The sequence below is a fragment of the Rattus norvegicus genome, chromosome 5 (assembly GCF_036323735.1).
Source record: "Rattus norvegicus strain BN/NHsdMcwi chromosome 5, GRCr8, whole genome shotgun sequence".
Classification (NCBI taxonomy): Eukaryota; Metazoa; Chordata; class Mammalia; order Rodentia; family Muridae; genus Rattus; species Rattus norvegicus.
This window is the reverse complement of record NC_086023.1, coordinates 119217344-119289432: the sequence shown is the minus strand read 5'-3', so window position 1 is coordinate 119289432 and position 72089 is coordinate 119217344. Positions and strand designations below refer to the sequence as shown.

At 44.0% G+C, this 72089-nt stretch overlaps 2 long non-coding RNA genes across 2 annotated transcripts; one reads left to right on the top strand and one right to left on the bottom strand.

The window, feature by feature from the left end:
- Nucleotides 1–91: 91 nt before the first annotated feature.
- On the bottom strand, nucleotides 92–28283 carry LOC134479014 (uncharacterized). The gene is made up of 2 exons (XR_010051936.1): nucleotides 27554–28283; nucleotides 92–433 (listed from the first exon to the last, which is right to left on the bottom strand). It is a non-coding gene; the product is annotated as an uncharacterized LOC134479014 (long non-coding RNA).
- Nucleotides 28284–57195: 28912 nt separating this feature from the next.
- LOC134479013 (uncharacterized) lies at nucleotides 57196–63332 on the top strand. Its single transcript, XR_010051935.1, has 2 exons — nucleotides 57196–61246; nucleotides 61322–63332. It is a non-coding gene; the product is annotated as an uncharacterized LOC134479013 (long non-coding RNA).
- Nucleotides 63333–72089: the final 8757 nt, after the last annotated feature.

The following is a 72089-nucleotide window of genomic DNA, read 5'->3' as shown; positions in this document are numbered from 1 at the left end:
AATCCCAACTACAGAACTACACACGGAGTCAGGGCAGCGGCCAAGTTATTAAATCCACTGCCGTGAGCCCAGAATTTATCACAAAGCCTGACATGGGCAGACATTTAATAAATATTTGTTGGAAAGAATAAATAACAAGAGGAGAGGGAAGTGTCTCTATGTTGAGATTCAGAAGAGGTCCCGAAGGAGGTCTTAGGAAGACTTGCTTTGTGTATTCTCCGAAGGCATATTCCACAGGGTGTGAATAGAGCCCGTCTTGAAAAGGAACATGTTATCCCTATGCTGTTTCTCACACCCAGAGCAAGCCTTGTAACATGTCTCACGAAGGACAGCTTATTCACTGATGAAGTACTTCTTAATTGTTGACGATCATTGCTCGTGGCTACAGCTGTTCATCGGTCACGTTCTTACCGTTTGCTTAGGAAAAGCAAAACTGGTCAAAAAGAAAAAAAAAGGTAAACCCATTAGCTTCATACAAAAGAGTAATGGTATACGGAGTTACACACATCACAAACAACTTTAGAAATCCTGGCTACAAGGAGAGTAGAAAACGGCATGATTGAAAAGGATGGTTTTCTTGAGCCTGGCCAGTCATGTGTTTGGCATGAGCAGATGAGGACCAAGCAGAGAAAGGCGGTAGCTTGGGCGGCAGGATCAGCCCACAAAGCTGAGCGAAGATGTAGTGTCTGTGTGTCCTACGTGGTTCATAGGTCAACCTGACACAAGCTAGAGTTATCTGAGAGAACCACGACTGACAAAATGCTTTCCTAAGATTGGCCTGTAGACAAGGTTGTGGAGCATTTTCCTAATTAGTGATTGACCTGAGAGGGACCAGCTCACTGTGGGTGGGACCAGACCCGGTCAGGTGGTCCTACACAGTATAAAAAAGCAAGCTGAACAAGTCATGAGGGGTAAGCCAGTAAGCAGGGCTTTCTCCATGGTCTCTGCTTCCGAACCTGCCTTGAATCACACACACCCCCACCCCCCCACCCCCACCGCCCGACTTCCCTCAGAGAAGGAATGTTGCCTGGAATTGTAAGATGAAATAAATCCTTTCCCCAACTTCCTTTTGGTCGCCATGGTGCTTTATCATAACGACAGAGGTGTATCTAACATATTGTCTCTGTGATTAAGGCTGCACTTGAAGTTTACAACGCTAATAAGAATCCTACTTCTAGAGGTGCCTGATTCCCTTTGGCACCCAGGGTATTTGCCAATGAACGCAAACCAGCCAAGCTCAGCGCTGTCGCTGGGTGAGAAAGGCAAACTGTGGTTTCTCTTATCATTGCTTTTTCCCCTCTCTCTTTGCATCTCAAATGAAACAGTGGCCAGAGGGGGTAAATGGCCCGAGTACAAGATAGTGCTATTGAGTCTTGTGTGTGTGGAAGTATTGATTTCTTAATATTTCAGCTTTGAAACTCTTCTCTCTGTTAAAGTCAAGTCCAAGTTCCTGCCCTTAGCTTTGCTTCACTCAACGCCATTTCTTTTTCGTTTGGGTGCACTTGCTTTTGTGGGGTGGAGAATCTTGTCACCATCCTGCAGAGACACTACAAAAGGAGAAAGAAGCCAAGTTCTTTTCTGTGTGAGGGGAATGACAGCATTTTTACCAAAATTAAGTCTTGGATTGATTATAATAGCCTGCCTCCCCAAGTCTGTCCCTTTCCTATCTCCCTAGTACTCACTCTCCTAGATGCCCAAGTCCTTTTAAAATAAGCTTTTGCTTCTACAGATGTGACAAATGGATGGTGTCTTTCCTTCTGCTAGGGGAGGCTTGACTGAAATGTGAAATCATTTAAGGTATGCAGGAAACTTCTCCTTGAGTTTTTGGTCAAGGGTGTCATGGAGGTGCTACCCTTGAAACCATATAACCATTATTCTTGGTTGCCTCTAGAAGCTGGTGGTAAGACCCTAGTACTAAAGACCACACAGTGTAGTCCCAGGGCCTGGAGAGGCCAAGTTAGGACTTCCTAACTCAGAAAGCTTCCTCCCTGGTGTCTGGCTCTCACAGTATTGGAAGCTCTTATGTAGTCTACTGGAAGGAGTTGGGTGGGGGTGGGGATCCTAGTTTTATAATAAAAATCAACATATTTTAGTGTATGGATTCCATTAGTGAACAGGATTCCCAAAACCAGTTGTTTAGTTGAAGCCCTCGGCTGATTTAGTCTAAATGGTCTCCTGTTGGTAGGGATCTCGAGAACTCCTCTCAGAACTGTCCAATTCAGTGCTGTGAAGTCCCTTTGAAAACCTAGCCTTCCAAGTTACTTCCTTTTTGAGGACGGGCACTGTCAAAAAGGAGCTCGCTGTTGCCAAACTCGCTGTCCACTGAGTTGTTTTTAAATGAGCAGCTCTGGTTGGAGAGGTGGCTCAGGAAGTAAAGTGCTTGCCTAGGGAGCATGAGGCCAGGAGTTCAGATCCCCGTAGCCCACATAGACATAGTGGCTCCCTGCAGTCTCAGCTCTCAGAAGCATGAGAAGGGATCCCTGGGGAAAGCAGGCTACATTCAGGTTCTAGAGAGACCCTGCTTCAATACATACAGCAGAGAGTAATTGAGAAAGCACCCAATATCACATTTGAACCTCTACAGACAGGCAGGCGTCCTGCATGCACACCTACACATTCACATGCACCTACACACATGCAAATATACATACAAAAGCACCTATATATGTGCCATACATATACATGCAAATAAAGTTTTAAGAATGAGCAGCTTTTACAGGAAATAACTGATTCAATTTCTGTTGGGGGGAGCGATATAATTTAATCAAACATGCTAAACTGGTGTGAAAAGGTTAATCTGTATTACTGAAGGTGATGGGTTTTCAATTATGAGGCATTAATGTCCATGTACATAGACAAGTCTAGATTCCTAGAACTCAGAAAGTATGGGTTCTTTACTATTTGTCACAAAGGACACGAAGGGAACTGTTTGTTCCACAGTCAAGTAGGAGGCCCCTAGGAACCTAACAGTTTTTTCTAGAATAGAATGCAGGACTCTTATGAAAGGCATTGGGTGAGCACAGAACTGGGCACCTCCTTCAGTGGGCACCAAGGATCACTTAGCTAAATTGACACTGAAAAAATCAGTATGGGGTAGGAATTCAGAGGATGCCCCAGGGTGATCATTTGTGTTGGTGCCTCTTTGTTATCTGTTAGCTTTAGTTTATTGCCACTAATAGTTTGGGCATATTAGCAATCAATAGTAATTATGTCACATATTTTATCATATTTCCCAGCTACGAAAGTGTTCTAACCAACATTAACAATGCACTAACCCGAAGAGGAGAGGTGAAGAGATGGACGTTCAGAAAGATTACGCCATGATCTTTCTGCAGAAGCTCCACCCCACATAGCAATGTCCTTAGTGCACTGTGGCTTTGAGATGTCAGGCAGGGGCCAAGCAGCGTTTTGAGTAATACCCTTTATCGGGCAAACCATACTGTATTGACACAGAGGCTTCTCTGCCTCAGAAATCCTTTCCTTGGAGTCAATCCCTCACTGACCTTGAGGTGCGTTTTCTGTATCCCCAAAGCCTGTCTGTCAATATTCTCCCATTAGTCCAATAAAAGGGATTGCTTGAAACTTGACTTTACATTTTGTCTGACCAATAAAGGCAAGTAATTAAAAATATTGAGTTGGGAACCAAGATATATTGGGGATCGTGATGCTCCAGTTGCTGCATTCTTGAAAAATAATTTACTCCCGATTAAAATACAGCTTGGCATTTGTTTTTCCCTAAGTTGTCAGTCTAGACTGTTCTGAAAACCAACCCAGGTCTTCAGAGCCAGATATGCTTTTTCGTGCCATCTTCTTGGTCGCCTTCATGGGCAGAAGGAGGACAGCTGAGGCGCCGGCCTCGGGGGATGATGAATCAAGACCAAACTGCCACAGACTGAACCATAGAGTTGGTGAGGCTGGGCGGCCCCTGGGACAGTCTGAGGTCCTCTCTCCCAGTGTCCTTGATAAAACCCTAAGCAGAGTGACTCAGAGTGGCCCACTACACAAAGCTGTTACTCAGAAAGCCAAGGTCTATGTGTGGCTTCCCAGCAAGGTGAGGTTCAGAGGGAACCCTGTGTCTGTTTGAAGCCTTGAGCCATTGGTGATCCCAGTCTTCAGTGAGCACTGGACTGGATCCTGGAAGGTATGAGGAGTCCATGTTGTGTAATATATCAGTAAAAATGAAGGAAATTTTAAAAATAAACTGGTGTTCTTGTTGGATTTGTTTCTTCAGATCTGGTTTACTCCCAATGGCATTTCGAAGCCATAAGGAGAATTTTGAAGAAGGGGCTCCATCAAGATAGTATCCAGGAGGGGACCCTTCTACCTCTCTTGATATTCTCATTGTTTTGATTTGTCTAGGTCAGAGCAAACCGAACAGCAGTGCACTGAGTTATCTAGAAAAATATCTTCACAAGGTGAAGGACTAGAAACTCTCACGTTTCTAGGGAAAAAAAATCCACACCTGCATGAAAGTCTCTAAAAGGCTCACGGATTAAAACATCCATGATTGCTCAAAGTTGTAATGTTACATCAGGTCATATTATCTGGGGCTAGCGTTAGCCCTGTTGATAACTTATTCAGTGCCCACCTCTGTATTCAGCCTAGCTAGCACACGGAACCATAAGGACGCGTTAGCAAACAGCTTCTACCACCGCAAGGATCAATAATGCCATCGCCATCAGATAGCATCTGCAATGTACGCAAAGACTTCCCCCTTCCCACCAGTGTGATTGAACTCACCTTGCTCTGTGACTCTCCCTTTTCTGTAACTGAAAGCTTTGTAAAACTATCCCCACATTGGAACACTGTTTTGGAAGCAAAGTATATCTGTGTATCTGGGCCGAGGTCACCCAGGCTGGGTCCCTTTTGTGTGTCAATGAGACTTTGTTTTTCTTTCACAGTCTCACACTTGTATACATCAGGTTTTGCCCACCCTACCCTCATCTGCCCTCTCTTCTCATCCTCTCTTCTTCTCAACAGCCCTTCTCTGAATTTGATGCAATCATTTTAAACCTATAGTCAGTTCCTCAGTGGGTGAGGCTTCATGAGGCCTACCCTATGTATGATAAAATGCTTCAGGGACAGCCTTGTATAGGTTTTGGGTGGGAAACTATAGATTTTGTTGGAAATTCATTTTATGTTGACCACAGAAGAGAGTAGAGATGAATGGGGTGGTACTGTTTCCATCTACAGATTAGATGCTTTGTAATGCTGTGAGAGATGCTACTGCATTAGAGAGATGTGTATAACTGAATGCGAGTGAGTGTGTGTGTGAGTGTATGTATGAATGAGTATGTGTGTGTATGAGTGAGTGTGAGTGTGTGTGTGAGTGTGTGTATGAGTGAGTGTGAGTGTGTGTATGAGTGTGTGAGTGTGTATGTGTGAGAGTGAGTGTGTATGAGTGAGTGTGAGTGTGTGTGAGTGTGAGTGTGTGTGTATGAGTGAGTGTGAGTGTGTATGTGTGAGAGTGAGTGTGTAAGTGTGTGTGTATGAGTGAGTGTGTGTGCGAGTGAGTATGAGTATGTGTGAGTGTGTGTGTGTATGAATGAGTGTGTGAGTGTGTGTGTATGTAAGTGTGTGTATGAGTGTGTGTGAGTGTGTATGTGTGTATGAGTGAGTGTGTGTATAAGTGAGTATGTAAGTGTGTGTGTATATGAGTGAGTGTGTGTGTGCGTATGTTTGTGTGTATGAGTGTGTGTGTGTGAGTGTGAGTGTGTATGTGAGTGTGTGTATGAGTGTGTGTGAGTGTGTGTATATGAGTGAGTGTGTGTGAGTGGGTGTGTGTATGAGTGACTGTGTAAGTGTGTGTATGAGTGAGTGTGAGTGTTTAAGTGTGTGTATGAGTGAGTGTGTGTGAGTGTGTGTATATGAGTGAGTGTGTGTGAGTGGGTGTGTGTATGAGTGACTGTGTAAGTGTGTGTATGAGTGAGTGTGAGTGTTTAAGTGTGTGTATGAGTGAGTGTGTGTGTGAGTGTGTTTGTATGAGTGTGTGTGTGTGAGTGTGTTTGTATGAGTGTGTGTTTGTATGAGTGTGTGTGTGTGTGTGTGTGTGCGCGTGCGCACATGTTGTTGCTGTTGGTCATGAGCCCAGCATCTCACACCTGCTGGAAGGTGCTATGCACTGCTATCTCACCAGCCCCAGAAGAAATCATGAGAGAAACAGGTCCATATCCTCTGAAGAGACAGGCTCTCTAAGTTCTGCCATCCAACTGAGTTTTAAAAGTGATACCAGGGGCTGGGGATTTAGCTCAGTGGTAGAGCGCTTACCTAGGAAGCGCAAGGCCCTGGGTTCGGTCCCCAGCTCCGAAAAAAAAGAACCAAAAAAAAAAAAAAAAGTGATACCAGGAAATGGGATGGAGTATCTGTGTTCCCAGGTCGTGCTCTCTTACCAGTATCCAGCTACTCCGTCAAAGTTAGCTGAGAAAATTAATTTGGTTCATCATCTAGTTTATAAAAAGCTACATTGTACAGTCTAAACTACTTACCTTATAATTATTAGCGCTTCTGAACACATGTCATTTTGACAACCATATCTCAAACACCATTATTTTCTTCAATTGCATATGTTCCTTAGAGAATGTTTCAGAATGTAGAAAAAGGCTAAGGATACCGACATATAGTGATGAGAAAATAAAAATAGTTAGGTCTGGTTTTGAAGAACGGTATTATTTGCCCTCTTAAATAAAATTCAGAACTCAGAAATGAGGAAATTCTTTCTAAAAAAAAATTAACACTAAAAAGTTAACGTTTACTGTTTTATAATTCAGTGTGCTTACCACACACAATGCTAAGGAACCATTGATGGTGGATTTTAACACAGTTTGCATTTGAGACTTGAAATCCTGCTTGAGCAAATATACTAGACTCTTCATGAAACCCCGTGCCCCACACATCGCCTTTTGGTTTCTCTTTTCCAAAGGTCTGTTTTGAAATTAAGTCTTGAAAAACATATACGCTTAGTTCAAACAGATGCGGGGTTGAAACACCCGGACACAGGCCGGGCGGGAAGATAGAGGAGTCTTTGTGCATTGTTGTTGGAGGTTTGAAACAAAACTAAGCATCAAAATATTAGAACACAGTAACAGAGCCCCATTGTCACTAAAACTAATTAGTGTTCTGCTGTTTAATGCGAAAGCCTACATGCTGCCTTGACCTTTCCACACATCTTATCTGAGGTCGCACCATAAAACAGAGGGAAGCGGGGAGCGCCTCCAGTGAGCCCCCCGGCTCTCTGATTTAAGTAGTTCAATTGATTGGAACAATGCAGGCTGTGTGTAAGACTTATTTAAAGGTGCTGTGAATTAGGCCTTGATTACAAGAAGCCAGTGAATTAAAGTAATGCCATGCCAGGGAGCAGTTTTCAGGGCAGAACGACTGCCATTTCTCTTTAATGTGACACTGCATGGTTTAAAATACACTTAGTTCGAGTGCCTGACTTTGAAGGTTAGCTTCCAGTAAACCCCGCACGACAAGAGTGGATTCTCTGAAGAAGATGAAGGAGGATGTTCATGGGGTGGCAATGCCGTGCTAAGACACAGTTATTAACAAAGATAACCCAAGACACATAAGGGCCTTTCATCTGGAAGCCCCCAGACCGCCCCAGGCAGACTCAAGAGCTTCCCTGCCATGCAGAGGTGGTGTGGTGGCTCAGCAAGCACTGTTTCCTTCTGTGCTTTTTGTGGTGAGGACTCAGGGTGTTTTCAGAGGCTCATCAAAGGGGAGGAAAAGACGTGCATCTCCTGAGGCTCCTCAAGGCCTCTGTAGTGAGTTCCGTGGGTCCAGTGTGAGCACAGAGCCAGGTTCAGGGAAGATCTGAGTTTGTGTTCAGGTTCTGCTAGTTAAACATCAGCTCTCTGGAACGGCCTCTAACTTCTCAAAATCCTTGTGGCTACATTTGTAAAGTGCTGTAAAATTGGTACTTTGCTATTATGTACACACACACACACACACACACACACACACACACACACATGTGTATGCATGACCATGCATTTAGAGTCCAGAAGAGAACAGTGGATCTTCAGAGTTGGAGTGACTGGTGGCTATGAGCAACATGATGTTGGCACCAGGAACTGAACTTGGGTCTTCTACAAGAGCAGCAAGCTCCCTCAACTGAGGAGCCACCTCTCCAGGCCCCACACTTCTTTATGTCGTGAACCTTTTCCTATATGTGTACGCTGGAGTTGAAGCCTGGGAGTTGGGCACAGCATGCAATCCATCACTACCATGTCCCTCTTGTGAACCTCCAAACACTGTGTATTGCAGTGATTCGATAATTACCACAAACACATCAATTCTGGTCTCTTTTGGGGGCGGGCAGGGGGGGAGATTCCTTTGCCTTCTCTAGCTAGGCTACGCATGTTCTGAGGAAACACATTTGCCTCCAAATTTACATGACATTTAGATTAGTGCTCTGCAAAGGTCTCTAGGTGATCAGGAGGACACCGTGGAGACTGGATCAAGAATCAGACCTAACTCAATGTTTCTTTCTGGGGAGAGAAAATGTCCACATGAGGCAGAGGCCAGTACTTGGTCCTTTGGCCCTCAGACTCTTATAGTTATGAAAGGGAAGTGACCTATTCCATGCCTGTCATCTGATGTTGGTTTCCAGAGTAAATAAGATTAAACATGTGAATTAATTTTTAAAATCATGGCTGCTGCACACGCTAAGTATTCTTATCATAATAGGTGTGTAGATCAGACAGAACAGTCAGGCAGAGAAGTTTCTCAGCAGGCAATGGGCTGGGTTCGATTGTGGGGAGCTGAGCAGAGGCCCCCAGTCATCCTCCTATCAGCAATACAAAATGTTAACTTAACACTTCCCTAAGATTTCCCTCATTTGAACTAAGTCAGCCAGCCAAAGCAAGCCAAAACAGAAGATAGTATCTGCAAATTTTAAAAATGTAGTAACCAGAAATCAAACATGTCCTCAGTTAAAAATAGGACTCGGCCCCCATTTCTGGTCTCTCCTTGTTGTCTGGAGAGTTTTAACAATCCTCTCCTGGCAGTTAGTTTTAAGATCATTAAATGATCCTCATTTGCAATATATTTGCAGAAGATTACAGCCATCTAAATTGACCCTGAAGGAAGACTTATTTCATTAATGGGCTGTCCTGTGCTAATGCATAAAGCTAGAAAAATATATCTATTAAATTCTTAATGTGTAAATGATGTTTCTGGCTTTCTTCTTAATTACAAAGCAAAATGAGCCCGAAGTGCACTGTGTCTAGGAAAAAAATGATCAATGGTATTCATCTTTCAGGGATGGAACTTTCTCGGGCCATTCCCAAGTTCTGGCTGGAGATTCCTACTAGGGCTCTGAGGAGACTCCTCTTGGGCAGCAGGCCCTGGGAGGCCTTCTTCCACAGCTCTACGGCAATGTATGCAGTTGGGCAAGCAGGCAAGCACTTTTTCCTGGTTCCAGTGAACACAGTAGGGTAATCTGAGGTCTTAGAGATGCTGCCCTCCCATTCCTCAGTAGGCCCAATTCCTGTTAATGTTTCTTGATTGCTCTGGGCTTTCTGCATGAATGCTGCTGTGCTGTTGTTGCTAACTTAGCATGCCCAAGCCAAGGATGAATGCAGCTGGAGAAGACATCAACACATGTGTTTCTGGAGTGGGCACAGAATAATACATACATGCTTGCTTGCATGTATGCATTCATCCATAATGTTCCATGAACATCCATAATGTTCCTGAGTCAACTCAGGGGTGTTGACTGGCTCCCTCTGTTCTCTATGAGGCAGGCTGCATGTAATGGCAGGCCACATTTGTGTGGAAGTTTACTAAAAGAGCTGTTCAGAAATAGTGATTGTGCACTAGTTTCCCAGGAGTGTTGACTGTTAAGGACAGTAATCCTCTAGACAGAACGTGTGCGCGCGCACACACACACACACACACACACACACACACGTACACACACACACACACACGCACACACACACACTGTTCTTCTTAGGTTGTTTTTCTTTTGAGAACTTTAGATTAGGGAAAGTAAGCTCATAGCTGTCTATGCTGTGACAAATTAATGTGTAATCCAGAGCTGATGCCTTGACTATAAACCTTATGATGCCTTGATTTTTAGTTATGTCTTAGGCATCACTTAAAAGGTTTTTACATCTGTCATCCATCTGTCTATCTATGTATCTGTCTGTCTATCTATCTATCTATCTATCTATCTATCTATCTATCTATCTATCTATGTATCCATCCATCCATCTATCTATCATCTATCTATCTATCATCTATCTATCTATCTATCTATCTATCTATCTATCTATCTATGTATCTATCTATGTATCTATCTATATATCTATGTATTTATCTATGTATCTATCTATCTATCTATGTATCTATCTATCTATCTATCTATGTATCTATCTATCCATCCATCCATCCATCTACCGATCTATCTATGTATCTATCTATCTATGTATCTATCTATCTATCTATCTATCTATCTATCTATCTATCTATCTATCTCTGTCATCCATGGGGCATGCATGTGCCACAGTGTATTTGCGAGGTCAGAGGACAACTTGCTAGAATTGGTTCTCTCCTTCTACCGCATGGGGAATCGAACTCAGGCCATCATGCTTGGCAGTAAGCATCTTTAGCTACTGAGCCATATTGTTGGCCCTGTTTTACTTTCTAAGATTCCAAAATGTATATAGATTTCCCTCTTATTCCAGTCCCAATTTTAATGTTCATGTACACAAGGTACTTATAAGCATACAAAGATAAAATTCCTAAAAGGAAAATATGGAGGACGTTTGTGAAAAAAATTCCATGTTCCAATCAGACGTATTTTGTTCAGTGTAAGTGTGACTCTGGATTATAGTTGGTGTGAGTTAGAGGCACTGTGGAGTGTTCCAGCCGTGCAGCCCACACTGCAGAGAAAAGGCAGGAAAGAGGAAAGGGCAGTGGTTTTGAAAGATTTTTGCCTGTATTTTTGTACTTTTTTATAAAAAAAATTAAATGTTGTCTGTTCTAAAGTTGGGGAGGAGAAGCTATAAAGAGCACATTGGTTGTTTTGAAAGAGAAATACCCCAAGATGAACCCTGGCCAGGAGATCTCCTGGGTTCTCCTTTGTGCTTTTAGCATAGTGCCAGAGAAAAGAATCCACTGAAACAAAGAAAAAAATGTATCTTGTGAACAGTTTAGAAAAAAAAAAAAGCTTTGTTATGTTTCTCAGGATGAGAAATGCCCAGTTAGGAGAGCGCTATGGCGGTTAGGAGAGAGCTCACATGTTGCCTCTTGCGGAGTTCTCTACGGAGTTGGGTCTTGAAAGCCACCAGTGGGAGGGGGTCTATGCTATCAGATTCCTATGATCCTCTACAAGAGGCAAGTAGAGAACGTAACTAACAAAGATTCGCACACATCTGACCTATGGCCAAGCCTGGGAATAGGGCATCAGGAAACAGGGCTGCCGAGGCTGGAGATCTGAGCAGGGTGCTGGGTCCCTCACTAACCCAGCCGGTGAGCAACAGGGGCTTCAAAGTGTAGCCATATTTACAAATTGTAATTGTTAGAAATTGTCTCAGTTACCTTTCTATTGAGCTACCTCACCATGACCAAGTCAACCTGGGGAGGAAAGGGTTTATTTCACCTTACACTTCCAGGTCACAGCCCATCATGAGAGAGGTCAGGGCAGGAACTCAAGGCAGAAACATGAAAGCAGAGACAGTGGGGGAGCACAGCTTTCTGATTTGCTCCTTGTGGCTTGCTTAGCTGCTCTCTTATACAACCCAGGATTACTCGCCTAGGGATGGCATCACCCACAATGGGCTGGGCCTGCAGGACAACACCTAGCAGACTCATACAGGCCACTCTCACAAAGAATTTTATCACTTGAGAGGGCTTCCACTCAAATAATGGTAGCTTGTATAAAAATGACCAAAAAATAAATAAATAAATAAAAATAAGGAAGAAATAACTCAGCAAATTTGCTCATTGTCTTGGTTAGGGTTTCTATAGCTGTGAAGTGACACCATGACCACGGCAACCCTTAATAAGGAAAATATTTAATTATGGCTGGCTTATAGATCAGAGATTTAGTTCTTTATCATCATGACAGGAAGCATGGCAGCATGCAGGCAGACATGGTGCTGGGGAAGGAGCTGAGAGTTCTACATCTTGATGTAGGAGGCAGGAAGAGACAGTGACCTACCCTGGGTCTAGTGAGAGCATCTGAAATCTCAAAGCCTTCTCTGCCGCCACACACTTCCTCCAACAAAGCCACACCTACATCAACAAGGTCGTACCTCCTAATAGTGTCACTCCCCCTGGGCCTATGTAGACCATTTTTAGTCAAAGTACCACACTCATAGACACAGTCTTAGAATATAACTTTCCTGTCTTAGGTTTTTCTCCCTGTTATTATGGTAAAATACTCAGGAAAAAAGCAACTTAAGGGAAAAAAGCATTTACTTTAGCCCACCATTCAAAGTTCAGTGCATCAGGACAGGGCGGTCAAGGAGCACGAAGCTGCTGGTCATGTAACCATCACAATCAGAAGACAGAGAGGTGAATGAAGGGAGAGCTGCTAAGCTCCCCACCTCCATTTACACAGGCTAGGAGACTCTCTTTCAAGGAATGGTCCCACCCACAGTAAGATCATCTTTCTACATCAGTTAACTTAATCAAGATAATCCCCGGGGCTAAGTGGCTAAGAGCACTGACTGCTCTTCCAGAAGTCCTGAGTTCAATTCCCAATATCCACGTGGTGGCTCACAACCATCTGTAATGGGGTCTGATGCCCTCTTCTGGTGTGTCTGAAGATAGCGACGGTGTACACAGATACATAAAATAAATAAATAAATCTTTTTTTTTTTTAATAAAAGGTAATCCCGACAGGCAGGCCCAGAAACCATCACCCAGGGGACCCTTGAGTTTGTAGAGTTGGCAACCATAACCAGCCATAATCATGACCGACATAAAGCACACCTTTGCCTGTTTAACTTCTACCTATAAAAGTCTTTTCTTATTGCTCAGGCTCACAGAGTTTTGAAAAAGTGAATGAATTCCGCAATACGGTCAAGGGAGAGGCCTGCAACCATGGGCAATGTTGCCCTCAGGGGACACCAAAGAGGGGAGGCTATTGACATCTGTTAAGTAGAGATCTGGGATTTCTGCTTAGCACCCTATACTGCAAGGACAGCTTCCACAGCAAGACGTGTTCACAATGAACAGTAATGCTGGAGGTGAGGATTCTCCCCCACTCCCCACCAATAAATGTAATACATTAGATCTACATATCAGCATATATATGTTATACACCAAAACAGTATGTTGTCATAGTAGGTATTAACTAATTTTTGCTTAAGTATGTCAAATGTATGGCCCTGATCAGTGATTAGCCTTCTCAAATCAGGAATTCAGAGACCTAAGCCTTCTCTATCCTGTGGCTCTTCACTATGGCCACACTTAGCTGCAAGAGATGCTGGAATTTTTTGCTGAGCTGTGTACCCAAGAGGAAGAAGATGTGCTTGGGAGAACCAGAAGCTATTCTCTGCCATACTCTGTGTTTTTCTCCACCAAATAGAAATTTCTTTCCCAATGAATTCTGTCACTTTTCAGGCTACTGAAAACCAGTTTATTTTTTAAAAATGTCTTTCCTAATGGCTTCCTAATTGCTCTCGTTACCAACATATGCATAATAGTATATCACAACCTTTAAAGCAATTTTCATATTAATTTTCTCACCTTCATGAAGTGACAAGAGAATAATATTTATTAAGCAATTTATATGTTATCTTTTCAATTTCTTGTAAAAATCCTATTATATATAATCTTGACTTTTCATAAAAGAAATGAAGCTTTGAAATAATCATGTATACTAATTATCTTTTTTTTTTTTGGTGTTATAAAATGCCATGACCAAAAAACAACTTATCAAAGAAAGAGTTTATCTTGGCTTATGATAGCAGAGGCTAAGAGTCCATCATGGTGGGGAGGTGAGGAAGCAAACAGACGGCATGGCTGTAGGGCAGGAAACTGAGAGCTCACATCTTAAACCACAAATATGAAACCAAAAAAGCAAACTAAACATGGAGTGAGACTACAAACACTCAGAGCTTGCCCCCAGTGATATATTTCCTCCACTGGGACCAGACTTCCGAAAATGTCCCAATCAGCTGGGAAGCCTGTGTTCAAATACATGAACCTTTGGGACATATATTTCTCATTCAAACCATCACACCATGGCTTGCATCTGAACTGCATTCCAATGGCCCATGATGCTTAGGGGCTTGTTCCCAGCTTGGCACTTTAGGGAGGTGGTAGAATCTATAAAGAAAGGGGCTCAGGGCCAGGGAGATGGATCAGTCAGTAAAGACCTTTCCATACAAGAATGAAGACTTGGGTTCAGATTCCCAGGATTCATGTAACAGACAACTGGGTGTGGAAGTAAGTGCCTATAATTCCAGAGTCTCAGAGGACGAGACAGAAAATCTCTGGGATTTGTTGCCACCCAGTCTAGCTGAATCCATCAACACCTTAGCTCTTCTAAGAGAGAATCTGTCTTTTAAAAAAAGTGGAAAACTTTGAGCAAGACATCCAATGTTATCTTATGATCTCTATACACACATCCACCTACAAGCATATACATGCCCTCAGGGACACACACACACACACACACACACACAGAGAGAGAGAGAGAGAGAGAGAGAGAGAGAGAGAGAGAGAGAGAGAGAGAGAGAGAGAGAGGCTAGGAGGAAGTCTTTTAGGTCAATGAAAGCATTCCAAAAACTGTATTATGGGACCCCAGGCTCTTTGTTCATTTTTGCTTCTTGACCTTTGTGTGAGCATTTCCCCTTGGCTACATGATCCTGCCATGATGTTTATTGCTATAGGCCTGGGTGGTGATCTACACCACTATAGGCTGAAGCTTGCAGGCTTAGATTTTTCAAAGCCTACTTTATTTAGGGTTCTTTAATCCTTCAACCTCCCTTCTAGCCCACCAACCAAAGGTAGGGGAGAAAAATGGTTAATAGAACAAGAGGATTGTGGATCTATTTAGAGGTAGTTCTTTGGAGGGGGGGGCAATTTCAATCTTTGTTGTCAAGATATCAGCAGTCCAGTCTTATAGCAAACACCAAACACTAATCAGTAGCAGCAGCTTGGTCCAGCAGAATCTCCGAGGCTCTGCTGAATTTGGTATGAGTCAGCGGAAGTGACAGAAGCAGCTGGAACACCAGAAGAAGTTCTCTTAGAAGTCACAACAATTGAAGATCAGCAAAGATCAGTCTAGAAGGGAAGTGTTGCAAGGCATAGCAATGCAAGAGTGTCGTCTCACAGTCTGTGGAGTTCTACTTACATTTTTTCCAAACATCATGGACCCTCTCAAGTGTCTGCTTCAGCAAAACATCCTCTCATAAGACAGCTTCCAGAAAAATGTCACGTGGCACAACTGAGTTCCAAAGAGACCAGAAATTTCCACATCAGGAGCTTTCAACATTGTGAGCCAAAATGAACCTTTTCTCTTCCTAAGTTGAATATCTTGGACTTGTTACAGTAGGAGGAATCTAACACTGCTTCAGAAGCTTGGTAGATGTGACTAAGCTTGTACTATTCCTCTTCCTGTGATTGGTGATCAGATACAATCGTTCTTCATTTGCACTTGAGGAGCCACATCTCAGATGCTTTTGCAGTTACACCATTACAAAATGGCAAGGCCAAGACAGAAATGGCATTCTTCCACCCTCCATGCTGAGCGTCCTTCAGTATATACCCTCCAGTGGGCATCCATCAGTGACTGTGACTTAAGCTTCCACACACAGTATGCTGTAGCTATGTGAGAGACAGCTTTTTTTTTCTACCAAAGGTAAGTGAGCCTGACAAGAGCCCATAGTTTCTGAACCTTCCCTTCATTCAAACTAGCCAATCATGTCAGATTGTGAAGTCAAGCTCACTGAGATGAGTGGTAGTCACCACTTACTTCATCAATAAAAAATGGAGGCCATCTTGGCAGAGTGTGCTACTTGTTAGCCCAGTTTGGGTTGTAATGCACCCTTTTGAAAAAACAAATTGCCTTGTCAAATTATTCTTATTCGTGTGTTCCTTAGTGCAACCCAATGATTATTCTTTTCCAACAAACATCAGATAAACTTAAGGACAAATTTTCACTTCAGAGTTTATTAAATGGATGGCACTGGCTAAATCACTTTAATCTAGGTCAGCCTCAGTTTCTCTGTAAAATGTGGGCAAAAGATTTTTTCTTTTAGAATGTTGGAGGAGAAGTGAGACATATAAGGAAATCTGCATTCTAAGTGCTTGGTATATATAAGCACTCACAATATACAGTTTTTTAAAAGTTCCTGTTCAACTGTACTGGACATTGGGGTAGGGAAGTTCCAGCCATGTACATCCCCCCCTTTTTTTTTCATAAAAACATACCCTTCATTTTGCTTTGTGTGTTGTACTCCATTGTTGTGTTTGGGATCAATGTAAACAAGGCTCTCTTTTCTTCCTTAACCAGTGGATGGACCTACATTAGGGTAATCAGCCTTTCTCTACTGGAACTCTTGACTCTTGAACAGAGTACTGTAACATCACAAGAAGGGTTGATGCATATCTATTTGGGGTTCAGGTCATAGATTCTTGGGGCTGACCTTTCCTTTCTAAAACTGCTTCTGCAGCTATCAGGGAGATTAACTACAATACTGAATATTTCCAGAATATTCTTTCCCTGTTTATATTAACAGAATTAATAATCAAAGAACCCAATAAACTTACCGAAGTGGAAACTTTGAGTTTCCTTGGTAAGATAGTTATGTCAAATGATGTTTTGCTGGGGCACACAAGTGAAAGGATGTCTTGCTAAAGCAAACATATGAAAGACTGTTTTCTTGAAGCAAACACAGGTGAAAGGTTGTTAAGAATTCTTGATTAAGGAGTATAAATATGACCTCATAGACAGTGGGAGAAGAGCACTGAGCCCTAGTTTGATTTGCACTGCCTTACTATTCTTCACTAAAGACATGCAGGTATTGGTTTTCCTTATATAGCATTGTTGGGCTCAACTTGTGGTAACACTGCCATTGAAAGAAACTTGCCCAAGAACTACTGCTCATGAGGCTTGCTGCCTCTGTGACCTTGCCTTAGGCCAGTTGGCTAGTCTGGTGGTTTCTTCAGGATTGAACTACAGCTGCCTGGTGTCTTCTTTCTAAAAGGACTGTACTTTAGCTGCTGGTTTCTTAGTGGTGCATGCCTTTCTAGAGGACTGATCTGCAGTTGAACTGCTAAGTCGAATTTGATGTTTGCTATGGGACTGAACTGCAGAGAAGGAAGATCAAGCTCACCCCCAAAGAACTACTGCAATACAGGGCCACTTCCCCCATAACCTAATAACTTCTCTCTTCCACTTTCTCTGCTGGGTGGTTGGCTAGAGGAGAAAGTGAAGCCTTATTAAAAGTAGGTTTCCTCATGCTGATGATAGAGAACTTTAAGAAGAACATAACTCCCTTAAAGAAATACAGGCGAACATAGATAAACAAGTAGAAGTCCTTAAAGAGAAAACACTAAAATCCTTTAAAGAATTACAGGAAAACACAACCAAACAGGTGAAGGAATTGAAGAAAACCATCCAGAATCTAAAAATGGAGATAGAAACAATAAAGAAAGCACAAAGAGAGACAATCCTGAAGATAAAAAACCTAGGAAAGAGATCAGGAGACAGGGATGTAAGCATCACCAACAGAATACAAGAGATAGAAAAGAGAGAATCTCAGGAGCAGAAGATACCACAGAAAACATTGACACACTAGTCAAAGAAATGCAAAGTGCAAAAAGATCGTAACTCAAAACATCCAGGAAATCCATACCACAATGAGAAGACCAAACCTAAGGATAATAGGTATAAAAGAGAGTAAAGAATTCCACATTAAAGGGCCAGTAAATTTCTTCAACGAAATTATAGAAGAAAACTTCCCTAACCTAAAGAAGGAGATGCCCATGAACATATAAGAAGCCTGCAGAACTCCAAACAGAATGGACTAGAAAAGAAACTCCTCCTGTCACATAATAGTCAAAACACCAAATGCACAAAACAAAGAAAGAATATAAAAGCAGTAAGGGGAAAATGTCAAGTAACATATAAAGGCAAACCTTATCAGAATTACAACAGAATTCTCGCCAGAGAATATGAAAGCCAGAAGATCCTTGCAGATGTCATACAGACCCTAAAAGAACACAAATGCAAGCCCAGGCTACTATACGCAGCAAAAAATCTCAATTAACATAGATGGAGAAACCAAGATATTCTATGACAAAACCAAATTTACACAATATCTTTCTACAAATCCAGCCTTACAAATGATAATAAATGGAAAACTCCAACACAAGAAGGGAAACTACACTCCAGAGAAAGCAAGAAAGTACTCAAATTTCAACTAATGCAAAAAAAAAGATAGCCACACAAACATAATTCCCCCTCTAACAACAAAAACAACAGGAAACAACAAGCATTGGTCCCTAATATCTTCCAACATCAATGGATTCAATTCCCCAATAAAATGACATAGACTAACAGATTAGATATGGAAACAGGACCCAGCAATTTTGCTACATACAGGAAACACACCTCAGTGACAAAGACAGACACTACCCCAGAGTAAAAGGCTGGAAAAAAGTTTCCAATCAAACGGTCCCAAAAAACAAGCTGGAGTAGCCATTCTAATATCAAATAAAAACAACTTTCAACCAAAAGTTATCAAAAAAGATAAGGAAGGATACTTCGTACTCATCAAAGAAAAAAATCTACCAAGATGAACTCTCAATTCTGAACATCTATGCTCCAAATGCAATGGTACCCATATACATAAAAGAAATTTTCCTAAATCTCAAAGCATACATTGCACCACACACAATAATAGTGGAAGACTTCAACACCCTATTCTCATCAATGGATGGGTCATGGAAACAGAAACTAAACAGAGACACAGTGAAACTATCAGAAGTTATGAAACAAATGAATTTAACAGATATCTATAGAACATTTCATCCTAAAACAAAAGAATATACCTTCTTCTCAGTACCTCAAGGTACCTTCTCAAAAACTGACCATATAATTGGTCACAAAACAGGTCTCAACAGATACAAGAAGATTGAAGTAATCCCATGCATCCTATCAGATCACCACGAGCTAAGGCTAGTCTTTAATAACAGCAAAAACAACAGAAGGTCCACATATATATGGAAGCTGAACAATGCTCTACTCAATGATACCTTGGTCAAGGAAGAAATAAAGAAAGAAATTAAAAACTTTTTAGAATTTAATAAAAATGAAGGCACAACATAGCCAAACTTATGAGACACAATAAAAGCAGTGCTAAGAGGGAAACCATAGCTCTGAGTGCCTCCAAAAAGTACCTGGAGAGAGTATACATTAGTAGCTTGACAGCACACCTGAAAGCTCTAGAACAAAAAGAAGGAAATACACCCAAGAGGAGTAGACAGCAGGAAATAATCAAACTCAGAGCTGAATTCAATCAAGTAGAAATGAAAAGAACTATACAAAGAATCAACAAAACCAGGAGCTGGTTCTTTGAGAAAATCAACAGGATAGATAAATCCTTAGCCAGAAAGATGAGAGGGCACAGAGAAAATATTCAAATTAACAAAATCAGAAATGAAAAGGGAGACTTAACAACAGAAACTGAGGAAATTTAAAAAATCGTTGATCCTATTACAAAAGCCTATACTCAACAAAACTAGAAAATCTGGAGGAAATGGACAAATTTCTAGACAGACACTAGGTACCAAAGTTAAATCAGGATCAGATAAACCATCTAAACAGTCCCATAACACCTAAAGAAATGGTAGCAGTCATTAAAAGTCTCCCAATCAAAAAAAGTCCAGGACCAGATGGGCTTAGTGCAGAATTCTATCAGACATTCAAAGAAGACCTAATACCAATACTCTTCAAACTATCTACAAAATAAAAACAGAAGGAACACTACCCATTCATTCTTTTAAGCCACAATTATGCTTATACCTAAACCACACAAAGACCCTACAGAAAAGAGAACTTCAGACCAATTTCCCTTATGAACATCGATGCAAAAAATATCAATAAAAGTCTTGCAAACTGAGTCTAAGAACATGTCAAAATGTTCATTCACCATAATTAAGTAGGCTTCATTCCAGGAATGCAGGGATGGTTCAATATGTGGAAATCCATCAATGTATTCACTATATAAACAAACTCAAAGAAAAAAACAGTATGATCATCTCATTAGATGCTGAGAAACCATTTGACAAAATTCAACACCCTTTCATGGTAAAACTCTTGGAATGATCAGGAATTCAAAGCCCACACCTAAACATAGTAAAAGCAAACCAGTAGCCAACATCTAAATAAATGGAGAGAAACTTGATGCAATCCCACTAAAATCTAGGACTAGACAAGGCTGCCCACTCTCTCCCTACCTATACAATGTAGTACTAGAAGTCTTAGCCGGAGCAATTAGACAACAAAAGGAGGTCAAAGGGATACAAATTGGAAAGGAAGAAGTGAAAATATTACTATTTGCAGATGATATGATAATATTCTTAAGTGACCCCAAAAATTTCACCAGAGAACTCCTAAACATGATAAAAAAAAACTTCAGCAAAGTAGCTGAATATAAAATTAACTCAAATAATAAACAGGCTGAGAAAGAAATTAGGGAAATGACACCCTTCTCGATAGTCGCAAATAATATAACATACCTTGGTATGACTCTATCTAAGCAAGTGAAAGATCTGTATGACAAGAACTTCAAGTTTCTGAAGAAAGAAATCGAAGATCTCAGATGGAACGATCTCCCATGTTTATGGATTGACAGGATTAATTTAGTAAAAGAGGCCACCTTGCCAAAAGTAATCTACAGATTCAATGCCGATTCCATCCTTCATAGAAGACCAATTTGCAAGTTCATTTGGAATAGGAAAAAAAAATTTCTCAATACTAAAAGAATTTTTGGAAGAATCACTATCTCTGACCTCAAGCTGTGTTACAGAGCAATCACGATAAAAAAAAAAAAACTGCATGGTACTGTTACAGAGACAGGCAGGTAGATCAATGTAATAGAATTGAAGACCCAGAAATGAACACACACCTATGGTCACTTGATATTTGACAAGGGAGCTAGAATTATCCAGTGGGAAAGAAGATAGCATTTTCAACGAATGGTGCTGGTTCAGCTGGTGGTCAGCATGTAGAAGAATGCAAATAGATCCATTCTTATCTCCTTGTACAAAGCTCAAGTCCAAGTGAATCAAGGTCCTCCACATAAAACCAGATACACTGAAACTAGTAGAAGAGAAATTAGGAAAGAGCCTTGAACACATAGGCACAAGAGAAAATTTCCTGAACAGAGCACCAATGGCTTATGCTCTAAGATCAAGAATCAACAAATGGGACCTCACAAAATTGCAAAGCTTCTGTAAGGCAAAGGACAATGTCAGTAGGACAAAATGGCAACCAACAGATTGGGAAAAAAGATCTTTACCAATCCTACATCTAATATCTAATATCTAATATATTCAAGGAAGTTTAGAAGTTAGACTCCAGAGAACCAATTATCCCTTTTAAAAAATGGAGTACAGAGCTAAGCAAAAAATTCTCATCTGAGGACTATCGAATGGCCAAGAAGCACATAAAGAAATGTTCAACATCCTTAGTCATCAGGGAAATGCAAATCAAAACAGCCCTGAGATTCCACCTCACACCAGTCAGAATGGTTAAGATCAAAAACCCAGGTGACAGCAGATGCTGGCAAAGATGTGAAGAAAGAAGAACACTCCTCCATTGTTGGTGGGATTGCAAACTGTTACAACTACTCTGGAAATCAATCTGGCAGTTCCTCAGAAAACTGGACATAGTACTACCTGAGGACTCAGCTATACCACTCCTGGGCATATACCCAAAATATGCTCCAACATATAACAAGGACACATGCTCCACTATGTTCATAGCAGCCTTATTTATAATAGCCAGAAGCTGGAAACAACCCAGATGCCCTTCAGCAAAGGAATGGATACAGAAAAAGTGGTACATTTACACAATGGAATACTACTCAGCTATTAAAAACAATGACTTCGTGAAATTCTTAGGCAAATGGATGGAACTAAAAAAATATCCTGAGTGAGGTAACCCAGTCACAAAAGAACACACATGGTATGTCCTCACTGATAAGTGGATATTAGCCCAAAAGCTCATAATACCCAAAATACAATTCACAGACTATATGAAACTCAAGAAGAAGGAGGACCAAAATGTAGATGCTTCAGTCCTTCTAGAAGCAGGAACAAAATACTCACAGGAGGAAATACAGGGACAAAGAGTGGACCAGAGACTAAAGAAAAGGCAGTCCAGAAACTGCCCCACCTGTGGATCTGTCCCATATGCAGCCACCAAAACCAGTCACTACTACTGATGCCAAGAACTGCTTGCTTACAGGAGCCTGATATGGGTGTCTCCTGAGAGGCTCTGCCAGAGCCCTACTGATACAGATAAGGATGCTTGCAACTAACCATTGGACTGAACACGGGGATCCCAACGGAGGAGTCAGAGAAAGGACTGAAGGAGCTGAAGGGGTTTGCAACCCCATAGGAAGAACAACAATATCAACCAACTAGACTCCCCAGAGCTCCCAGGGACTAAACCACCAAACAAAGAGTACACATGGGGGGACCCATGGCTCCAGCTGCATAGTAGCAAAGGATGGCCTTGTGGGGCATCAATATGAGGAGAAGCCCTTGATCCTGTGAAGGCTTGTTTCCCCAGTGCAGAGGTATGCCAGTGTGGCGAGGGGGGGGAGTGGGTTGGTTGGAGGGGGAGAACCCTCATAGAAGCAGGGGGAGGGGGAGGGGAGAGGGAAGAACTGGGAACAGGGATTACATTTGAAATTTAAACACATAAAATATCCAATAAAAGTGCAAAAACGGTAGGTTGCAAAAACTTTATGCATACTCATAACATATGGTGACCAATTTCTTAACATTCTTGACAACATTGTCAGAAGGCACTGATTACAAAAGCTTGACTAAGATACTCAGCTATAGTTTCTTTATTCTTTTCTCATACAATAGCTATAATTTTACTAATATAATAGATATATTTTGGAGGTTGTGCAGTTGGTATAACTGAACTGTTTTTTTAAGCCACAATCTTACAGAAAATATATGGATCTTTGATGGTCATTCATTGGTATTTACCCACTTGTAACTTCCTAGGGCTTGTGCTTATTGATCAGTGAGTGCAAAGAAACTTAGACATTGTCCTTGACCTTACCAAATTTTTAACCAAAATGGCCCAGAAGGAGCAACTAATTAGGAACAATCACATTTCTAGGACCTGAATTTGTGAGTACTGGACTCACAGGTAACTTCAGTATTTTCAGATTAGTGTCCTGCTGATCTTGGGCAGCCATTTGAGAGACAGTGAGTGCTTTTGCTCAAGGCTGAGAACCACCTGACAGTTCTCCTAGTACTCTAGCTTGTTTGGGAGGCCCAGCTGTTGGTAGGGGACCCAGGAAGAGACTTTATAGTTAAACTCCCTTGAGTGACACAAACAAATATGCAAACCCCAAGGTACTGATGAACCTAGCAGACCCTATAAGGCAGAAGGCAGTTGGTGAAGGAGGATGACTTGCCTCCCATGGGGTGAGTGTGTAATTGCCTCTTGGAGCCCGCAGGGAGGAACGGGATCCAGAGGGAGGGCTGTGCTGAGAGCGGGGGTGGGGGGGGTGGGGGGGGCGGGGGGAGCAGATGCAGATGTGTACCAAGGGCCACCTGTTCACCTCTGAGGGTTAGGGAGGCAGAGGGAGAAAGGAGAAGGAGAAGGGGCCATGGTCCCAATTAGCCCCTCAATGACCTAACTTCCTTCCATGAAGATTCATCCCTGAAAAGTTCCTCTATTCCCAAGAATGAAGAGAAAGCCTTCAATGTAAAGGCCACAGAGGAGATTCCATAGCCAGGAGTCCACGGGGACAGCTGATTGCTAACTTCATGTGTATTTGCTGATACACACGTGACTTAAGTCACAAGTTGACAGTGCACTAATGGCTTCAAGCAAAGCTTTACCTCTGTTTTACTCAAAAGATTAGTGTTTTCTTTTTCCTACAGTTAACCTTTTCAAAATTCAAAATGGCGGAAGGGTAGCTGCTGTGGTTCTTCTACGTTGTTCCCAAAGATTCCCCTGTTACTTAGGGCTGACTGGGCTTTGCTTCAGATTATTCTGAACCAGGAGAAGCTGCTCTCTTAAAATAGACATAAAGGGCTTCCAGACCTTTACACAGGCTTTGGAAAAATCTGGTGATAAACTTTACCACATCCTCACTTTAGAAGGAGGAGGGAAAAAAATCCAAAATGTAATTTTCAGGCTTTTATGTTCCCTCCCTTCCCTGGAAACATTGCACTGGCATTCAGCTTAAAAATGCATTTCTATCTTAATAATATATTAGCGGTACTGTAGATCACCCCCCACCCACTTCAGATATATGGAATATCCGTTATCTCAGAAAGTGTTTTGTTCTGTTGCCTTATTAGCCTATTATAAGTTCTGGCTCTCTCTCTCTCTCTCTCTCTCTCTCTCTGAATGTGTGTGTGTGTGTGTGTGTGTGTGTGTGTGTGTGTGTGTGTGTGTGTGCAGAGTATGTTTCATGTGGAAATTGGGAGAAATCTGTTCTTCCTCTCCAGAGCGCAGATAGTCTGGTCCTTCAGTCTGACTGGAGAAGCATAAATGTTGCAGGAACATCTTCAGGGTGGTTGATGCCCTTGACAGGTCAATCAGAGGGTAGCTGAAACCGAAGAAGTCATATGCCACAGTGCCAGCGGAAATGAAAATTATACCACTCACACTAACGAGTGCATCTCCAAAGGGACTATTTAGCGGCATTAGAAGTCTCTAAGCAGATGCCTCTGAACTTAAAACACACTTAATTCCCGAGGATTGCCTTGTAATTAATTTACCCAGATAGACTCAGAGAGGAGAGCGCAGACCGAAGCATCATGTTGCTCAGTGGTTTGGAAACTTGAGGGAGCACTAAGATAAATAATTTGATTAAAAAAAATCTAAATACATTTCTTCTATAGCAGAAAACCAGTACACAAAAGGAAAATTACTTTCTAATTTTATAGTCTCACTTCCTTTGGGGGGGAAATCTAGCTAGGATGACAGAAAGCATTGCGTGGAGCTGACATCAAAAGAATATCAGTCGTGTTTGGACGCCGCTCTGTCCCTTCTAACTTGCTGGTCTGTAAACCTCACTCTGAACGTGGGAAGCTCTCCTCGCTGTGCCGGGCCCACACCTGTGGTATACAGCAACAAACAGCCACACATTCCTCTGTTAGCACAGCTTGAGTTTCATGAGGCACAGCCAAGTCTCATGTGACTACCGACAGCTGTATTTTTCTAGTATTCAGGAATGCAATTTCAAAAGGGCTCAGTTTTTTAAAGGGTTTTGTTTAACTCTGAGGTTACAAATATTGTTGTCACAGTAGAATGGGCTGCTGCTCTGATAGGGTATGAAATATGAAATACTATAGGCTCTGGTGGTGGTGGTGGTGGTGGTGGTGGTGGTGGTGGTGGTGGTGGTGGTGGTGGTGGTGGTGGTAGTGGTGGTGATTTTTCCAGAAATGTGTGTTTTTGGTTCACTTGGACCATAGTTTTAAGCTCTGTTTCTCTTGAACTTAGCTGAAGGTCTTAACTTTTATAGGCCTTAATAAATAATTAAGCTTAATTACTTATCAAAAAAGCAATCTCGTGTCTTTTATTCAATAAATCTACACTCCAAGTTTACAACCAAGCTCAGCGCTGGGAGAGCTTAGAGCTGGGAGAGAAGATTAAGGAGTTAGCTCCACCCCCATCTGCTAAAACCCCACTTCCTGTTGTGGGTGAGGAGAGAAATGGGCAGCAAGTGAGCCATCGCATGGCAGATTCCATAACAGAGAAGGGACATGAGGGACATACTGGAAAGTGCAGTGGATTGTGGGGTAGCTTGGGGAGGAAGTCAGATCAGAAGGGGCTTCTGAGGTGAATGAGATCCCGAAACAGAAATCGAAGTGTTCCGAGTAGAGGGAATCCCCTGCACAAAGGTAGGGGCCTCCGCACATACTTGAAGGATGCTGAAGAAGCCAAGGCTCAGTTCCCCGCTGCAACGCTTACTGCCTGTGTGGTGTGGGCCTCTTTCCTGCATTTATCACGATAAGCACAGGACAGCTGCTGAAATGAAGAGAGCTGCGCTCGTGTTTAGCATACCAGCATCACGGTACACAAGAGCAGAGTCAACAGTTGTCCATTGGCAGATGAGTGGATAAAGAAAATATCTATCTGATCTCTATCTATCTATCTATCTATCTATCTATCTATCTATCTATCTATCTATCTATCTATCGTGTCTAAAGGAATATTTCTCCAGCCAAAACATTTATGGTACCAGGAGTATGTTATATTAAATGAAATAAGTCAGGCATTAAAAAAAAAAAATCCAGAACTGAGTCAGTAAAGTGATTTCCACATAAGCATGAAGACCTGAGGTCCAGCACCTCTCTTCAAGTGAGAAGACAGGCCCAAGGGAACATGCTTGTAGCTCCAGTGCTAGGGAGGCGAAGACAGACAGAATTATTGGGACTTACTAGCCAGCTAGCCTAGCCTAATTGGTGAGCTCCAGGCCAGTGAGAGACCCCAAGGTGAATGGCTCCTGAAAACAACACCTGTTCTTGTCTTCTGGTTGTTATAATAAACACAACATGCACAAACACGTGTCCTTGCATACACACAAACCTTTGTACACACATGTGACCTGCACACACGTGTACTTGCATAATGAATATTGGGGTACAGTTTGATAGACAGATGAGTTCTAGAATTTTGCTGGACAGTAGTTACTATACTCACAATATATGTGTGTATATATGTATGTTTTATAAAGAAGTAGGACAGAGGCACTGGTAGGCTGCAAACACAAAGAAGTGGTTTTTTTTTTCAAGGCATTTAAGAAGGTAGAAATGATTGTCTGGTGTGACCATGACATAGTCTGTACTTGTATGGAAGTGCCACATTGACCAAGAGACTGAGGCAGGGGCATTCTAAGTTCTAGGCCAGTCTTAGCAATTTAGTGAGACTCTGTCACAAAACAAGTGAAAAATAGGACAGCGCATGTAGTGCAGAAGTAGAGCACTTGCCTGTCATCTGCATCGGAGTCTCCACACTGTCAGACCAATAAAACAACAGGGACTTCAGAGCAATCAATGGCATTCAGTGATATAATTATAAAATATGCTCCTAGGGATGGCCAGATGGCTCAGTGGTTAATCCAGAGGACTGGGTTTAATTCCCGTCTCCCACATGGTGGCTCACAACCATCTATAACTCCTGTTCCAGAGGATCTGAAACCTTCTTCTGACCTCTGTGGACACTCCATGCATGTGATGCACAGACTTACATGTATACAAAAATACTCTTACATGTAAAATAATAAAAATATCACAAATAAACAAATAATCTTTTGCTGTTTATACATGTCAATCTCAGAATTTTCATTCAGAATCTATAGCATGTTTTCTGTACCTTCCATTACGATTGCAGAATAAGTCCCTTGAGATTTAAGAAATGGACACGCAGCACATCATGCAACACCTGATCAGTAGATGTTATGTAGATGGTGCTGTCTGTGACTATGCCGTTCCTTCAGAGGGTCATGGTACATCACTCCTTCCTGCACCTTGCCTCAGCCAACTTTGTACCCACTGTCTTTTCTCACGCACCCCAGCAGAGGCTTCGAATCTGCTGGGACAGAGCTTCTCACTTCCGTATCTCTCTCACCTGGGTACCAGGTTGAGATGCAGAGTTTTCAGTAGGTCCAGGTGGGTGTATTTCTAAGGAGCCTCCGGGCGCTGCTGCTGGTATCAAAATGGTAAGGCAGAGTTTCCCAGCATGCTCTGTGCATTTCTAGCAATCTTTCATAAAAGCCATGTCTACTGGTCCACGGACCACGCTTTGAGTAGTGAGGGTCTCAAGCGACACAGAGAGGACCATTTTTAAAAGGCCTTCAATGTTGGTATCAGGAACCACTTTCCCCTCCAGCAGTGATGTCACCTGGTCACCCGCAGCTGACAGGGACCAGTGCATCTGTTGCCATGGCAACGGCCATACATTCCCAGCATACATTTGGTTAGCTCCCACCTTCACCTGGAAGTAGTTACGTCACAGTTTAAATAAAAGGCAGACCCTTTCTGCCCCCTTCCTCTTTTTCTCTCTTCTCTCTCTCTCCCCCCCCTCTTGTCTCCATCGTCCTCAATAAACCTCTTCCACACGGGACTGTATTGGCCTGGTGTGGCCTCTTCAGATGGGAGCGGTGATTCTATCACGGCATTCAACAAGAAGAGCTTGGCTTCTTCCCACTCTTTTCTTTATGTAATAATTGGTCCCAGCCACACTCTACTCATTTGTCTTTTTCTGAAGATGTCTATTGCCACTGTGGGATGCTCCACCCAAGTCCCCACCTTCCTTGAGATCCACGTCTCCCTAGATCCACATTCTCACCTAGATCGAGGTATGTGTTCCTTCGTCTCTGCTTCTAACCCGCTAGCTGTAACTACACTACACTGTTATTTGCACACGTGGTTGCTAGCAGTATCAGAAGGAAAGCAGGCTGTTGGCAATAGCTGTTGCATCCATTTCCTATGTTGTCATAACCAAGTGCAACAGACCCAAATGGCTTAAGACAAGGCAAGTTCACGCCTCCTGAAATGCCCACTGAGACCGTTCCAAGCCTGGCTCCAAGTTCCTGGAAGTTGCTGGGAATCTTGGACACTCCTTGGTTATGGATCTATCATTCCAGTCGCTGCCTCTGTCATCAGATGCCATTCTCACCTCATCTCTTTCCCTTTTGGAGAAACCAGATACCATTGAGAAGATAAGGACATCAGTTATTGATGTAGAAGTCCTCTCTGTTCTGCCGTGACCCCATCTTAACTGTGTCTGCCATGACCCTATTGACAAAAGGCATCACATTTGGGAGTTTGGGGAAGGGCATTTGAGGGGAATACTGTTGAAATTACTATAACCGCCATCAAATTCCTGGTACATTGGCCTTGGTAAGAACTAGACCAGTGTGTGGTCATGCATTTGAATGCCATGTAGATGACACTAATACCTGGGATGAATCTAAGAACTAAGAACTCAAGGTCTCTGTGTCCTGTGCCCCACAGAGAACTGTGTGGATGAGGTCAGCAGAATGAAACAGGCAGATTTCCCCAGCCCTACTCAGTCTTGTAGCAGATATGATGGTTGGCCTTTGTATAGATACGAGTATTGGCATTGCCTGGTATTTAATTTTTTTGGAGACAGGATCTTGCTGTTTAGTCAGGATTGGCATTGAATTTGTGATCCTCCTGCCTCAGCCTCCTGAGTCTTCATTACGGTGTGTACCACCACATTTCTAACTGTCCTAGGTATTGGGACACGTTTACAGAGACTTCATATATAATTGTGTCCCTACAAAGTCTCCGGGTACCAGGTCATCTCAGCTTCTTGATCTGAGGAAGAAGGTTTAAAATTCTTCGATGCAAACTTAGTTGTCAGATATGAGTTTGTCTTTCAAGCACCTGTATTTAAATCAGTCTATAGTTGTGACTAGGGCTGCACAGTTTCTAAAGTTTATTTTTATTCTCTGTGCATGTATTTTGCCTACATGTATTGTTCGTACATCACATTCAGGCCTATCACCCATAGGGGCCAGAAGACATTAGATCCCCTAGAACTAGAGTTATGGGTGGCTGTGAGCCACCATGCAAGTGCTGGGAACCACTGAGCTATCTCTCCAGTCCCTGTGAGTACACATCTTGAAGTTAAGGAGGCCTGGGTTCACATCCCAACTCTAACATTTATTAAAAGCAAGTTGTCATCAGTGCATGGCAATGCAGCTCTAATTCCCAGAGAGGGGAGGCTGAGGCAGAAGGATTAGAAGTTCAAGGCCAGCTACAGATTGAAACCATGTCCGAAAAGTTGTCATTCTTCTGCCAGACTCACTTTTCTCATCTGTACATTGGGATGGTTATGATGGATCACTTCTCCTGGGGGTGGTACGGTGGTAAAATAAGATGGTGGTGTGAGGGCAGTACCTGGCACAGGTACCAGAGAGGACACTCCGTGGGAAGAAATGTACCATCTACCTCACTTATTTCAAACCCAAGCTTGATACACGTACCACATTGTACTTCCCACGGACTGGAGCTCTCTCATCTGGGAAGGAAGATGTCGGTGGAGAGGAAAGTGATGGCAGTGTTCAGTACTGCATAGCATGGGCTTTCATAAATCATCCTGCTTGTGGCAGTCTTCAAACTAGCAGATGAAATGGCATCTTTTGGCAACTGAACATTTATAAATTAAATTTATCGATACACATGGTCCTGGTTATTATTTTAATCTTCCTCTCTCGGTGTTCGAAAAGAAAATATAAGTCTTGTGTTTACTTCTGTTTGTTAATGCTTTGATAAATCGTACATTTTTAGTATTCTATCAGTGGCAAAAGTCTAATTGCCGTATTGTATTCTGATTTATTTCTTCCTTTACTTTCTTTGCATCTGCAGCTCAACAAATGAGTCTCTGAAGAGGGATATGTTATGATACAGTGTCAGTGAAATTAATCCTGATCAATTTTAAAGTTCACGTTTTTATTTGATGACTTTCAGGGGAATCACTAAACTGGGGTTGACTTGGTCTCTTCTTTTGTTGTTAAACATTGTTGTTTGAAAGCAGAAGAGCAGAGTAAAAAACAAGCAGGATCCTCCTGCCTTTCCTAGCACTGCTCCATTCTGAAGAAAGGCCACAGCACTCCCTTGCTTGTGGAGAACAGGTTCATTGGCCAAAAAGACCCCAGGTGGCTGGCTCTGCCTGGCTGGTACCTGACCTCTTATGAGACAGGGTGTTCGATCCTATCAAAACCAGCAGAACCAGGAGCTCTTGAGACCTGCCCCCTATATCTTTCCAGTGCCTTGCTATATTTCCAGGTCTTTTTTTCCTTCTCAAAACAACTGTTGCCTCCTGTCTGCGTGGTATTTCATACATGTGAGCCCTGGGACCTCGAAGGTGTGCAGAGAGGAGAGCCATTTTGCTCAGGTCACAGAGTGGACAAGGATTGGGTACTAATTACGAATAGGTAGTTACCTGTTCCTCATCAGAAAAACGAAGGACAGGCTTGCACCCAGATAAATCTGTGTTGGAACTGCATATTGCTCAATAGGGATCATAATTAAAAATGAAATCTGGGTAATATGCTGCACTTACATTTTAATGTGGACATTTAAGGTCTTTTATATAATTTCTCATATAAATTTTCATGTTCTAGCACAAAATGGCATGGCGTACAGTTAACTGCAAAAGATAAGCAGTCTAAGAAACATCTGTGCTCTCCCACCATTGAATGCAGCTTTTCACATAAAAAAAATTTTTGCATGTAATTTTGATAGCATTTATAATGATTTTAATTCTTACAGGCCTTATTCATATATTTCTGACTTTTGCTCTAGCATCTACTTTGTTCTCCAGTTATTCATGTAAAATAATTCTGAGAAAAAAACACAAAGAAATAATGTGATTTCTAGAAAAATCTTAATACACACGGTGTAGGTAGCTACAGCATTCAAATACGTGTGGTCATTTTGGTGTTTCGAAAGTACCCTGAGACATTCCTGTTTTGATAAACTGTATCTCATGGTAACCCAACGTTAATACTGAAGGAAAATGTCAGGTAGTTTAATTGGAATTTGGAGAGGATGGTTTCTGCTGTGACCAGTATTTGATGACTGTGAAATAAATTCCACTTATCTACGTTCAGATCCATCCGTGTACAGACAAGTTTGAATGCTCGCCACGAGAGTGCCCTAATTGTTTAGACTGCCCTTCCCTGTGTATCTCCCTTCCGGCATGACTATCCAAATCAGATCTCCAGGGCCTGGGCTCACTTTAAAATCCCAGGATTCCTTGGTTGCTTCATTGTTCTCGAAACAAACCGATTTTATTTTTTCCCTCTTTTTTTTTTTTTTTTTTTTTTTATCGTTAATGTCAAGCAAACATTTATTTCAGGTGCAAAGCCTCGGGATATGTTAGTGAAAACAGTGGCCAGGCTGTTGTACCGCTTTCTGCCCACTAAGTGGGTGGGAAAAGGGTGCTCTGACCCTCTTACCCTTCCCACCAGTCTCCCTAACAGCTTTGGCCTTCGGGTCAGCTCAATTTCCCCTCCACTGAGTGGCCATTACTGTGCCTGCCTGGTGATAAATGCTTTTTGTGAGAGACTGCATTGCCGCCAGCTAGCACTAGGGAAGTCTGCCACCCGGGCCAGCCAGCCAGACTAACGTGCTGGCCCGCCATGGGCCCGTTACCTAGCAACGTGCCTGGTCTCACCAAAATGAATAGACCGACAAACAAAAATGAAAAGCAGCGAAAACGAGTCAAAGTACAAGGGGCGAGGAGGTTAATATTCTTCTATCAAATAACTTCGTTTTAGAGAATTGCGTTTTAACCTTTTTCCCTCCCAAAGCCAGTGGAGACATGTATGGAAAATTAAATTAGGTCACATTTGTATTTTTGAAAAATGTTTTCTTTTATTAAAATATTCTTTCTCGTCCTAACTTTCCTAACTTTCTCCAATGGTATAAGAAGTTACTTCAGATTGAATCATAACATGCTGTCCAAGTATCTTACTTATTTTTCTGTCACCCGCTGTGTGGCTTTGGTCAGGTAGCACATGCTTACTGTTATTCGATAACCGTAGCAGAGGTGACTTAGGGACGGCCAGAGGTTGAGGCATACGGTTGAATGCTAAGGAAAGACTAACACTCGGTTTCCTCAAACCCGAACATGATCTGCTCTTAGTCTACAACCTAGAATAAGAAGGTTCCTTACAGATTAGAAAAACAAACAAACAAACAACAAAACCTGTGCTCAGTTAAATACTCAGCTTTAAGGTTAGAGTCCTTCCCAATATCAGCTGCTGGCGTGCGTGCGTGCGTGCGTGCGCATGCACGCGTGTGTAAATTTTGGGGGGGGGTTCTTATATACATAATGCCCTTTATAACTATAATACCACCTCTTTTTTTTAGATAAAAAAATGAATATGTGAGTAATCCCAGACCTCCAGAGACAGAGGTAGGAGGATTTCTGGGAGTTCAAGGCCAGCCTGGTCTAAATAGCTAGTTTCAGACCAGGCAGGGCTACATAGAGAGACCCTTTCTCAAAATCAGCCCAACAGTTAAATAAAATAGATGATTTACTCAACAAAATCATTTGGTGGTTGCCTCTCTTCTTGTCTACCAATCTTAATCACCCCCACCTCCTATTTACAGAAAGATGACTACACATACACAGACACACTGCTCATAACCTCTTCAGGGTCCCACCTCCTGCCCTCACAGTCCACCAGCCTGGCTCAAACCATCACTTGCGTTGCATCATAGCCAGTCTCCCCTCTGGGTCTTCCTGACTCTAGTCACTGCCAGTTGACTCAACGGTCCCAAGCCCTTTGTAATCCTCATTTGACTCCTACTGGGACTCAGAGTCTCCCTCCAAGCCTGTCACATCTCTCACCTGCAACCCCCTTGCTCCTCTGAAACGCCATGCTTCTGAACGAGCACCTGGGTGTAGAATGTACTTGCTGGGTCCACTTTGCTTCAGGAAATTCCTCATCCCTTTTTACATTCATGTTTTCTAACCCCAGGCAGAGAGCAAGCTATTTCAATTGGCGCTCCCCGCCCCTTCTCTGCAGGGCACTGTCTCACCTTGAGCAAGTCCTGCGCCGCCGTGCCTCCTCTAACCTGAAAAATGAGGTTAACAGCACCTACCTCACAGAGCTGCTGGGGAGGGTAATGAGTGCTTGACACCTAGCCCAGCATTGCTACCAGCTCTCAACAAACATTGTAACATCTCCAGGACAGCATCTGGGAGACCGTCACTGCTCACCTGCCTGTCTCACCCCTGGGATGATAAGATTCAAGGAGTCTGCTTTCTTTAGTTTCACCCCTGTTAGAGGAACTCAGGAAGTCTTCCCTATAGAAAGGAGGGAGGGAGGGAGGAAAGAAAGAAGGGAAAGTGGAGGGAGGGAAGGAAGGAGGGAGGAAAGGAAGGAGGGAAGGATAAGAAAGGAAACAAAGTTTCTAAGGCTTCATTGCTTAACCAGGGATCTGGCTACTTTAACTTGCTTTCTCCTCAGCAAACCTTTGCCCACCCCTTCCACTCACCTAGTAGGCTTTGCTTTTAGGATGCTCGCCAACAGAAGTGTTCTTTTCTCCCTCTCTACGCCTATTGGAAAACCATCATAAACTCCATTTTATTGCACGGGCTGAACTTGAACACTTAAATTCCAGAGTCTCCTGGAAAACGGTGCTATTTTTTTTTTTTTTTTTTTAGTTTCACGGCTGTTGGATTTAGCCTCACTGTAGATTGCCTGTAAACTTTACAGGGTTCAATTTTTAAGCCAGCTCGCCCTCCGACTACTCACTCTTCCCACCCCGAGTGGAGTCAAGTTTTTACTTGAAAGTGGAAAGAATATGCTTATTTATCTGTCACCTACAAAAACTCAAGGCAAGCACAAATCAATATTTTTTAAAGGAGTCACAAGCGTGCAGCCCGACTGTGGAATAAAATCCCAGGGACCAGGCGCCACATCACAATGATGATTCTCATAACACGAAGAAGAGGCAGGATAGAGGAAGCAGACTAGGGGTGTGGCTATTGCTTCCACACAGAGAAATCACTTCCAGGAAGATACTCAGTAGAAGATAGAACTTTTTGGTGAATTTAAAAGCCTGAGAAACCTGATTTTATTTTATTTTATTTTATTTTATTTTTTCTTTAAAGAAAGATAACAGTCCTTATTTAAAGAAAATCAGGCTTCTGGCTTTGGAGCCAAAACCACCAGGAGAAGAGTCGCTTTATTAAGACAGTTGTCCTAGTTGGAGTATTTAACTTTTCTGACCCTCACTTTTCTTATCTATAAAAGGGGGGTGTCCTTGGGGATTGAATGGGGCAGCACGTGCCATCTCAGCAAACACTACCTCCCTGTCCAGGTTTCGGGTTTTTTATTCTCCCTCCCCCTCCCCCTCCCCCTCCCCCTCCCCCTCCCTCTCCTCCTCCCCCTCCCCCTCCCCCTCCCCCTCTCCCTCTCCCTCTCCCTCTCCCTCTCCCTCTCCCTCTCCCTCTCCCTCTCCATGACATAAACTGTAGACACACTATCCCAGGCCCCAGTGCTGAGATATACCAAGTTCCCAGAGTCAAACTCCTCCCTAAAGCTCTGATTCCCGGGTGGCTGTTCTCCTCAGTTCCCTCTTGATTGTTGGCATTTTAGAAGGTTGAGGACTATACTGGGAGCATGCAGGGTACCGGAAATATCAAATGTGGTCATGAGCCAAATAACTTCAGTTGATGGACTGAGCATATGGTATCCGTAACACAGAGTGTAATGGAGAGGCTAGAGAGAAGGCCCATGGTTAAGAACACTTGCTGACTAGCAGAGGACCCAGGATCAATTCCTAGCATGGACACGGTGGCTCACAGCTACCTGGAATGCCCTCCCCTGTACAATTGCCTGTCGTCTAACCAGAGATCTGATGTCCTCTTCTGTCCTTTTGGGCACCAGGCATGCATGTTGTGCACAGGCTTGCATGCAGGCAAACATTCATACACATAAAATAAAAATTAAATCCTTTTAAAAAGGTTTATAAGGCAACTGAAAAGTTCCTACGACCTGGGGCTGCCATGCATATTTCTCGGCTCACGTACCTGTGAGATGAGATGAATGCCCAGGCACACACAGTAACACGCTGCACATAGATCCATAGTAAATGACTGCTGCTGGCTTATGTGCTTACTACGCCAATGTTCATCAGTGCAGTCTTCCTATCTACTTTTGAGGAGCTTTCTAGAAAGCAAAATCCCACATGCGGGGCAGCCTTACACATCTTGAACTCGCTCCATGTCCTGATAGCACCAGGAACGGTGAAACGCCCCCATACCCACATGTGTGAGAGCATCCTCTGATGTGCATGCAATGAAACCGTCTAATGATGTGGCTCCCACAGTATGTCCCCATAATTAACGGCACATGTCTGTGGTTGGCTCATATGTAACTTGAGACTCGAACCCTTGCTTCTCAGCCTTCTACCTTGTATCATTAACAACTATTCTATATACACCCATGGGACAGACAGTTATTTGGGGACTAGGATGGCATTAGGAAAAAACGGTCAGTCTTAGAGTCACACAGAAGCTGACAGTCCACTCAATGCTCTCAACCACCAGTGTCCTCGTCCACCAAGCAGATGGAACAAACTGAACTATTGAGCCCTGTCGTCACCTATTAAGGCCTTCACATCCACTATCTTACCTCCTGCCTCCAGTCACTATGTCATTGCTTTACCTATAGACAGAAGCTGTGATTTGGATCAATGCTCTGCTTCCTGAAGGTCCATGTATTAAAGGCTTAGTCCCAAGGGTAGTGCTATTTGGACGTGATGGGGCCCAGTGGGGACTCTTTGAAGAGAGTTGTGGGACCCAAGCCTGCTACCGTCCCTTTCTCTCTTTGGTTCCCTGGCCTCTAGGTGAGTACATTTGCTCTCCATTGACATCCCCAAGATAGGCTACCTCCCCACAATGGACCAGTTGATCATGAACTGGATCGTGAACTCCAAAGATGTAGGCCAATAAGCCTCTTCTTTTTTAAAGTCGATCATCTCAGGTATGTGTTACAGTCACAGAAAGGTGACTACTACAGTCACCGAGGCCACTGTTTTGCTGTTAGTCCAGAGTCCAGGCAAGATGTTTCCATGTTCTTGGCCTATTTATGGTTCAAGAAGTTGAAATGAAGGTTTATACATTTGCAAAGTAGCAGGAGAGCTGTACTCGAAGCAAAAAGGAAGTAAAATTAGAAAGGAATATTCGGTCAAGACTGGCAGAAGGGCCACATGAGTGAGCATCCTCAGGGCCCCCAGGTTATGTCCGGTGATCCTTCTGTGCAGGGTCTGAAGAAAGGACAGACTAGATGCTAAGGGATGTGGCCTGGGTGGTGGTCTATTTTGACTGATAGATGAGGTCATATTATTTTTTCTGCTGCACATTCCCCTTTACTTAGGGAACTAAGGAATGTATTTTTAGCCATATGTTCACCTATTTACGGGTAGGTATCAGATGGAAAATGGGAGGTTTTTCTCTAAAAGTTCACTTGAGGACACAGTTTTGCCTTATTGTGCATACATCCAAAACTAGTTCAGACTGGATCAGTCTCCTATCTTCCATATCATGTTGTAAAAGTGGAGGAAGAGTGAATAGAATCTAAGTCTGATGGTCTTAGAGTTTCTGTTCGGGATGACCAAAAGCAACTTGGAGAGGAAAGGGTTTATTTCAGTTTACACTTCTCAGATTATACTCCATCATGGGGGGAAGTGAGGACAGGAACCCGGAGGTGGGCGATGGAAACCATGGAGGAACTGCTTACTGGCTTGTTCTCCACGGCTTGCTCAGTCTGCTTTCTTTTAGCACCCAGGACCACCAACCCAGGGGTGACATTGCCCACAGTGAGCAGGGCCCTCCCAAATTACTCAACAGTTAGGAAAGTGTCCTACAGGCTTGCCCACTAGGCACTCTGAAGAGGGCATTTTCTCAATTGAGAACCCATCTTTTTCAAATGACTCTAGCTGAGTCAATAGCTACCATGGAAGGACATAAGGACTTCACAGAGCACTGTCTTCATTGGGTGTTGGGAATTCTGCCAGCCACAACTGCTTCTCATCCATTAGCAGGGGACATCAAACCTGGTTTAGAGTCAGCCTCTGGGTGACAGGCCAGTTGAGGTAAGCAAGCATAGGGAATGCTTTATCAACCTTGAGCCTCAGTTGGCTTGGGCTATATACATATCATTTTTCCAAAGGTAAGGCACTTACCAGAGGGCACTATCTACATATTCACCGTGGTGGTTACTGTATGTCACCTTGATGACAGCTAGAGTCATCTGGAAAGAGTGGTCCTTAATTAAGAAAGCACAACCATCAGATTGGTCTGCAAGCAAGTTTGTAGGGCATTTTGTTGACCCTTGATTGACATTGGAGGGCTGCTCACAGTGGGCAGTGCAACCCCTGGATTGGTGGTTTCTATAAGGAAGCAGACTGGGCAAGCCATGGAGAACAAGCCAATAAGCAGCACCCCTCCATGGTTTCTGCTCCAGTTCCTACTTCTAGATTTCTGCACTGAGCTCTTGCCCTGAATTCCCTCAGTGATGGAGCATGGCCCAAGAAGCAAAAACTGAAACAAACTCTTTCCTCTTCAAGGTTTTATCACAGCAATAGAAACTCTAACTAAGACACTCTTTCTTCCCTCCCTTCCTTCCTTCTTGTCCTCAGTCTTAGGTGTCTAGATAGTGAGAGCATGAAAACAAAGAGATAATTAGAAAGGGACAGAAGACAGTCAATGTGTATCACAGCTCTTCCTGAGGTGGCCCTGCATTATGTCTCTGAAATCAATTTGGGTGTCCAACACTCTGCTGTGTGGTTAAGAAGGTCCTGTAATTAACTTGAATTTTAAGTGGTTTTCATCTCTCTTCCTTTGTATTGACACTTTTTAATTTGTTTCCTTGTCCCTCACTCTTTTTCTCTCCTATGCACATACCCAGCCCTTAATAATGAGCAGACTCATGTAATTATAATGTCTCAGTTCCATCAAGGGCTGTGAGCTCCACCGGTGACTCAAACAATGCTCCAGCTTTTTACCAGTGTCTTGATGGAAACTTGGCTTCAACAGACTCTAGATGTGTTATACTTTTGCTCCAAAAAAAGGGGAGCTTTTCATAGTTTATTCTCCATTATAATCACTGCTGATATTTCTCCATGATCTGGGAGTGCTATCCACAGGATGTCTGGAGAAATATTATAGCAGCTTAGAATGGGAGTAACTTACATGTGTGATGAGTCTTGAAAAGGGAACTCTTGGTACCAAGGAATTACTTTCCATTGACCCTAATGAATTATTTCACAAACTTTCTGGGAATTGAAACAGTTATCACCAAAAGAAAATGTGACCATGGAGAGCATAGGACTTTGGATACTGTACACATTGTGTCTGTTGTCAACAATGCTAACATGTAACCTTAGTTTGGTCCTCAAAACCATCCAAAGGAAGTAGAATTGGTTCCATTCTTTAGATGAGAGAAATGGAGATATTTTGTGACTTCACAGTTATTAGGTGGGATTCAGGCTCACATTGGAATGGCTCCAGCAACATTCCACATTCTACTGTATTACAGAATAAAATCCTCCAGCCATTGGTCCAGACAGAGTAATTGGTTTGGGAGAGAGTGCAGGGGTTGGGTGGGTAGAAACGATGTGCTGTAGGGAATGAGAATGAGGACTTGAAGCAACTGTCCCCAGCAAAGAGTTCTGGGAAGTTCTGCTCACAATCTTAGGGTCAGAGGTGTAGAATAGGTCCTTGGTGGTTGGAATGCTGGATGAGAGCAAGGCAGGGTCCTGGGGTACCCAGCTGGTAATGGGAAATACCATTGAGATTCAGAGTAGGCAATGGATGCTGAGACTTGACTCATTTGGACCCAATCACATACCAACAAGGCTGCCATGACTAGGGAAGACTCAGAGAAATTCCACCCAGGCTTTCTACCACCAAGGAATTTACAGTGGGATTGAGAAATATGTGTGTGCTCTGTGCTGTGAATTTGCAGAGTGAGGCCATGTGGGAGAGTAGTGAAAACTAAACATGGGCCACTTGCCTCTTCCTTCTAACCCATTCATCACAGGAGAGTTAGGAGTCCAATAGCTAAGAAGTCCCTCCCACCCACCCTAGTCTTCCTCCCCTTACTCTGTGATACCGTGTTCTAATTCCCACAGCACACTGAGTTACTAAGACTCTGTGAGTCCTTATCTTTCCGAAGCTAGGCAGATAGATGTCCATATCCACCAGAAACACCCTTTGACTGTTGTAATAGCATCTAAGATCATAGTGTAGTCCACATTTCCAGGAAGCCCACCCTGATTCTAACTCCATCTGCTGGGCCTACAAGACAACAGACAAGTTGTTGCATGGCTACCACTTATCTTGCACAAGCAGTGTGTTATTGGATCATTTGATTCCAATAATTGTTAAAATGAATCCTGTACCTGCAAGGCTCATTGAGAAGGCATAGGTAGAAGATTCCCCCAAACCAGGATTTGGTTGCATGACAAATGGTCACATGAGAAGTCAAAATGGCTTCTTGCTCCACATAGCAATTCTGCTCACAATTTCTGCAGAGACAAATATCTTTGGGAATATGCCCAACTTCTCTAGACTAGTCATTTCTCGGCTTTCCTAAAGCTATGACCCTTTAATACAGCCCCTCATGTTATGATAACCTCCAATCATAAAATTACATTTGTTGCTTCTCCACAACTGTAATTTTGCTACTACTATGAATCATGATGTAAGTATTTTGGGAGACAGAGGTTTGCCAAAGGGGTCACCACCCACAGGCTGTGAACCACACTGCTCTAAACCCAATTAATGCCTTACTGTGTCCCTGATGCCACAGCAGGATTCTGACATAAACCACCTAATTTCTGCACGCTTCTTTGTGCTTGCCCTTTCTAGATGTGCCAGCATGAAGGCAGGAAGCTCTCTGTCTGCTTCATCACTATATATTCAGAACAACTCTGCCTGGCACAAGGTGGGTGTAGGCAAGAGAATATTCATGCCAAAAGATTATGGGCCTGAAGCCACACTCCTGTAATCCTAGTACTCTGGATGCCGAGAAGTAGGCTGTTGACTTCCAGTCCAACCTAGGCTACGTAACATACATAGTTCAAATCTCAACTATGTAGTGAGTAAGACTCTGTTTCAGAAAGAGATTTTGAAGTTTATCAAATTTTTAATTTTGGTTTTGGTTTTGAGACAGGGTTTTTCTGTGTAGCCTTGGCTGTCCAGGAATTTACTCTGTAGACCAGGCTGGCCTTGAACTCAAAGATTTGCTTGCCTCTGCCTTCTAAGTGCTGGGATTAAAGGCAGGGGCCAACACCACATTGCCCACAAATTTTGTCTTAGAGCCCAGTGTTAGATATAATTCTATGTTCATGACAGGAGGGAATTAGGACACTTGGCACTTCTTCATTGTCCCTCTCTTCCGTCACTACTTTCCCTTGAATAGAAACTCGTAATCCATAATCACAAGCAACCATCACGAAGCTTCTGTGTCAGTCACACTGCTGCGCCCTTGGCTCTGTGGGGCTGATTTCAGAGCTCTTCAGCTACATCATTGGAACAGCAAAAGAGGCTTGGCATGAGAGGCCAAGTTGATGGAGAGTAAGCGGCCAACGTGGTATAATTACTCAGATCTAAATAGTGCCAGGCCACCCGGCCATGGGCTAGCTGCTCCGTACTCCATTGAAGTCCAGCTTTGACAGGTGGTCAGGTTACTTTAAAAAAAAAAGAGAGAGATACTCTCTCTCCAGGAGTGAGTTGCTGAGTACTACAAAGAGAAGCCACACAAGGAGGCTAGTTCACAGAATTCACGGAAGTGGCAGGCAGACTCTACACCAGCCTTCACCCAGGGCCCTGGCACCCCTGACTGATGCTTTTGTAGATGTTTTCACGGTGCTCCATCCTGCTGGAGAAAAATAAACCTTGAGCAGAAACTGGAGGACCAATAACTCCAAAGACCCGTCTCGAAGCTGATCCTGAAGGGACTGCAAAAATGCTCGCAGGTGTGTCCACCTTTTGGATGTTGAGACAAAGTTCATGCTGGAGAACCACAGATTCTGTTAAAAACAAACTGCATCGTGTTTGTGCAAGTTTACAGTTTTGTGTTGGGCCCATTTTGTAGCTGTGCTTGGGTTCCTGCAGTCTGTCGGTGCTGGGATTATAGACGTGCACAGCTCTGATCAGCTCTGTGATAAGGATTTTAGGCCTTTGGTTGTACACTACTCTTGATAAAGAAATAACAAAGATAACGCTGCCACTAGTAATTACCTTGCAGTAGCTTTATGCACAGTGTCATGTTAACTCACGAAACAGGCTCATCAGGTGGGCACTGTTTTATTTGCATTTTGCAGGTGAGGACACTGAGATTCAATGAGATTAGGGGACGTTAAGATGGCCACAGGACTAATGAGCTGTGAATTGACGGTTTAAAGCCAGATGCCTGATTCCCAGAACCCTCAATTTCTAAGCCCAAGAACAGGACATGGGAAGGAATAATCAGGAAGACTAGCAAGCCTACCTTTGACTCTCAAAAGGATGTGGCACCACCCAGGAACTACTTTGCTCACAGATTTTTATATGAAGGATGAAGGTAGACAAGGAAGTAAAACCTTATATGCAACACCCAGACAGCAAGCTGCAAGTCTAGCCTCTTAGTGCTCTGAGCAGGTCACTCTTGGGGCTTCAAATGGCAAAGCCAATGTTTATAGTGTCACGCAGGGGAAATGTGAGCAGCCTGTGTTTCTTATACTAGTCATTGGGATGTTGGGCTGCTGTGGCAAATAACCTCTGCAGGTCAGTAGCTTCGAGCGCTCCTGATTACTCCTCGGCCAGTCACTCTTCAGAGGCCCTTGGCCTCTTGTTGCTCCCCTTGTCTAGACTGGTGATAGCACTGTGTGGAGAGGGGAACTTGGCAAATCCTACCCCTTGGTTCTTAAAGGTTTCTGCCTGCAGTCAACATGTGACACATGTTTACATTAAAAATAAAGTATCCTCAAACTAATTTCTGAGTGTGTGTTGTGTGTGTGTGTGTGTGTGTGTAACTAGGGACTAGCTGGGAATACAAAGTAGAAACATTGGTAAACAACACTATTGGCTCCTGTATCAACTGCTCAAGGCATACCCAGTGTTTTATACCACAGCAGATAAAGCCATTTAGTTCATAAACTAATCTGTGGTTATTCTGAGCAGATGATTTCCTACTCTCTGCAAATGTTTGTCTCTCAGTCTTGAACTTCCTGGAGGTGGTAACAAGTCTCCTCTTTGATTGCCCAGGGTTATCTATCAACAGCTCTGTCTGGTCTGTCATCATGAAATGTCATTACCTGATGCAGCAGAGGCTGTTTTCTCACTGTTGTAGAGGCTAGAAAAGCAAGCTCAGGCTGTGGATACCACTGGTTTCTGCTGAGGACTCTTTCTCCTCCCATTTGGCCACCTTCTGCTATGTCTTCCTATGTCCTATCCTTGTTCCTGGTCACAGTCCTCCTGTGCCTTGTCCTTGCTCCTGCACACAGAAGCAATGAAGTCTTTGGCACCAATCTTATCAGGTCTGAGCCCTGCCCTTATTATCTTATTTAATCTTTTCGGAGCTGGGGACCGAACCCAGGACCTTGCGCTTGCTAGGCAAGTGCTCTACCACTGAGCTAAATCCCCAACCCCATCTTATTTAATCTTAATTTTAATATTTTCACTCAAACACAGCTATATTGGAGTTTAGGATTTCATCTTACAAGCCAGTAGGGTCTTGATGTATAAATTAGGGACCATGGATACAGCTTCTCACAGCATGGTAGACCTCAGTGTTTCTGAATGAATGATTCCAGTCAGCCCTCAGTCTTCCTTCTGCTCTTGCACTTCTCTCTTCTCCTCTCCAGCACGCACTAGGCTGTGTGCTCTTTCCAGGCTCATCCATCGGTGAGGATGGGGCTAGCATCTTCTCCCTGCTGTGCTGCTTCCTTTGCCCTTCCAGGCTTGACACTTCTCTTTACCTCTCTGAAACATTCATCCCTTCCCTAGGAAGGTCCTGACCACATACAATTATAATTGTCTTGTACACAAGACCATCATCTATTGTGATCTGTGAGACTCTGAAGATCAGAGACGGATCTGTGTGAGATGACTAACTCATGACGGGGCTCACGTTTGCACTCCCATTGACTATGTGCAATCCACTCTAACACTGGGGCTGCGCTAACAGCAGGAGGATTGGACCAGTTACCATGTTTGTCATTAAAGCATTCAAAAAATGAGGGTAGCAGTCTTCTCTCGGCTTTGCTTCATTCCCTCTCAGTGGAGATGCCCATCTGGCACCAGCAGCCTCGTGCCACTGTTTGTGGAGTCCGAGCAGCTCTCCAGGAGGACTGGAAACTCACTATTGCATCCTGAAGCCTGCTATGAGGGAAGGTCAGGAACATAGTACTTTTTAAAGGTTTGTTGAATGATAGAATAGTGACCCTACACCTTAGAGCATCACTTTCTGGGCTTCTGGAACTTTAAAGAGGAAAATGTGATTCAGAAGGTTCTCTCAGATTCCAAATGATGGCTGCCGTTTTAAAAATCGCTGAATCCCCATTGACTATCTAACCCAGAAGGCTAGGCTTGATCCCTGGAAGTCAGTTGGCAGCCCAGCATAGTACCCATCGCTTGGTTCTGCGATCTGCCATTACTTGTCTGCATATTATTTCCTGTTTAACTTCTGTCTCTTTGCCTTTGCTCAGCAGATCTTCTAGAGCAGGTTTCCAATTCTATAAGAGGAAAAGCCCACTCATGTTGATGATTTGAAAGAAAACTGTGGGTTCTGGGCACATGTGCAGGTCTGTCGTTCTGGGAAGAGGGCTCGGAGTTGGTGAGTGGCCCTGACTGGCTCTTCTGGTCTATTTGGGCAAACCCACCTGGCTTCTGGCATGGCGAACAGGCCCAGGGCCCACACCGGTGTGCGGTCCTGGCAGCTGCAGGGAGGTGAAGCCTGCAGCCTCAGCAACCTATTTAGCAGGCTCTGAGATGTGTAAGTACATTATCCACAAGACTGCTAAAGAGCGCTTGGGGAGGATTTGTGGGTCTGTGGGAAGGACAAAGAAAAATGTTTTCTAATAAATTATTCACCGTCTCACAATCCCTTTTGGGCAGATCGTGGCTTGGTTTGCCCCGCGCCACTCGCCACCGGTTCCCTGGGCGTTCAGATGCGCAGACTCTCACCTCCAGAGAGCAGCAGAGATCTCGGGCAGGCTGCTGCAGCTAATGGTGGCAATTAATAACTTGTCATAATCGCGAGGATGCGAAGAAGGCTCCCCACCAGCAGGCGGGTCGCCGTGCTGCTCCCAAGCAAATGAAGTGCAGGTGTGGCCACTGCCTAGCAGGGAGCTCGCCACCCGGCCAGTGCCAAGCCCGCACCCAAGCCTGCACCCGGAGTGCCAAGGCCAGGGACTGACGCCCGCCCGCAGCCCTGCTCCGCTCAGCCCAATCCCTCAGCAGCTGAAGAGATCAGCCCCGAACCAAGTCATAAATCAGAGCACACTGCACAGGCACAGAGCCTTCCACTAAATTGCACTCGGTGCACGGTTCACTCTGCCAGGTCCAAGTCGCCTGGGTTCTGTTTCTATGTTTTCCCCCAGACTTGGCATGAATCGCACACCCCTAACCATCCCCTCCGGCAGCTTGTGTTGCACCCACCCACCCACACACAGCGGTATGAATCCCACTTTACACCGTAACAGCTCTGTATACCCTTTAAACAGTGAGGTGACTTGGATCTGAAATCGTGTGTGTGTGTGTGTGTGTGTGTGTGTGTGTGTGTGTGTGTGTAAGAGACAGACAACCAAGAACCACTTATTGACGGACAGCCCAAGACGGGTTGCTTTTTCTCTCGTTTCCACTTCTGCAGGTCAGTTCTGCTCGAAATGAACCAAGTTTACAAATCTCTTCTGGTTTGTACACTCCTATTATGCATACGAGGTGATGCATTTGTAACTGTCACACAAGTCAGGGTGATACAGCGCTCTCCTCTGACCCTATTCATTTAAATGGGTGCGTCTTGATGACATTGATTCATGTTATAAGTTATATCCATGCATTATAATCTTTATATGTCACCCCCTGGTTATTTCCACTACCAGGCGAGGGGGGGGGTTGGGGCGGGGAGACAACGCCAACGATGGTGAAGAGGATTTGAGAGTGCCGTGAGCAACATGAAGTCCGTATAAACCCCAGAGCTTTTGAGATAAGTTTATTATGTGTCCCCTATCTCCAGAGAAGCAAATTTGCATGCACAACAGTCTTGGGTAAGATGTCTTTTGCTGTAAATATTCTGCTGACCAACTTATTAATATTTGGAGAGTGTACGCTTCCCAAAGCACATTGCGCCAGACTAAAGGGGTAAGTAAACATGATTATGCATGCATGTAAGTCTTTATCAAGGTGGGGTTAATAATGTTTTAAAGCACAACTATTTCTCATGGAAATAGCTGCCTTTAATAGCCTCTGTCTCTTTATTGTGCTTCTTGCAGAAACATAAATCACTAATATGTTTTCGGCGGCAAAGTACTCTCTTTTCCCATTGTATTCACAGATTTAGTGGCATTTCAAATAGATAAACACAAGCAACATCTATCAACACTACAAAAAGGGCGCCTTAATCAAAGCTCCAGGTCCCGGGTCTCAGCATCTCCATTTACCTTGAGATAAATCCATTGGTGTGACCACCACTGCACCGGGTGACAAATCACCCCAGCTGGCCGAGCAGCACAAGGGCTTATTGGCCTTCCTTTAAGTGGTCTTACCCTTCAATGAAAAGGATGGGACTTGTCAAGCAGGACCAGATTAAAGTTAGACAAAAAGAAATGATCTGTTATTAGAAAACTCCAATTGAGAATCACAAAACAGGAAAGAAATATGAATAAAAATGTCCAGGGGGAAGACCATCTGATACCAACAGAAATTAACTCTCATTATGGGCATAAGGTCACAATGGATGGCTTGCAGTTGGAACTAATGAGGAGTTCAGATTAAGGGGGTGTGGGGTTCTGCTGGGTGCTTGGGGGTTGGGAGGGTGTTAGCAGCTGCTCCAGGCATTCAAGTGCTAAGTGCGGGTGAGGCCCAGGCTCCAGGCTCCCTGGACTGGTTGGTGGTATTCTAGTGGACCATGGAAAGACAAGCTCTCAGGAGCCAGGGCTGACTCATGACTGCCTGGGGGCCTCCCAGGATGCCAAAATTGGCAGGAATCTATCTAAAAGGCACATGAGTTTCCCCTTGTTTAACAGAAGGCAATGCTGAATGCCAAGTTGGAGCAAGTGCCTTGCCTAGTGTCACTGATGGTACCTTTTATAGTTTGGAGGTGAAATGTCCCCCAAAAGGTGTTGAAGCATTAGCTACTAGCATGGTGGTAATAAATGGTGGAAACATTGACATTGGACCTACGGGAGTCTTCTGGTCATTGTGGGATGGGACCCTGAAGGGAATATATTCTTTCTGATAGGATCTCATTATGTAGTTCTAGATGTCCTACAATTTGTGCCGTAGACCAGGCTGAACTTGATCTCACAGAGATCCACCTGCCTTTGTCTCCCAGATGCTGGGATTAAAGGCAAATGCCACCATCCCTCGCTGCCCCTTTCTCTTCTCCCTTTTCTGCCCCGGCCATGAAACAAATGTCTTTGAACTGCTGTTTATTCCGGCCACAGAACCACGACAGTCCCAAAGCTGTGAGTTGAAATAAACCCGTTGACTATAAGTTGGTCATGCCATGTTCTTGTCGTAGCAGAGAATAGCTGACCATCATAGCAGGCCTGGGACAGAACTAAGAAGATCTGTCTGCTTCTGCTTAGTTACGACTCCATTATTTGACTAATTGTAAGAGATGACCTTGTTCTGCCTCTGGATCTAGGCATCTTAATCGTCTTGTAATTAACTGGAATGAAGAGACCTTGGCCCATACCACCCTCGTGTATCCTTGAGTCAGGCTCAATGCTTCTACAAGCACCAGGAAGCAGTTTATGCTTTCACTGTGCATTGTCATGTAACCTGCAGAGAGCTACTATCATCATTAGCGTCTTCATTTGACTGGGGAAGACCTAAAGAGCCCATGCAATTTGCTCAGGATGGAACCGTAATTGGAATACATGCTTTTGAAGCGTGTTAGTTTGCCTGGAGACTTTCTATTATAAACACCGAGATGCTATATCATTGTCAGGCAATGACTTGTGGGAATCCCTGTAAAAAGGAAATGCAGGAATCACGACACCAGCAAAAACTTGTCCTCAAGAAGAAACTTGCGTCCTTGGAAGAGGTTCACTGCCCAGAACCTCGAAACAAACAATTTTTAAAACTTCTGATTCTCTCCCAAGAAGAAAAATTAAAAAGTCAGAACCGTGGGGCGCATCGCCAATCTGTGATTCTTTTCAAACATACAGGCCATAGGAGAAGGCCTAGCATTGCCCCTCATAAAGAAACAGCACAATGTAACACAAGGGTGTCAGGAAGCTGGTGGTCCTGGGTTCAGATCCCAGCTCCGTAATTTCTAGTCATGCAATTTACTGCCTTCCTCATCTCAGTCAGTCTTCTGCATCTGACTCTGGAGCAAGTTACATCACTGCTCATGCCCCGGGATACTCATTTAGTAAACAAGGACAAATTACCAATTCCCAAGGCTGCTAGGAGGATTAAATTAAAGAACTTATGGAGACCAGGCACATGACAGAGGTCTGAGGAATCTGAAGTCCCTGGCCGCTGGCCCTGGCCAGCTCCAGGGAGAGCTGAAAAGTCCTCTGAATTAGTGCCACACCTTCCTGTGTAGCAACCCAGAGAGCAGTGAGCCCAGGGCAGTTAGTCTCAGAGGCTGGGAAGGGGCTGCTCACCACCTGGTGTCCAGGGAGCTCATGAAATACAATCCACTGAGGATATTTAAATACTCAGCGGTTGGACATTCTGAGTTTCTTGGTGCTTTATTCTAAGCCCCATGTTAGGTGGATGCTGGGGAAAATCTCAAATATGAAAGGAGACACAGACCTCGGATGATTAGGGGTGGGGTGGGGTGGGGAAGGGACTCCGCTAAGGATCCCAGTTCCCACATTTGAGGCACTTTAAACATCAGCAGAACTCATTGCATTTTCCTCAGGGCTAAAGGCAGGGAAACAAGTTCAGAGACAAAATTGCATATTTCCTTATTTGTTTTGTGAATACGCTCTATTATTACAATATCATTTATGGGGCCGTTTGTCTAGAGTTTGTCTAATTATGTACACACCTACAGTTTGTCTCTAATTATTTACACAAGGAGTCAGGCTCGATTAAAAACATGTTTTGCATTCATTTCAGCTGGTAATGGTGGGAGGTGCTACATGCCAATCACTAGTGGTTTCTTCAAGAGAACAACACAGGTGTGTACTCTCTATGTGCAGCTCAACAAAGCCTAAAAGAAAAAATTTCTGACATCTCTAGTGTTTACAATGGCCATAGCATTTATTAAGCTTCCTCCTGATTAAGGGCTTCGGAATTGCAAGGCCGCTGTGATAGCTAATTGCTGGTAAGAGTATTGATATATTTCATATTTGTGTTTATATCTAAATGCTTACTGCCTTCTTGATAAACTTCAATTAATAGGCTTTCAAGGCTCCTAATATAATTTTCTGATTACACACAGACAGGAGACTCGCCACTAAATAATTTTACATAGATTGAATTTTAGTGTTTGTTATGCTGTGCAATAGAGAAGCAGGAAGGGCACCCGGTGATCATTTTATATTTAATACAAATAGATTTTTTAAAAAAAAATTTGGCTCAATCCAAGTGCCTAGGATGTAAATGAGTTGGTTGCTGCATTCTGTGAACTTGGAATATTCCCAGTTAATGGGAAACTGTTCCAAAGCCTCTGCTGGCCATTGCAAAGGCGTCCCATTCTGCCTTTTCCACAGAGCGAAATCTTTCTGAGAACAATGCTTACCACTGATAGGTTTAAAGCCCCTCAGGTGCTGCCCGTTGTGTGCATTGCTGTCACTCTGTCTTCCAAGCAGTGGGGAAGCAGTGATGGATAACACAGCGAATAATACATGAGTCTTGATTGAATGCAAAGCTATAATTCAGTCTTGGGGATCTGATGACGTCACAGTGCGTGAGAACCAAGCTCAAGGAGGTTTAAATGGAACTCAGGTAAACTATGGATTCTGCTGTGGAGTCTGAAGATCAGGCTATGTAGATCGAGCCTCTCTGAGAGAGGAAAACGTCAGGGGTGGGGTGGGAATGGGAGTAAAGTGGCCCAGGGCAAGGGCCCCTGAGCCCCAGGAAGATGACAGGAGGGACCATTATGCCAGATAATGGTGGCTCTTGTCCTCCTTGCTCCTTACATTTGTGACCAGCAAGTGTAAGTTCTCAGTTGTGTGACAACCCCTCTTCTCAGCTTCTCAAGATGTCCTTCAAGCTGGGGTGGCTAACATTGCTTGGCTGAGAATTGTTACCCAAAGAACTTGTTACAAATAAGGTTTCCCAAGATTCATGCCAGTCAGACTCAGAGGTCCTGGAGGGGTGTGTGTGTCATGGATGGGGCTATAGGTGGGGCCAGAGATCTGTGCATAATGAGGGGCTGCAGGGCCCAAAGAAGCATTTGTGGAATTTTTTTCTGCCTGTGCACTCTTCTTGATGGCAGTAGGACCAGGACCAGGACCAGCAACCAGGATAGGACTGTAGTGTTTCTCCTCGTGTAAATGAGAACATTTTCTCAAAGAAACAAACATGGAGTAGGCCTCAACCAATTAACATTTTTTTCCTCAGTTTAGTTGCCTCATTTGTTGGGAAATTCCATTCCTCCACCTCAGGGTTCACCACAGAGGAGTGGCAATCCCGTTGCCTGCTTCATGTATAGGCCTTCAGGCATTGTGGATGATGGATGCACGGATAGATGGAAGCTGGCCACTGAAGGGTGTCCCGGATCCAGTGGATGGAACTCAGGAGAAGCCATGTGAGCATAGAAAGGGGTGATTCTCTTCCCAGGTGTCCTCAGCCTCACAGGCCAGGCCTCCCATAACCCACAGAGGCTTCTAAGGCTCACGAGAGGGAGAGGAAAGTGCAGCCCCATGAGTCAGGCCCACTTCCCTTTTGTTCAAACATTTAATCCTCCTAGCTCCATTGTCATCTCCAGCTTACTGATGAGGAAGCTGGAATAAAAACGCGGGCAGAGATTTATTGGTTATTTCTAATTAAGAGAACTGCCTCTTTAAACAAGAGGTGTGATGTGGGGAGAGAGGAAGCTTGGCAGGGAAGTGAGTAAGAGAGGGAAGAAGGACCACATGGGATGGATCTCCTCTCCTCTCTGACAAGAGAATCCAACATCCCTGTTGGAAACAAACACTCTCTTATTTATTTTTTGAATGGGCTTAGGACAGGATAAGCTTACAAGTTAATGAAATTTTTTTAAATATTAGCTTCCATTTTGTTCCATTTTAGCAACCCCATCATTCCTTGTGAAGCCTTTCTTTCACTCATCTGTACTTTGAAGTAAAATAGACCACAAAAAAAAAAGAAAGAAAAAGATGAAGAGTGATCAATTCCACAGAACATAAGATTCTCCATTTTTTTGGTGGTGTCAAGGAGTCGACAACAAATGTGGGAAAGGATGTGGGGAAAAGGAGACATTACACTTTGTATATGTGGTGGAGAGGAATGTGAGCCACTGCAAACCACTATGGATCTCAGTATCCTCAAAACATTAAGAATAGAATTGCCATATGACCCAGCTATAGCACTTGAGAACACGCCCAAAGGAAGCTACCTCGTCCAGCCCACAGAAGCTCGCCATTGGGTTGATTGATGTAGCTCAAAACAGTAAAGATCTAGAAGCAGCCTATAGCCTATCAAACATGACCAGGTAAGGAACACATGGCATGTATACACAATGGAACTATAGTCACCTGTAAAAAAGAATGAAATTATATCATTTACCAGAAGATGAACAGAACTGATGGACAAATAACACGCTTTCTCATCTATCTATCTATCTATCTATCTATCTATCTATCTATCTATCTATCATCTATCTATCCATCCATAATTGGCATGAACTTGGAAGAGGGACTTTGAGAGGAGTAGAAGAAGTTTGTAGATACAGAGAGGAGCAAGAGAGGGTACTAGGTAGAAGAACAAAATATCACAAAATACCATGTGGATGCCTTGTGTCCTATCAGCATCTGGACTTGATGAGGTAACACATGTATACATAGACATTACATGAAAGCAGGAGGGGAAAAGGTGAGGACTCTAGGGAAGCAGTGGGGCGGGGGTCTGGAGGTTGGGATATGAAGATCAAGATGCAAATATATATATATATTCATATGTCATAATGAAACACATTATTTTGTATACTAGCTAAACAAATTAACTTTAAAAAGTGGGAAATTTGGCTCTCTGCTCCTCCCTGTTCCAGAGACAGCCTCATCTTCTCATGCAGTGCCAGTCTCGACCTGTAGACAAGATGGTGAATGTGGAAGTGAACGAATGAGTACCTGGTTACCAGGGCTGCCTTCTCATCTGTATCTAGTAAAGTGGAGGTTGTTGCCTTCAATGGCCCCTTCATTGACCTCAACTCTATGGTCTACATGTTCCAGTATGACTCTACCCATGGCAAATTCAATGGCACAGTCAAGGCTGAGAATGAGAAGCTCGTCATCAACAGGAGGCCCATCACCATCTTCCAGGAGCGAGATCCCGCTAACATCCTCTGGGGTGATGCTGGTGATGAGTATGTCGTGGAATCTACTGGACATTCAAGATAGTTTTGGTGCCTGTGCTCAAGAGCAGAAACAACTTCTGCCCAATTATCCGTCATGTTTGTGAGAGGTATGACCATGGGCAGCACGAATGCAGAGGAGTACATAGGAGATGGAGGGAGAGCATCTCCCAGGATGCACCTCATCAGAGCAGCAGGAAAATCAAGAGACATTCTTCCACATCCAGGAGAAACAATAGTCCTAAAAGGTTGTCTATCCTGCATCAGCCTGGATAGACAAATGCCATAGGCCCGCCGAAGATTTGGTAGTCCTAGCCTCAGCCCAGGGCTCTACATAACACCCAGGATTGGGAACACAAGCTTGAGGTGACATGAAGGGAAGTCCTGCACTGCTGAGATTTGGATTTTGCTAGATAGAAGTTGATACAAAGAGTACACTTGAACACTAAAAACCTAGTGGACATTTCTTGTCTACTTCAGTTTCGTAACTCCTGGAGATTAAACACTGAAGTCATTTCCACAAACTGGAAAAGCAAAATTGGACACCACATCCAAAAAGGAGTAAGACAAGACTTCGACTGAGATAGATCATGGAACAGTGAATTAACCTAAAGGCAAGCCCTGTATCCAGAGTCGCATCTTATTATCATCCTCATTTTACAAACAAGGACCCTCCAAATGACAAACAATGGTGGGATCAAAACCACCCAGTAGGCCAGAGCTGTACTGCAGCCTTGCCACCACTGCCAACGTCTTTCTGACAGTCCTTCGCTGTGGGGCCACCCTACTGTGTGTAGTGTTTAGTAGCATCCCTGGTTTCAGCCACTAGATTCCAATAGCATCACTCACTCGTGATGATCAAAAATGTCTCCAGATACTGGAAAATGTCTTTTGAAAAATACATTTCTAGCACCTTCTACCCATGTTAGGGACCACACTAGAAAAGAACAGGGATCAAGGGCATCCTATTTGCTGGTTCAGAAGCAGAAGGTCTGATGTCCCTTCTTCAGTCTCCGGTCTAGCCTGCCATCCTATCAACACTCCTAAAAACATTTTAAACATCCACTTACTTTATTTAATGTGTACGAATGTTTTGTCTGCATGTATGTCCATGCAGCATGATCGCCTGTGGAGGCAAAGAAAAAGGGGCATCAGATCTCCTGGAACTGGAGTTATAGACCATTGTGGGCCACCATGTGGGTGCTGGGAACTGAACCAACAGCCTCTCAAGGGCAGCAAGTATCCTTAATCATTGAGCCATCCGTCCAGTCCCCAGCCCTGAAACTACCTTAAGTTAATCAGTGTAAGGGCCATCAGCATCCATTGTACGCATGAAAACACTGAACTTCAGAGAGTTCTGGTCCCAAAAACATCAAGACTCTGTGCACCGAAGCTGGTAAACCAGTCCAGGTCTCCTGTCTTCATTTCAGGGTTTTGTGCACTTCCCATCAATGTCTAGGGGAGACACGGGTTCATAGGAACTCCAGTGCCGCCTTGGGAAGAAAAGCAGACCTGGTTGACGGTCCTTCTTAAGGGCTATTTTTAGGCAAAATGATGGGGGAATCAGGATTCAGTTCAATTGAAAATATGTCTGGCATTAATTCATTGTTAATTGACTGGGATGAGTAAGAAGATGGCTATTCCAAGGCCTCTTTAATGGAACTATTAGTGAATTTTCAGGTCAACTAACTCCTGTCACTGCCTGACACGGGAAATGGCAATCATTTGAGTGTTAGCAAGACTCACTGCTCTCAGAAACAGGAATCAGCCGGTCCCATCTGTCTGTCAGGTTCCGTGTCCCTGGTTCACGAGTGAGTCCCTGGCCTCCACCCAGGACCCTTAACATCACTGAATGGCCTCAGGCTCTTCCAAAATGTTTGTGAGTCTAGCGGCACCTAAAACCCTCTAGCACTCCAGCACGGTCCCTCTCATCGTGTACTTCTGCAGATCTCCTTCTGTCCACTGTGGAAACTTGTCCTCCGCTGGCCGAGGCAAGGTGGTCCAAGCCTGAGCGTACAGCAGCAAAGCCCACACCATCAGATTTGGAAGGGTTTCTTCTGCCGCATCGTCTGCTCCACCTCCCTTCTTTCTTTCCCAATGCCATTCACTGTCTTCCTCTGTGTTTCTCTCCTTCCTGAGTCTACAGGTTTGGAGACCTGGACAGCTGGGTGAATGTGAAACCATTTCTCTCTCTCCACTACTAGGAAATTTCTAATGTTAAAACCCCTTCACCTGTCACCTCCTCTATAAAACCATCCCCTGCTGCTTGTGGAAAGCCAGTCCTTCACGTCTCTTCTTGTGGCTACGTCCATTCATACCTCTGTTGTCTAGCATTCAAAACACGCAAGAATTGTTTTTTTAAATTTTTATTATAGTTATTTATTCATTGTGTGTGTGTGTGTGTGTGTGTGTGTGTGTGCAAGCGCGCCTGTGTGCAAACGTGTATGCACATGCGTACCACGGTGCAAGTGGAGACCAGAGAATAGTCAGCAATAGCAGATTCTCTCCTTCTACTGTGTGGGTTCCAGAGATTGAACTCAGGTCATCAGACTTGATAACAAGCACCTTTACCTGCTGAGCCATCTCGCCAGTCCTGCATGGCAATTCACATCTGACTCAACTTGCCTGACAACAGGGAGGCCCAGATTGATGGCACAACACTATTTTTAGGTACAACCGTGAGAATGGTTTTGACAGGGATTAACATTTGAACTGGTGGAGTCAGTACACTGTCCTCCATGATGTAAGTGGCCCTCACCCAAACCTGTGGAGTTCTGAAGAGGTCCAACAAGCAGAGGGAAGGCACTTTTCTCACTCGTTTTCTGCTTTGGAGCACCCGTCTTCTCCTGGCTCCCAGGCGTCTGTGCTCGGACCAGAGCTTGTAACTGCTCTGACGGTTCCAAGACTTGGAACTTCAATTGAATGACATCACTTTCTTTCCAAGCTCCTCAGCTTGCAGCAAGTGGATCATGGCGCTCCTGGGTTTTGTGATCTGTGGGCAAACTCTGATAATAAGTCTTTTATGTATACCCACACCCGCCAACTTCACAATGGTTCGACTTCTAATTTTTGACTTTGCGATGGGACAAAAAGCAATGTGTGTTCAGCAGATCCATGTGTGAAATTTTGGACATTTCCTGGGCGGTAAAAGTAACAAGAATTGTACAGTATTCTCAGCAGCAGTGAGCCCAGCTCCTAGCTCCATGCAGGATGACAATGATAAAAACAACTGGACTTTATGGTAGGGCATGTGGGCCAACTTACGATGTTTGGGGGGTTGGGCATATTAAGTGCATTCGAGACTTAAGATCTTTCCAACTTTAGGTCTTTTCAGTTTATAATGGATTTACTGGAAATAACTGTCGGCGCCAGCACCAACACAGTACCGAGAATCGGGCGAAAGCCTACGGGATGAAAGACACACACACACACACACACACACACACACACACACACACACACACACAGGTTATCATGTCAAGCCAGGAGAGGAAGAGAGGAAGAGAGAGAGAGAGAGAGGAAGAGTGGAAGAGCGGAAGGAAGAGTGAGAGTGAGGAAGAAGAGTGAGAGACTCCTGTAGCTTTATTCACCACTTATATACCCAAGTCTCCAGGTAGAAAATTACTGGGAAGCACAGTGGGAAACCCTGGCTCGTGACTACCTGGCTCGTGACTTCTCTTCGGTAACAAAAGACCAACTACGAGACCTGAATTAATTAGGGAGAAATCCGAGAAGACCAGCCTAAATCTCAAGGATAAAGGCTGAGGAAGCAAAAGGCAGAAGTAAATTGACCACCACCCAGGTGTGGTCCAGGTGTGTCAGTTCCACATGCATCAGCCGGGGTCAGCAGAGGTCATGCAGTGGAGACGAGGGTGTTTACTACTTGGTCTTTTCTTCCTGTGCCGTAAATACATGGGAGAGGCTCTTAGGAGTATGTGTGGCCAAGAGTCACATAGCCACTTTGAGCTATCCAGGCCCAAATCCAATATGGCTCACTACAAATAACCCTAGTTCAGGTCAAGGAGCAATGGCATATGTATTATTCCCTACAGTAGTCACTGTAGAGGATCCTCTAGATTAGTTCCTGGCAGGTGACAACTGTGGTTCGAATGGCAAAGGTTCTCCAATAGACTCATGTATTTGAATGAACGTGCTGTCCTCAGCTAGTGGCACCATTTGAGAATGTTGTAGAAGCTTTGGGATGTGGAAACTGGCTGTTGGAAGTGTGTCACTGGGGCCAAGCCTTGAGGTTTTTGTATTGTAGGTCTATTCCCCTTTCGTTCTCTGCCTTCTGACTGCAGAGACACTGTGACCAACCAGGATTGCCACCATGCCCCCCACCATGCCCCCCATACCCCTCCACCATGCTAGAATTGTGTTTTCTTTAAATATTGGCCAAAAGAAACCCTCTCTTTATACTGCTACAACAAGAAAATTAACTCATCGGTGCCTGCTAAACATTTGTTAACTTGACCCTGAGGTAGGCAGGCAAAAAGGCACAGAAATGTAACCCATCAAGCAACAACAGAGAGGCTCAGACTTATTACTGACTCACAGTATTTGATTGGCGAACATTTCTTTCTACTTAGCTAGTTCTTTAAAGCGAATGCTTCTGTGATTGTCTTGAGTGGGTTCCAGAGAGGAAGAAAGCATCACGAGACAATGATAACAACATTCATTCCATCACTTTCTACCACCAACCTAGACTTCAGTGCCAGCACAAACATGGGTATCAGGCCAATTCTCAGCCATCTTTGAACGACCCTGGATGATATTGAAGGATTAAAAATTAATAATAAGCCGCCTAGCTACCCAAAAAGAAGAGGTAGGGTCTGTGAGAACATGAACTTTTCGCCCCTCCCTTGCTGTACAATGGTTCCCGGAACATTCTTGCATGAAAGGTTTCCTGGAACAGCCACAATGACCCATAGCCTCCGGCCACAATGGTCCAATGGCCCTGTAAAATGTCACTACCCCTAATCACAATGTCACAAAGTCCTAAATTGTATGGGCAGTTTATGGTTTTGGAATTCCCCTCCTCCCTCCCTCTTGATCCCCCTGGTTTGTGGTTTTTTCCTTTATAAGCTCTGTGAAAATTCAGGTCGGGGTCGAACTCCTCTACTCCCTGTGTGGCGTATGAGTCTCGACCCCAGCATGCTGGCCTGAGCTCTCGTTTCATCTCGCTCACAATAAATCTTCCTCGTGTGATTACAGCAGGTCGGTGTCTGTGTCCTACTGGGTGCGCGTCTTTCCCGAGACTTGAGTGGGGGGCTCCCTTCGGGGGTCTTTCATTTGGGGGCTCGTCCGGGATCTGCGCGACCACCCAGGGGTCCTAGACCCACTTGGAGGTAAGATTCTCTGTTTTATCTCAGCGCTGTGTCTGGGTCTGTGTCTATGTTCTGTCTGGGAATCTGGTGCGATCGCTGTTTCGGTTTTGCGGACGCTCAGTGAGACCGCGCTCCAGGAAGGAGAGCGGGGTGGATAGGGATAGACGTGTCCAGGTACCCACCGTCCGTTCGCCCTGGGAGACGTCCCAGGAGGACAAGGGGGGACCAGGGACGCCTGGTGAACCCCATCTGATAGGTCCAGAGGAGACTTTACTCCTTGACGACCGGTTTGTTAGGCAAGGTCTGCGACCTGCCGATCAGTTTCAGTGCCTCTGGTCGACACGAAGTCGACGTCGGTTTTGTTTTTTTTTTTTTTCTCTTTGTTTGTGCTCGTGTGTGTGAGTGTGTGTGAATTAAGTCCTGTAGTCTGTGTTTTTCGGTACCGGTTTAAGGTCTTAGTGCACTGTCTGGGCAGATGAAGGATTCCTGCCCTGTGCACGAGAGTCTTAGTGCACTGTCTGGGCAGAAGAAGGTTTCCTGCCCTGTGCACGGGTGGAAGAAGGTTCCCCACCCCGAAATGGCGCCTGTGAGTAGATGAAGGATTCCTACTCCGAATAGTCTTTTTCTTTCTTTTTTTCCTTTTTAGAAAGCGCACCGGGGGACGCCCCAATCGCGCAGGCTCTGGGACTCGTGAGAGACGTTCCATGAGTCAGCCTTTGTTGGGTCCTGGCTCTGGGACGCGTGAGAGATGTTCCTCGAGCCGAATTTTGTCGGGAGGACCCGGCAACGGACAGTCAAAAAGATCTGACTGTGACTTTGGAGGTCGAGTTCGGCTGCCTATTTAAGTATAGGCACGGACAAGTGTGCTTAGATGTGTTAGTGTCTGTTGTCTGTATTCTGTTTCTGTGTTTGGTATCCCAGAAGCAGCTAAGGTTAAGCTGCAGTTTGGGCCAGGTACTGAAGGTACCAGGCATCTGTGGAAATTGGTTATAGGATGCTTTGTCTTGGTCTTGTTTGTCTGGATTGTTTTCTGTGGTATTGTCCAGCGTTTTTTTGACTTTTGTTTCGTGTTTGAATTTGGACTGAAGACCGTGTTTAAAATCTTGGACTGACGACTGTGTTTGAAATCATGAAACTGTTTGCTTTGTTCGTCGAAGAGTTTTACTTGGTCCCCTTAACGCTTAGTGAGTAAGAAACTTAATTTTGTAGACCCCGCTCTAGTGGCAGTGTGTTGGTTGATAGCCAAAGTTAATTTTTAAAACATAGTGTTTTGGGGGTTGGGGATTTAGCTCAGTGGTAGAGCTCTTGCCTAGCAAGCGCAAGGCCCTGGGTTCGGTCCCCAGCTCTGAAAAAAGGAAAGAAAAACAAAACAAAAACATAGTGTTTTATCTGTGCTTATGCTCGCAGCCAGCTGTGATGAACTGGGAAAGATTTAAATTTTGCTTGGGAGCAAAGAATCTTAAAGGCAGAGTTTCAGCCGGTATGACACGTAGTGCATAACTGCCTAAAAGATCAGAAATGCTGTTAATAGGCTATAAAAAAGGGACAGGCTGTGTTAGAAATGCTACAGAAGAATAATCTAAAAAGGCTGAGAGCTAGGTGGGGCTATAAGGAAAACAAGAACAGGAAAGGAATTTCTGACATTTGCTCACAGAAGGAGAGTGCTCATTTAGAGAAGTTCTTTAAGGAAGCCTGCCTTATCTGCTGTCTTTATTCCAAGGGAGGAGTCAGTCTCCAGCACTAAATTACTTGGAGGTAGCCAAGGTCAGGATTAATGTTTTCTTTTCCATGGGCCTTTAAACCCAGTGAGACAGTTTGGTAAAGGGCTACTACTGAGGTCCTGATAGCCCCAGGTGAACTGGTTACAATTCTTTTATCAGCCCCCTGGCATCTAGCAACCAGGTTCTAACCATCTCTCCATCCTTTTGTTATTAGTTGTTACTAGAAGCCTAGTGTCATTTGGAGGCTGGTTTTCTTGAGAGGCAAAGCCATGGAGCTGACACCGACAATGGCCTTTTTGTTCCAAGAAAGGCCTCCTGGTTTAGCTGTGTGACTAAATGCTGTTTGCCCTCTTCGGTAGACTCTATTCTCAAGATTCTCTTGTTTTCTCACCATCCCATTTGATATGCTTGTTAGTAACTGTTACAGGTCTTCTTTACCACCGATGAAAGACGGAATCCTACTGGAGACCAGAAAAAAAGGGTTCCAACACGCATAGAAGGCCCTCACTTCTGCCTGCTCTCTTCATACCCCTGAAGGTAGGGAGTGCTCCAGGTCTGCCCCCAGGCTCCAAGGGTGGGTCTCCTAGGGGCTGGAAAATGCCCCACCAATCTGGCTAAGATAAGGAAAAGATATGAAGAGAAAGTTACAGAAACTTGAAGGGTTAAGCTAAGTCGCTGAGAGAGTTATTGTAAGTTGATGCATGGTTCAGGGTCTGTGCAGAAAAGTGGACAGCACCTAATAGCTGTAGAAGAAGATGCAGAGAGACAGAAAAAAAGAAAGAAAGAAAGAAAGAAAGAAAGAAAGAAAGAGGTAAAGAGTGCAGGAAGCTAGGGAAGAAAAGAGACTAAAAGAAGAGGAAGCTAGAGAGCTAAAGAGAGATAAAAGACAAGAGAGGAACATATACTGGCCACAGTAGTTAGGGAACCTAGGAAGACAGTACCTGGCAACAGAAGAGAATTCCTGGCTAAAGATCAGTGTGCCTAATGCAAAGAAAAAAAAAAAAAGACACTGGGTCAGGGACTGCCCCAGAAAGAACAAGAGGGGACACTGGAGAGCCTCTTGGTCCTAGAGTGCTGGCTATGTACAGAGATAGAAGGGAAGTGTGGATGCAGGGACCCAATGCTCTGTGCTCCTATGCCCCCCTCCAGTGGGCCAGTATCCAAAGACCTTGGGTACAGGGGCCTACTGGCAACAAACAATACTTATGGACTGCCCGAAGAACAGTGGACCTTGGCGTGGGCCGGGTAACCCACTAGTTCATAGTCATCCCTGACTGCCCCTATCCCTTGCTCATGAGAAAATTGCTCTCCAAAATGGCTTGCGTGGGCTGAAATGGCTGGGTGAGGCCATGTGTATGCATATCTACAGACTGTGTATGCGGAGCTTAAGACCTGTCTCAGTGCACCAGTACCTGATGCTGGGAGACGAATGGCTTAGCGCTGTTCTACTTGGAACATATCACTCCTGCCAGCCGGGCACTAACAATTATCACCCAATCCAGGACTTAAACTGTGATAGAGTGGCTGATGTTCTGCCTTTGAATAGAGTGTCCCAAAAGATGGGACCACTGGTCAGCTGCCATGGACTAGATTCTCCACCGGTTGGGGACAATCTGGTCACCTTGCTGCCCAATCCGGACCTGGAGCCACCACAGCACGAGTGTCAAGTACTGGCAGAAGCCCATGGGTGGAGGAAAGACCTCTGCGACTGGCTGATTGACCCCTGCTGAAAGCCGAGGACCTTGTCCACAGACGGGAACAGTTCTCTTCATGAATGAAGGTCAGAGACAAGTGGGTGCTGCCATGGTGGACAACACAATGTCATCTGGGATGGCTGAACCTCTACCCCCCCCAGTACATCAGCACTGCAGATGCCTTTACCATCTCTTGGATGCCCTGGTGAAGCCAACAACTGTGAGTACTATTCATTGCTCAGGATATCAGGAGGGAAGAGATTCAGTGACATGGGGCAATAACGAAGCAGATAAAGTGGCTCGAAAAATGGTTATGCAGGAGCCCATCCTGGTTGCAGGCCTGCAAGAGACAGCCACTGGGAACTGGGATCGGACTAAGGGATGGCCTCACTTAGAAAAGGCCCAAATTGCTTAAAAGATAAAGGACAATGGCACATTGAGGGGAAAGCTATACTTCCCAGAGAACAAAGAAAAGACTCACTTTGCCAAATACAGAAATGGACTCAATTAGGAGATAAAAAGTTTGTCCAAGTAGTTAAGTGTATGTAATAGACGTTAAGATTTTAGCCAGAGAGACAGTAGAAAGTATAAGGTATGTCAATAAGTGAATGCTTAGCAAGCAAACAGGGCAAAGAGACCTAGAGAGTTTGGTGAAAAGTCGAAGTGAACTTCACTGAGATAAAACCAGAAAAATATAATCACAAGTATCTCCTAGTGCTTGTAGATACTTTTTCAGGAATAGATAGAAGCTTTCCTCACCAAACAAGAGACGGCCTCTGCAATCATCAAGAAGATACTGGAAGAAATCTTCCTCCGATTTGGAATGCCCAAGGTAATCTGGTCAGACAACGGCCCTACTTTCGTTGCCAAGGTAAGCCAGGGTGTGGCCAAGTATTTAGAGGTCAATTGGAAATTACATTGTATCTACAGACCTCAAAGTTCAGGATAGGTAGAGTAAATAAATAGAACTCTAAAAGAGACCCTGACCAAATTAACCATGGAGACTGGCACAGACTGGGTGACACTCCTTCCCTCTTGCTCTCTTCAGAGCAAGAAATACCCCTTCCAGATTCAGCCTTACCCCCTTTGAGATCTTATATGGGGCCTCAGCCCCCCTGACTGTATTAGATGATGTTACTGAACCAACATGTCATAGTGCCATAGTAATAATGATTTGTGTGCCAGGCTAAAAGACCTACAGGTGATACAGAAAGAAATCTGCTCACAGCTGACAGCAGCCTATGCCCCGGAGACCCCTGAGACATCCCATCAGTTCCAGGTTGCAGCTACACTGAGTCCAGACACTCGAGCCTCGCTGGAAAGGACCGTACCTGGTGCTGCTGACCACCCTGACAGCTGTCAATTCTCAGCCCTCACCAGCCATGTACTAGCTGTTGGGGCTGAGAGCTGAGAGCTAGAGGGAAACTCAGTCTTGTTTGTCCTGGGTTCTATCAAGATAGGTGTGGGATAGGCTTGATTTCCATTACAAATGATGTAACATTGCATATGTTAGTACTCCTAACACTTCTTGGGACTGTGCCTCAGGGATCACAGTCCGTATAAGCTTAGAAGTTCTAAAAGCTAGTCATGACCTTGGTGGATAGGCTTGGATCGTGTCCAGGTTAGAATCCTCATGTTAAGACTACAATACCAAGCTGTTATGCTAGATGAAGCTGAGTTCTCCATGAAGTTCTAGGATTAGAACTATTAACAAAAAGAAGAAGTGGGGAATGAAGGATTAAAAATTAATAATAAGCCGCCTAGCTACCCAAAAAGAAGAGGTAGGGTCTGTGAGAACATGAACTTTTCGCCCCTCCCTTGCTGTACAATGGTTCCCGGAACATTCTTGCATGAAAGGTTTCCTGGAACAGCCACAATGACCCATAGCCTCCGGCCACAATGGTCCAATGGCCCTGTAAAATGTCACTACCCCTAATCACAATGTCACAAAGTCCTAAATTGTATGGGCAGTTTATGGTTTTGGAATTCCCCTCCTCCCTCCCTCTTGATCCCCCTGGTTTGTGGTTTTTTCCTTTATAAGCTCTGTGAAAATTCAGGTCGGGGTCGAACTCCTCTACTCCCTGTGTGGCGTATGAGTCTCGACCCCAGCATGCTGGCCTGAGCTCTCGTTTCATCTCGCTCACAATAAATCTTCCTCGTGTGATTACAGCAGGTCGGTGTCTGTGTCCTACTGGGTGCGCGTCTTTCCCGAGACTTGAGTGGGGGGCTCCCTTCGGGGGTCTTTCAATATCTCCAGCAGTAGACATTTGAGGCACACTTACATAAAAATGACACCCATGCATGCTAACTTCCAGAGCACCTCTACAAACACAATTCCTCTCAACACGCATTTAAGTCACTATTACCCTCACTTCATAGGCTGGAAACACTAACACCCTGGAATCTGTTCAAACTGACTAAGAGCAAGGAGTAGCTGCAAGTCGTCTGACTTCACATCCCAGGCTTCTCCACCCGGCTGCTCATTGACACAGAAACCCTGTTTATTCTAGTGTCTTCTACAGCATTCAGAATCATGCCAATAGCAGGACTCAATGTCTGCTGAATTGGTCAGTTTTATAGGCAAGGTCCAACATTCCCCCTCATATCTACGTAGATTAAACATTTACTCATCTGCCGATTTTTATTCATTTGTATCAAATCTACTGAGTTCTGAGAATTGCCTGACATGGTTCTCAACACTGAGCCTTCAGGAACCAGTGGAACACAGTTATCTTTGCATCTCTAGCACCTTGCAAAGCCCTGGCACATAGTGAGTGCTTGCAAAAAGCCCCTGACACATAGCGGGTGCTTGACAAATTCATGTGCATGATAAACTATTGCCAGAAAGCCCTGGCTCTGGACTAGTTCAGAATGCTAACTAAAGTATGTTCTAATTTCTATCATGTAGTTGTCACATCTAACTATTGTCCATGTTTTACATGGAAAGCTGAGGATTTGTAGAATTCTTCTTAATAAACCATAATTGCACATTTATTTATTTTTATTTTATGCACATTAGTGTTGTGTGTGTGTGTGGTGTGTGTGTGTGTGTGTGTGTGTGTGTGTGTGTGTGTGTGAAAGGGTTGGATCCCCTGGAACTAGAGTTACAGACAGCTGTGAGCTGCCATGTAGGTGCTGGGAATTGAACCCGGGTCTTCTAGAAGAGCAGCCAGTGCTCTTAACTGCTGAGCTATCTCTCCAGCTCCCATAATTGCACATTTTATGGGCTACATTGATTCACATATCCAGTATAACTATCAAATTAGGGTAATTAGCATATATATTACTTTAAATCTTTATCCAATGTATCTGGTATAATTATCAAATTAGGATTATATATATGTATATATTACTTTAAATGTTTATAATTTCTTCTTTTTAAAACAATTTTAAGGCTATAATATCATTTCCCCTTCTTCTTCTGAACCCTGTCATGCACCCATTTCCTCTTGCTCTTCCTTCAAACTCATGGCCTCTTTTTTCTTTAATTGTTGTTATGAACACACACATATATATTTCTAAATATATAAATACAACCTGCTCAGTCTGTATACCATTACTTGTACATATGCTTTGAGAGCTGAATATTTGGATAACCAGTTGGTGTGTTCTTCCTGGGGCCGACTATTTCTCAGGAGAACCGGTAGAGTCTGATCCCCTCATCAGTGAGCTTGGATAGAACACCCAGAGTGCCTGCCACTCACTCCTCTCTCCCAGTGTGAACCCTTTGGCCATGCAAGTGGCTCTCCTCACTAGGCATAAACTACTGTATGAACACTTCTGCTTCTTTGCCCAAGATGAAGCCGTTCTCTTGCTTATCAGGTCCTCTTCATCTTTCAACTGCCCAACTCCTTAGAACTCCTTTTCAAAAATAAGTTCCGTATAATTATCAGGATTCTCAATTCTCATCAGCACTCACATGACAGCTGGCTTATGGTCATAAGAGTCTCCCTGTGGCCACACTCCTCCTGGAGAGACTTCTTCCCTTGGTGATGATGACAGGTATCTCCTGGGAATGCTCAGGTGACATTGTCATCCTCTGTGACAAGTTCCATTTTGCTGAAGAGCACCAGAGCAATAGACACTTTTTCAAGTTGCCAGAGGTCACACAGGTGATAGACAGTAGCATTAAAGTTCAAGTTCACATCTGTACCAGTTGCTTTTGCATTATTATGAGCCAACTTAATGGTGGGAAGATTTATTGTGACCCGTGGTCTCAGAGAAGTTTAAGTCCATCACTATAGCAAGAAGAGTGTTGAGAGAAAACCAGCCCACGGTTGTGAGAGCATTTGATGGAGATGATTGCATGGAGATGAACCAGCAAACAAAAAGAGAACCACAGGACAAGGATTGTAACCTTTAAAGATGTTCCTGAGTGCTCTAATGCTAGTCAGAGAGACCATACTTCCCGAAGGTTCCAACGTCTCCCAAAATAGTTCCTCTAGCTGGGGAACAAGTGCTTAAAACACAAGTCTCGGAGGGATACTTAATATTAAAACCATACCAATATCTGATTGACTTCAAGACACAACCAGAATCTAATTTTTATTATTTAATATTCCACACAAAGAAAGGCTTGCTTTTGTTTCTTTGACTCTTTTAAGTCTATGAGTTCTTTTTGTAGGGTTACTTTATTAAAGACTCTGAATATGCCAAGAGAGGAATGGCAGGGACTATTGAAGGGGGAGGAGGAGGGGGAGGAGGAGGAAGAGGAGAGGGGGAAGAAGGAGGAGGAGGAGGAAGAAGAAGAACAACAACAAGGACCTAGGACACCAGCAAAAAACATCCGCATGTTCCCATTCCTTTCAATACAGAACCATGTGTTCGGCAGCTGGTACATGGAGGACAGAAGCAACAGCATCACAACAGTGATAAACAGTTTCTGTGCCTGAAGCTACTTCAACAGTAAACCTAAGGTAAATGGCTTTCAAACCCCGAGTGAGGTGTGCTGTGGCTGTGCGTTTCATGTGTGTCTTGCATACAGCACCCATAAACGCAGCATACAAGATGGAAATCTTTCTCTTTCTTTCACTTTTCTGGGGAATTAGTTTGGAGAAATATTGCAGATGGTAGATACATGTAAATTGAGAGAAATTTGTAAATGGCTTTGCACTGTAGTAGCCTTAATGATCACCAAGCATGGTGCCTGCACAGAATAAAGTGGCTATTGTGGTCTCTGCTTTGTGATAATGCCGTTCGACTGTGTAATACCTTGTGAACATGATTACTGCAGCAGTGGCATGCCTCTTCCAGGTTTAAGGACATCTGTCCACTGGCTGAACTTTGCACAGCGTCTAATTCTAAGGTGCAAATACACAGAAGCTCATTTACAGCTCACACTTACCCTGTAATTTCCCTAACTTTCAGCTGCAGTTGGGCTAACGTGTTGACCTCATCTACCCTAGCCCTTTGCTCATTTCTATTAGTTTAGAAAGTGGTGAGAAGAGGGGTGCTGCTACTCAGGCTACCCTCCAACACCAGGGAGGAAATCTAATGGCAAAGTCTGGAAAGTCCCTGGTACAGTGGCTAGCACAATGAGTGACAGCTATTCTTAACCAGCAGCGATTTGGAATGTATCAGACTTGTTTTCCTTAGTTCTCTCCAAATATGGTGCTAAGAGCACTGCCTCCATGATCTGGAAGCTGCCAAGAGCACAGGAAGTACTTGTGGGGGTTCCTGGGACATTGGCTTTGGAGAGGCAGCACAAGCAGAGAGACAATCCGCCCAACCTCAGGCAGCTCCCTACATTGCTACTTCTGGTTGTCTTTTCTGCATGGAGCTTTACAACACTCTGACACCAAGGCTCTGTTTCTAATTAAACTGGGATCAGCATTTTGGAAGGGGTCCCTAGGTGAAGCAAGGCTGCGTCGAGGCTGAGAACCACTGCCTCAAATAAAAGCCAGAACCCTTTGAGGGGCCTTCTGTCCCATTTCTGGAACTAGATTTCTCTGTTCAGAGCACAGCACTGCAGCACAAGAAAGCCACCGAGCGTCGTGGGAATCAGTGGTCTTGTAGGGGAAGATAGCACCAGAGCTCTGCCTGCTTCCCATGGTGGACTTGCTGAGGGATGAGTTAAACTGTAGAAGGCACTCATGCCCTCCATCTGTGAAGTCTGGCTAAATGTTAGCTGTTTCTGTGGCATTTAGCCCATGATAACAACAGGAAGGACTGTTTTTTCAGGCCACAACTAGGAGACACTTGCCCTGAGCTTCAGGGATTAGCTAACCTTTCTATCTGTAAGATTCAGGAGTCTGAGAAACCACGGCTCCATCCAGTGTTCTTGGTTAGAGAGCCTCAAGGCCCTGTAAACGATGGTCTTTATTTAATTATTTAGCCTAAATGTGATATTCTACAGTCGTCTTGGGAGTAGGCATTGGCAAGTGACTGAAGGCGTGATACATGCATTAAAACTGTCTCCAGGAGGCTCTCGGATGGGATTAAAAGAAAGACACCCACCCCACAGGTGCTTCTCTGCCATCCATGCCTCTTGATGTTAATTTTGAGTTGGGCGACACTGGTTCTCACACACTTAAAATCAGCCATAAGTGCAGAAGGTGGAGAGTTTGAAAGAGTTATTGTTTGTTCTCATCCAGATGTTGCTATTTTAAAAAACTAATTAATTTATTAATGGTATGTATATGCAGAAATGTATATGCCACGGCATACATGTGCAATTCAGAGCACAGCTCTTAGGAGTCAACACTGTCCTGCTTCTTCATGAGATCTGGGTATCAGATTTGGGTCGTCAGATCTACCCAAGGTATGTCTATCTACTGAGCCATCTCCCCAGCCTATTAAAACATTTTTGATAAAAGTCCAGAGAATAAGCATTCCAGACCTGTCATTGAACTCTCTGTTGTGCCAGAAAGCAGCCAAAGGCTCCATACAAGTGACTGGGTGTGGCTGTGTTCTCATAACCACATCTACCAAATAGGCAAGAGGCCTTCTGGCTATGGCTTTCCAGGTTATGAGTTTGTGACATCCTCTCCCTCAGCTCCCATATGACAAGGACCTCAGTGCTCTGCCACTGCTACAGGATGGTGGAATGGAAGTGGTGGCTATGCATCCTCTTTCCAATGTCCAGCAGCCATGAGGTGGCAGAGTTGTTCTTTTTTGCTCATGGGTGTGCCCATTCTTCCCTCCATCCACCCCTTCAACGTGGATTTATAAGTCAACCATACGGCACACACCTGTGAGTCCTGGGGCAACCAGAGTGTGTGCTCTCCCTATGTGGTGAGAGTCTTAGCTCAGTGCTGCCCAAGGAACACAGTACCTCTGGGGAGTGTTGTCCTGGGTCACCTTAGTTTACTATTCTGTTTCCATAGGGTCTGTGTTTTCTGTGTTTTCCCAGGGTCTTAAGAACTGCATTCCTTCTAATCATCTCTCTACTCAATGCGTAAGTGCTGGTACCTCCTTTAGCTCTCTTCCTGCTCTTTTTGTTTAAGGATACATTTTCTCCCTAGTCAAATAAGATGTCTTCATTTTTCCCTATCTGTCTAACAGGGCATCACATAAAATGGCAGAAAGAACCTCCCTGAGCCTCTGATCAGAAGCCATTTATCTCTGGGACAGCATTGCCAGCAAGAAGGGCACTTCATTCTCTGGATTCCTATGCACTCGTAGAACTCCAGCTAACCCATGAGCGAATAAAGGTGCCAAAGCAGTCACGTTAGCTGAGTCACTCTTTTAGCAGCATTTTACTACCAAGAAGGAAAGGAAAATCAATATTCCTTTGTCTAGGTGGGCAAAAAGTGCTAAAGCTGTGTAGGTCATTAAAGAGCAACGGCTACAAATAAAAGCCAAGCTCTCCCATCATTAGCAGTAAAGTTGCTGTTGAGTTTTATATCTCTCATCGGGAGATGCTCATAAATTTTCAAATACAGCAAACATGGAAAGTGAGGTTCCTCCCCTGTCCTAAACACAGAAAGTGGAGAATGTCTGGATTGGAAAATACAGTAAAATTTCTAATAGCCTGTTTTGTCATTACATCATGAGAAAATGCTCCTTCAACTAACAACAGGTGATGACAGCGATGATCGTGATGATGGATCAGTGTCTGGGAGTGAATGGTTTGAATGGGCACATGGCTGACTTCAGACTGGGATCCTCTCTATCCCATAATACACAACTGAGTGGAGAATGTGCCCACCTTTCTCATTGTCCCTTCCCTCTTCTTTCTCTAATGTTGATTGAGCCATTTATGATGAATAGATCCTAGAAACACATGCGAGCCAAGGCAGTATCCTCCTTCTGCTTGACATCTTCATGAGCTGGCCCTTGCTTTTAGGGTGATTTCAATACCATTGCTGCCCCCCCCCCATGTATCATAGCTGTGTCTCCCAACCTCTAACTGCCCACATCCAGGTAATTCATTTCCACTTCTTCTACATACCCTAAATCCCCTTTTCCCTACACTCAACCTGCTTCCAACCCCATAACCTGAAAACACACCCAGTCCCACCCTACCCTACCTTAAGGTTGAGGATTAAGTTAGAGAGAAGCCTTCTCCGGTCCAAGCAGTGTGGCTTGATTGTCTTGTTGGCTGCTTTAGGGACACTCTTCACAATTCAGTCAATTCTTCATGCAGTTATCATAGTCAATTGTCCTTTGAGTCCTAGAGTCAATAAAAATGGGGACTGATTCACGGCTCACTCACAGAACCAACCGGACACTACTTTTAGTGTAGGGCCAGAAAGGGCCCAGCACTAGGAAGACATGAGAAAGGGAGACTAGGGGTGGCAGCAGGGGAACTTCCTCCAATGTCATCAGGTTGCCTCCAATTAGCCCTGTAAAGGAAGAGAGTGGTGGTTACAGGCACACACACAAGTTTCTTTATTTTCCACACCAGCCATAGTTTATCCTGTGCCACATGAAGCCAAGAATCTGAATGTAGGGTCATGAAAAAGTTGGCCACAGTGAAAGGTTTCTGCAGGCAGTCACCAAACATTAATTCAAAATCAAACACTTCCAGAGTTGCAGGTGTCCTAGCAGCAATCGCTGGTGTCGCTTTGCACAGCATCGTGGCAGCCTTGGTTCTGAAGGCAGCACATGCACTTTGTCCTGGGCATGCCACCGGGCCACAGGTGTGGCCTGGGACCATGACACATGTGCGTGCCACCGGGCCCCAGATGTAGCCTGGAACCATGACACAGCCAGGCTGCTGTGCTCTGTAAAGAGCTGGGATCCCACTGATGTAGAGTATTCTGTTCTCATGGGGAACATGGCGGTTTAATCACAGAAAAGACGTTGGGTGTTTAACACTGCTGTCCGTCAGCATGCATGCATCAGGTTAATGGGTCTCTGAACTGTGTTGTGCTAGAATACTGTATCTTTAAAATGGCTGCTTGAGTTACTGACTTGAGCTTATTTTCGAAGTCATTAAATTTCGGCTTAGGATTAAGGCAGAATTTTGAATTGTTTTGGAAATGACCTAAACACTCCTCGCCACTTCTGGCTGCTTATGTATGCAAAGTGGCACTCTCAGCTTGGGTGACACACATTGGTCACTGAGGAGAACCTGAAGATGATGCGTGTCCCAGAGTAGTCAATACCCAAGATCAAACCTACACAAAATAAACAAAATACACAAAAATAAACATTAGGGCGCATGTTTGTTTTTTCTCTTTAATAAATGATACAATCGTATGTGTACCAAAGAATTGTTTTAAGTATATTTCTTTACTAAGGGTAAAAGTTTGATCTGCATATCTATTTTATATATCTATACACTCACGATGTTATAAAATTTTCTTGAGTGAAAAATGACTGTGATTAGAAGTTTAAAATGCCAGTTGAGGACAGTTTTAGGTTCAGACCAAAACTGAGTACAAAGTAGAATTCTCATGTATTCTTTATATATATATGTATATGCACACACACACACTCACACACACACTCACACACACACACACACACACACACACTCCCCTAACAGCATCTTGTATCACACACACACACACACACACTCTCTCTCTCTCTCTCTCTCTCTCTCTCTCTCCCCTCTCAGTATCATCACCAAATGTTCACATGAGGGTTTGCTTTTCTGTTCTGTACTTTATATGTCTTGACAACATATAATGACATGCATCTGCTATTATACCATAGAGGACATTGTTGCTGCCCCAGTCCTGAGCCTGTATCCTTTTCTCTCACTCACTCTGGAAACTGTTGATCTACACGAGCTTGCCCATTGCCCAGGGTTCCTACTAGGCATTCAGCCTTTGCAGTCAGATTCTTTCATTTTTCATATGCATTTCCAGCTCCTCCATGTCTTTTTATAGCTTTGTAGAGGAGGAAAATGAGTAGTGTTCTCTGACCCACATAAAGGTGCTAGCTGACATTCTGGACTGGAAGACAAGTTACCAAGAGAAAACCATAACTAATTTACTTAACAAATGTTTTGCGTGGTGTTAGGGATTTCGGAAGTGGAGCCCCAGAGGCCCAGAGAACTGGGTATTTTCTGGATATGATTGGTGAAGAATGGAAAGTCACACAAAAGTACAATTGTACAGAAACGGGGAGGACCTAAGGATAACAAACTAAGAAAACTTTGCAAACCTTGGCCATTGAGATTCATCTTGGCCTCCCTTGTTAACACCCCCATCAAAGGACTTCAGAAGAACAGAGAGGCAGAAGGCCAGGGGAACCCGTCACCTTGAAATGGTCATTATGACAAGGTACTATATTTCGAAGTCTTGTGTTCTGAGCCATAGTGGCTTGCCAGTTCACTTTTCTTTATCCCCCGTTGCCTGGGTCACCACCATTGACTTGTCCATTTAGGTGCTGATGGGCACCGCAATTATTCCCACATGGTAACACTAGGAAAATTCCTGTGTGGCTTTTATTTGGGTGCAGGTTTTGACCACATCCAAGTAAATGCCAAGGAGATGGGCTTCAGGGTCATAGGTACAGAAAGAGGAAGAGACAGCC